This window comes from Coptis chinensis, chromosome 3 (assembly GCF_015680905.1).
Source record: "Coptis chinensis isolate HL-2020 chromosome 3, ASM1568090v1, whole genome shotgun sequence".
Lineage (NCBI taxonomy): Eukaryota > Viridiplantae > Streptophyta > Magnoliopsida > Ranunculales > Ranunculaceae > Coptis > Coptis chinensis.
The window spans coordinates 110145078-110217166 of NC_141458.1; the positions used below are offsets into that span (position 1 = coordinate 110145078).

The following is a 72089-nucleotide window of genomic DNA, read 5'->3' on the forward strand; positions in this document are numbered from 1 at the left end:
AAAGGAAGCATCGTGTTCTGACGCCGACTTGAAAGGGGTGGATGCCCCACATGAAGATCTTGGCCGGTGATCCACGGTGGCCATGGGAAATTATATGGTGAAAAGGGTCTTGATTGATTCGCGGCGGTCACGGTGGATTTGTTGTTTGTAGGAACGATGGAAGAAATGAAGATAGGCGAAACAACCGAGGCCATCCCGGACTAACTTGCGGGTTCAATGGGAGTATGACCGAACCAGGGAGAACTTTTATTGCCAGTGGCAGCGGGGACCCGTGGCGGTGTTCTCAATGATTCAAGGTTGTGGGCGCGAACTTCGCGATCTAACGCCATCCTCGGCGGCGATGGATCCATCGGATAAGCGGTACCATCCACCTACTATCGTCGTAATTAGATTCCCCACGCGGGGATGCATGAAGTCCCCGCGGAGACCGGTGGCATGCGAATAGCCATCAAGGAACGTGAAAAGGATGATTCGGGGACGAGGGGAGACCTCCGAAACCAAAGAAAAGCAGCATAGCAATTCTGATTAATGCCTCCGCGAAAGAGGAGGCCGAGGGCACCGTGGAGACAAAAACGCTGGATGAGATCGAAGTCGAAAATATAGGAGCCGGGAAGAAGAAAAAGTTACATCGATAGGGTCGAATATGTCGAAGATGGGAAAGATAAATTGGTGCGGTTCCTCTCGAGAGAATAAGGGCGCCTTTTGCTTGGACAATCGAAGAGATCCGCGAGGTTGGACCCGAGTTTGCTTTGTCACCGATTACACATGAGGGAGGGCGCCAGGCCTGTGAAACGAAGATCGCCAAGGTTAGGCGAGATCTGTGAGAGGAGATCCGCGATGAGTCGCGAGGCTAAAAAGAGCGGCATAATTCGGGAAGTTGAGTTCTCGGACTGGCTATCCAACATAGTCAGCGGTACCAAAGAAGAATGGGAAAGTCCGCGATGTGTGTAGACTTTCACGGACGTCAACTCGAAAGTGCCCCAAGGACGATTACCCCCATGCCGCGGGTGGATGAGCTTGTAGATCGGACGGCGGGGTTCAAAATTTTTCTTTTATGGGCGCCTCGATGGGGTACAACCAAGTCGCGATGTATGGACCGGATCAAGAAAAGACCTCGTTTATAGTGGAGGGGGAACATATTGCTACACAAGAATGCCATTTGGTTTGAAGAATGCCGAATACACGTTTATTGGGAGGAGAAGATGTTTGCAAGCAAAAAAATGCGGAAGGGTATTGAGGTATACATCGGCGACATGGTAGAGAAAAGCATGTCGGAAGAAGATATATAGGGGTTGAAAGAGGCGTTTGGCATATTGCGGGCACATAATTTGAAGTTGAATCCCGAGAAGTGCACATTCGGGTCACTACCGGAAGTTTCGGGTTATATTGTGACCAGCCGAGGAATAGAAGCTAATCCCGATCAAATCGGGCACTAATAGAGATGCCGTCACCCCTGGGCGTTAAGGAAGTCTGAGAGGTGGCGGGCGACGGGTCGCGGCCTTGAATCGATTCATATCCAAGTCGTCGACAAATCGGCAGGCAGATAGGTTGTTGAAGGGCCTTGAACTTTGTGTGGACGATCGAAAGAGTCGAGGCGTTCAGAGTTGAAGAGGTACAGGAAGGGCGCTTTTTGTCGCGGCGAACCCGGGAGAAGTTATACTTATATCCGGGAGTGTCCGAATATCGCGTAAAGCTTCGATCCTCGTTCGAGTGGTGGACAAGGTCGAAAAAGACCGGTGTACTTCGAGCAAAACACCTTCTTTGGATCTTTGAAACACGATACAAAAGTGGAAAAGTATGCCTTAGCAATCGATATTCTCAGTGGCCACCAAGTTGAAACCGTACTTTGAGGCACATTCCGTGGTGGTAGTGACAAACCCGCCTCTCAAAGCGGGCCTCGGGGCGAGAAATCTGGAAGAATGCTCAAATGGGCGGTGATGTTGAGTTCCTATGGAATACAATATCAAGTGAGAACCGCGAGAAAAAGGCTCGGTGGTGGCGGAGTTTCTAGCAGATTCCTCATGAAAGACCCCACGGGGGGGAAGAGATGCTCATGGAGCCCGAACTAGAAGGAGAACCCGGATGGGATGGATCCCCGGATAAAAGGAACGGATGGAGAGTGTTCGCGACGAATTCGAACAGACGCTGGCGGCCCGCAGCGGAATTGGCGTGGTGTTGGTCACCCCCGACAATGACCGAATCGAGTTGTCCATGAGGCTTGGGTTCGCGGCTACTAATAATGAGTCGGAGTATGAAGCCGTGATCGCAGGGTTAAAATGGCCGAGGGAATTAGAGTCGGCGAAGTTAACCTCTATTCGATTCCAACCTAGTAGTATGTCAAGTGAACGGTGGATTCGTTGCTAGGTGTGCTTTCGGATGGCGAGTATTTAGAAGTGGTGCATCGCAGAAGCGGCCCGAAGTTCGGAAAAATCAGATTCATACATTTGGGCCTTGGGGAGAATCGGCATGCCGATGCCTTTGCCTATGTCGCGCGCCGCAATGCCCGGAGCGAGAGGAAAAGAACCTTAAGAATCAAGAAATTAGAGAGGTCCAAAGATTGAAAAAAAAAAGGTCGGCGTATGTCAAGGCTGCGGAGGGGGAAAGGGGATGGATGAGCCCTATCAAACATTTCTTGGAGGGAGGAGAGGTGGTAGGCGAGAAGAAAGGAAAGAAGGAGGTTAAAGCAAACGGCGGTATGGATATGTTACGGTAGAGGGAGAAATGTATCGAAAAGAACCCGATGGACCGCTTGCTAAGATGCCCAGGACCAAGTTTAGCACAAGAAGTCCCGGCAGAGAGCTTCATGCCGGGATCTGGGAGCCATTCGGTAGGCGGGACAACGGCACACCGATTATTGACGCAGGGTACCGGCCTCATATGAAGAGAGATGCAGCTTGAATTTGCCAAGAAATGTAGGAAGTGTCGGTTTTGCTTTCGGCTAATATTTGCGCCAGCCGAACCGTTGCATAACGTGTCCATCCGGTAGCCATTTGCCATGTGGGCCATGGATATAGTGGGTCCGTTACCAATGGCGAAGGGGAAAAGAAGGTTCATCTTTGGCGGCGACGGATTATTTCACAAAGTGGGTGGAGGCCGCGCTTTGCGACAAGTCAAGGAGGAGCGGTGATCAAATTTTTGTGGGAAAACATTATCCGTAGATTTGGGTTGCCACACACCATCGCGCGGAACAACGGAATGCACGATTCACGGGTCAAAAGTGAGGGACTTCTTGCGGGCGTATAATGTGAAATGAGGATTCTCGGCCCCATACAACCCGGAGGGGAATGGCGAGCGAATCATCGAACAAGACGATCATGAACAACCTTAAAAGAAAGTTGGAAGGTCGCAAGGGGGCATGGGCTGATGAACTAAGTAAAGGTGCTATGGGCATACCGCGACTACACCACGGACGACCACAAAGGAGACGCCGTTCTCATTGGCATATGGTATCGAGGCGTGATCCCTTTAGAAATGATGGCAACCACTACACGCAAAAGGCGTTGGGCGATTAGGATGAATGGGCATATTGGCTCGCGACTGAACTTAGCGGAGGAGAGACGAGACACAAAGACGCGATTAAGGTCGGAGGAATATCACCGTCATCCGCGAGACAAGATGGCAAGCGGCTCGCGGATCCGCGAGGTTCCGCATCGGCGATTGGGTTCTCCGACGAGTCACTGCAAGCACTAAAAAGGCGAACGAATGAAAGTTGGGACCCAATTGGGAAGGGCCGTACTTGGTGGTGGGTGTTGGAGGAGCCGGAACATACCGACTACAGACTGAGGATGGAAAACAGATAGAGAGGCCTTGGAATGTAAGAATGTTGAAAAAATTTCATATCTGAATGTAAAACTGGTCCAGACAAGGGACGTAGGCTGTTTGTACATATATAAGACAACGACACTTTTGAGAAGCTAACAAATGACCGAGTCAACTTAGGGGGCAAGGCAATGCCCCCCGCCCGGCCCGGTCACCGAAGCGGGGGGAGAGCCCTTCGCGGACATGAGGTCCGGATCAAACTTAGGGGCAAGGCCATGCCCCCGGCCCGCCGGAGAGCGGAGAGAAGCCTTCGCCAGCGGACATGAGGTCCGAATCAAACTTAGGGGCAAGGCCATGCCCCCGGCCCCGCCCGCCGGGTCACAAGCCGGGGAGAGCCCTTCGCGGACATGAGGTCCGAATCAAAATTAGGGGCAAAGGCAATGCCCCCCGCCCGGCCGTCACGAGAGCGGGGAGAGCCTTCCTTAGCGGACATGAGGTCCGAATCAAAATTAGGGGCAAAGGCATGCCCCAGCCGGCCCCGCCCGGTCCACGCAGAGCGGGGGAGAGCCGCCTTCAGCGGACATGAGGTCCGAATCAAACATAGGGGCAAGGCAATGCCCTAGCTGGCCCACCGGCCGTGGAGAGAGCGGGGGGAGAGTTAGAATCAAATACACACAATGATAGAGATGGCAAACATTTGAGTTAAACATGACATGTGAAAATAGGGCACCACCAGTAGGAGGCCGCAATGTCAACAAAGTTACAATTTTAAGCAAAACTCCTTGCATAAGGAGGGAATTAAACAGTATGCAAAAATGTCAAGGACGCCACGACTGAAACATACAGAAACAGATACAAACACAAGTAAAGCAAGTTCGAGTTCACGGAGTAGTTAAATGTGCATCCAAGGTGGTATCGCCTAAATCGCCAACAGGGGACTCTTCAGTGGAAACATCAGCGGCATCATCAGCGGGAGAGGCAGCGGCCTCCGCAGGGGGTTCATCAACAGCCTCTCGGCTTTCTTCTAAATCTTCAACAACGTCCCCAGCGCCAGCCGACCCTTCCGGTCTGGTTTCCACCGCGGTACCCATCTCCCCCACGGGGCCCATATCTTCATCATCCCGATCGGATCGGCGGCGCTCGTAGGAGGCGCCTTCCGGAGAAGCCTTGAATGCTCCTCGGATCTTTCGGGCCACTCTCTTGTCCGCCAAGGACCGGTAATGGACCTGGAGGGAAGTCATATCTGCCTGGTGCTGATCTTTAAGAGCCGCAGTATCTCGTTGGTGCTGCTGTAGGAGAGAGGCGCGTTGTTGGCTCAGCGGTCATTGATCGAGTCCATATAATTCGATGGTTTGTTCTCGCCGATTCTCAATTCATCCCGAGCTCGAGATTTTGCCAGTCGGCCCGGTGTCTAGCTGTTGTTGAGTCGGGCACAAGTGGCGCCAGCCGTCGCCGACCACCGATCTCTCTCTCCAAGAATCTACCTTAGACCGGCAATCAACAAGCCGCGGGATCATATCACGACATGTTCAGCTCACCTAAGCAATGAGCATTTGGTGAGGGTGTCAAATCAAAAAAAAAAAAAAAAAAAAAATATATATATATATATATATATATATATATATATATATATATATATATATATATAGTGGGGAAGAGTGGGAAGTACCTTCTCCCGGTTAAGTATCTGAGAGAAGTGCGATGGTGTTCAAAGGTACCGCATCGGTAAGAAGTCCGGTCCTTTGGCCAGGTGGGAGCCGTAAAAGATGGAGGACGCCCGGGCGGGGGTTCTCAAGAGCGAATCCTCAACATTGACTCTGCGGTGGCATCCTTGAAAACCGGACAAAGTCGGCGGGGAGGGGCAACCTCTTTCCCCGGCGGCACCGGGGGATAGGAGGGGAGCGTCTTCTTCGGTCCTGCATCGGCGGGCGGAACGGGATCTTCGGACCCTACCGTCCCTCGACGCTTATTGGCCGGCCCATCAGCCAGGAATGGCGGCTGCGATAGGGGAGAGACTTCGGTTACCGTCCTCATCACTATCAAAACAACTTCATCCGTGAGAGATCCATGTTCGCGGAGGGGACTGTGGAGGGGTGAATTGATCTTCCCAAGTAGATGGCACGGTAGGGGAAGCCGGTCGAGTGTCGAAGCCCGAGGGGGGAGCAAAGAGATGACGGGCGGTGGATGTGGAACGTGAGCTTCGAATAGGTCGGCGGTGATGGTGGCCGAAACGGTTTTTGTGGGGTGGCGAAAGTCTGGGGTCTACGTTCCTTGGAGGAGGACGATAAAAAAGCGGAAAAAAAGCCCGTGAAGTCACGGAGTTGAGGAACCTCCAACAAAGGGGTACCATGGAGGGTTAACGTTCAGCGTTCAAAAAGCAATACCAAGGTCGCGAACTGTCGAAGATGGGGACGAGGTAGCCGAGTATACGCTGGATTTGGAATCGATCGCCAACCCGCTGAAGAAACACAAACAAGAGTCTAAGGTTAGTCCGCGGACCAAAGGCCGAAAGAAAAAAGGACGAGGATGAAACTCACCACTAGATTGGAAAACGAGGTGGTTGAGTGTTACTCCTGCCGGGAGGTCTGAAGGCAGGAAGTTACCGGAAACGTACAGTGGGTAGTGGTGCCACTGTTTGTCCGAGGTGGTGACACGGAGATTAGAACGTTTTCTTTTTGAGGACACCGCGAAGATTGGTATCCTATACCCACATCCTTGGTACTTTTCTTTAGAAAATATTGGGAGACAAGGTCACGGCAAGTTATCCGGGGTCGCTTGTCCCTGTTGTAGTAGTTCGCGGCATACATTATTCTCCGTGGTTGCCGATGCCTTGGCGAGGAGGGATGTTGAAATGATTGCACACTTCCACATCCAAGATGCGGTGAGGGGAGCCGCGGCCCGGCGACAATCGACATCATCACAACTAGACACCCGGCCGCGGAGGCACTAAGTGGGGGTAGTGGGTGACGGACGGCACGCGTGTTCTATCGAAATGCCGGCCGAATACCGTAAAGCGACCCTAATCGCGACTTAAGTCAGCCTACGATATCTAGAAGCGGCAATAAAGGTGCAAGGAAACGGCCGAGGTAGGGGCGCCCGTGGCGTATTGGGAGAAGCCACCCCGGTAGATCTAGAGGGCGAAGAGTCGGGCGGAGAGAGAGGAGGAGGGGGACTTCGAGGTCGTCGCCCGCCATCAAAAGGAAGATGAACAGTTAGAAAAGAGAAACGATGTTAACGATTGGTAGGGGAAGTATAACGAGAAGGGATAGAAGCAAACAAAGAGGACAAAACGATAAGAATAACAAGAACCATAAAAGACCAACCTGAAACGGAGTCCAGCAACACCAAAATCCGGTCGGAACCAAGCCAAAACGAGTCAAGTCAGGTGGGAAAGCACAAGGAAGATAGAAAAGGGAAGGGAAACGCAAGACAAGGAAGACCAAAGGCAAAAAATGGGAGAAAGAATGAAAGCGGGAGTTTAAATAGGGCGAGGGTAAAATGGTAACTGCCAAGGTCTGAAACCGGGCGGGACTACTGGGAACCGTTAGAGCTTGACACGTGGAGCGCAGCATTACGAGGAGACGCAGAGCCGGGCGCACGAATGAGTGACATCGCGGCGGCGCGCAAACCCCGGGGAGGACCAAAACGGATCTAACTAACGACAAAGGGGTGTAAGGTTCTCGGCCTCGCCAACCTCGAGGCGCCGGCCGTTTGGTGAAGCGGCATCTGTAGAAGGGTAGGATTCGCGGATCACGAAGATTCTTTGGATCTACGAACCGATGCAAAGCCCATGACGGGATGAGGGAGTAGAGGATAGATGGGAATTAGGGGACCGGCAGGACAAGCGCGAGTCGAGTCGAAAGTACGGATCGCCTCGAGGTAGTGTAAGAAAGGGAAGGCGTGAAGCCCGGATGTAGGCCGCTCACGCAAAGTGGGCGTGCCGTCATCAAGCATGTGGGGACAGAGCGGTCAAAGTCCAAATAGGAGACAACTTAACAGAGGAAGAAATCGCGAGGCATGGCATAGCCAAAGCCGCGAACCCCAAGAGACAGATGCGCTAAGATGGACCGAAGGATGAGAAGAGATCAACGGGTAGGAAAAGGAGAGGGGTAGTATAAAAAGAAAGGTGTAGAGAGGAAAGGGGAAAGGAAAAAGAGGAGGAGGTGAGAGGGGAGGACATTGGAGGTTGGGGGTAGTATCTAGAGTTCTTACAGACACCTTGGTTGTTCATTGTTAGTCCACTGTTTCTTCTGTTCTACTCTAGTGTTGTTTACATACAACTATATAACATGTCCTACGTCACAATCTTCTTATATTTGCGTGGAAATTTTACATCACAATTTTACAGTCGTGTGGATATTTTCTTGATATTTACTGTTTGAAAGCTTTTATTACAAAACAAATAAATAGTACACATGAACAATTATGAATGACATAACAAGTAAACCAATGAGGGGTTCGATCTCTTTCTTACAAGTTCAACGTTATATATATATCACAGGTAGCAACCAAATGACCAGTGAACCACACGTGCACAATACCGTGATGCTCACTTGCATGCGGCCAAAGGTGGTCCACACAAGCATTTGTTATGGATGTATGAAGAGTAATCAAATCTGTTCATATTTCCTCCAGTTGGAATCACACCACAAAGTCTATTGTAGCTGGCATTGAAAAACTGCAAATTCACATCATCAACTATCGCCTTTGGAATGCTTCCATAGATCATATTATGATTCATGTCCAAGTACTGCATGGACAACTTCTTCACTTTCGAGAAATCGAATGCCAACATATTCCTAGATATGTCGATAATCACACTGGAACCATTTGGTATAAACAACATTGAAGCATCACCAGTTAGCTTGTTTCTTGACAAGTCGATTGTTGAGAAAGCCATGTTCGCAAACGAATTAGGAATTTGGCCTGTGAGTTGGTTGTCAGATAGGTATAAATCGGGTACGGATCCCTTTGAAATGCCCAAATGACTCGGGTATGGATCCGGATAATTGATTGCGGTCTAAACGGAGAGCACCAAGTTTGGTAAAGCTCGAAAAACTGGATGGAATGGGGCCGGTAAATTTGTTGAAATTTAATTCGAGGAAGATGAGATTGGAGAGTTCGCTAATGAAATCTGGTACTGGACCTGTGAGATTGAGCCAACTTAGTCGAAGAAATCTAAGCCTCTTCAGTTTTGTAATGGATTGGGGGATTGGGCCGGTAATATTTGATAGTTTTCGGAAAGTAAGATTGTCGAGGTACGGCAAATCGCCTACCTCGGATGGGATTTGGCCCGAAATTTGGCCCGAAAAGATAGTGAGTTCCACAACCCGGTTAGTAGTGTCGTTGCATTGGAGGGCATACCAATCACAACAATCGGTATTGGGTACCCATGAAGCAAGGTGGTAAGGATTGCCTAGGGCCTGTTTGATTTTCAAGAGTACTTCATAGTCACTTGGATTGCACCGTCCCGTTGCAGCATTCAGAGAATGTGGTAGGAGAGAAGAAACTAAGAATGCTGACAATAGAATGATAGTGAGATGTGTTCTTTCCATGTCTGGATATACTTGTTGAGTTTGTACTAAAAGTTACAGTAGTGAAGCACTGACGCTATTTATAGGAGTTTGTTTGATTGCTAATTTGTTCTACTAGGATGAATAAAATTTATAAAGCGTGTCACAACTGTTTACATGAAGAGTTTGACTAGTCAAAATGTGACTCGATCTTGAATGCATATACGCAATTATAATATTAGCTGGTTTTAATATCACATGTAGGCTTTAACGAGCAAAACCAAATGTCTATATTTTTAACAGCAGGCAGTTTGGGACTGGACTTGGTTCAAATTCAGGCACAGATAAGATAAGCTAATTTTAATAAGAGGAAAATGCTCAAGAGCTACCGACTGAGGTATTTACGAATTCGGAATTTCAGTTCAGAATATAAGTGTTATTGTCAGTGCGTGCCAGTTCCAATTCGTGAGGTTCGTGTAAGACAGTTAGATTCTACCAAAAACGCACTTGAGTTGAGTAATTTATGTTAGAAATAATAGTTCTACATTATTTGAATATTTGAGCATGAATTAGTAAGGAAATTTATGTTAGAAATAATAGTTCTACATTATTTGAATATTTGAGCATGAATTAGTAAGGACTTAGGCACCCTCACTTGATAACCCGGTTTTCTAAGTGTGTTATATGCATGAGTTTATTATTAATTTGCACATGGGTAAATGAACAACATTTTGAACTTGAAATATGTTACGAATATACCACATATGTAAATTTAATACTATTTGTTTATTGGTTCCAAAAATAATTTCATACATAGAGTTATCTTGGACACATCCATAAAAACACTTTCATACCTCATAACTAACTAAAGTTTTTGTCATACTCCAACAACCTCCTCAATCTAATAATATCTCTCAAATAAATTTAAAGTATTTTCATTAAAGGCAAAAAAAAAAAAAAAAAACAACAACAACAACAACCCTTTTTTTTCGCCAATTTTTTTTTTCCTCGCTCTACTTTCTACAGAGAAAAAAAATCTCTTAGGTAGGATGATACATTTCTAACATGAACTAAAAAAAAAATCAATCCATATAACATAAGTAAAATACATTTTCGATGTTTGACAAGAATAACTCTAGCTTCACCAAACTGGGTCTTTATAAATATTGATATATAGTAATATATAAGTGCATGCATTTCCTTAACGAAGTGTTAATAATGAGAGTTGTGTGGTATTATGCATGCACCAAGGACTAGCTGAATTACACTTATTGCTTCAAGTGTAGCTTTTAGCAATCCTATTTGTATCAAGAAAAACTGTATGTTTTAACATTCCTATTTTCTTCATTCATAATGTATTAAGAAAAACGGAATGTAATTTCATAATTATTTACAGAGCTAAAATTATCATTTGGGGTGCGTAACTAAGAACCAATAACCTGTGGTGAAACAAAAGAAAAGAGAAGAAGCAAACATCATACGTCCATACTTTTGAATTTTGATTGAGTAATAATCAAAGTGCCTTTAAGCTTAGGTGCTTAAGGTGGACAAAAAATTTCTATGTTTTCTTCAGTTGACTTATTGAAAGGTTGAAACCGGTTTCTAAGCGCATGCATGAACACGTTACATTAAATGTGGTCCTCACCAGAAGCCAATATTTGAGCTAACCGCGCGTCCCTTTATGGAAGTCACTTTTAGATTGTAACTGTTTGCTAAATCAATAAAAAAAACTACACTTAACTGTTTGCTAAATCAATAATAAAACTACACTTTCAGTCACTTGACTCACTTCTCGTATGGTTGATTTTCCTTGTTAAGTAAACTCATATCTGTCACTATAGCTATTTGTACGTTTTAGTATAGAGAACGAATTTGTGACAGGCATAGAAGTTTATTGGGTCACGTCTCACAGTTTGGCAATCTGGACTCGAACAGTTTAACACTTCACTTTATCTTTCTTTTTATACACAGTTGCTGCTTTTCTTTTTGCACTTGGAACTATGAAATATATCTTTATGTTTTCATTCAATACAAGTTGGAACCTACTATTAAAGTTGCATCTGCTCTTATTTATTTTATTTTTTTGTGATGGAATGGTTAGGTGCTTATGGTCAGGGCCGGCCCTAGCTTCGGTGAGGCCTTAAGCGAAACTCAGAACTTGAGGCTTTTTTCCAAACCAAATTTTAAGTCAGTTACTCCATTTTTTTGTTTGCAATTCTACACTACATAACAAGTTTTCTTTGCCTAATAGGATTGAAATTTATGCTTATTTTGATTAATTTGTTTCTCATAGGTCTGGTTAGACTTATCATTTATGGAGATATAGTATAGAGATGGAAAATTGAAAATTTAACCATTTGAAATTTGAGGTATTTTCAGAAATTCTTTTTAACATAAGAGAATGAGAGTTATTACCTTTTATTAGGAGACTTTTATGGGATATGTATTATGTTTTGTAGTATCCAAAAATCTTTTAGTAAGATTTATTGGCTATTTAGTAGGAATTTTATGTTGCATAGTACGATTTTTGTGGAAATTTGAGGCCTTTTTTCACTCGAGGCCTTAGGCAATCGCCTAACTCGCCTTATGGACGAGCCGACACTGCTTATGGTGTGCACTACCACACCATTTCGCTTGCGTTTTTCCAACTTCTCACATTTTGAACCGACTAGTTTTGCTTCGATCTTGAATGCACTTGATTACTGTTATTTTTTTCTAGCTAGTTCAGACCACTCAATTTTTCAATAGCATCTTCTTTGATACTGAAGGACTTTTATAAAAGCAGATCGAAATTGTGAACGGTTGATTTTAATTGAATACAAATAAGGTTTGAGTTTCTGGTCTGAAACTTTGAGCTGCAATGTAAGTTGCCTCCGCTGCATTGACCATTCGGTTACGTTTATGTAAATTTTGGTTATAAGACTTGTAGTCTTTATGCTTGACTTGTCGCAACATAATGAACAAATAGAAGGTATTTATGAATTTGAGATGAAATGAAGATGGAGCGAATTGTTTCCAACTCCCTAACGGTATGCCTATTTTCTATTTTTACATGAGAAATGGGTGGTGAATTTTGATTGTCCACATTATTACTATCATCACATTTGATTGCATTTTGTTGAGAGTTAATAAACGTATGCCAAGGGCCTCATATCATCACATTTTTACATGAGAAATGAGCTAACGACTGAGGTATTTATGAATTTCAGTTAAGAATATAAGTGTTCTTGTCAGTGCGTGCCACTTACAATTCGTGAGGTTCGTGTAAGATAGCTAGATTCTACCAAAAACGCAGAGTTGAGTAATTTATGTTAGAAATAAGAACATTTTTAGGAGAGAAACCAAAAAAACACTAAATTTTTTAACCAAACCAAACACCAAACCAAAAAAACACCAACCAACTTCAGGAGAAACATCAAATGACGCGGTTTTGGATAAACCGTGCCATATAGTCCATGCGGCTTTCTCAAAACTGTGCCACTGAAGCCCAAGCCCACACGGTTTTCCAGAAACCGCGTGATGTGTCGCACATCAACTTTTTTCTTTTTTTTCTTTCCAAATCTCTCGCACGGTTTTCGCAAAATCGCATGATTGAAGCCCACACTCTAGCCCAAGCCTATGCGGTGTTCAAAAAACCGCACGGTTTTTCCAAAATTGCGAGAGAGATTTGATACAACACCAAAGCTTGAACCAAATTTTGGCCGATTTGGCGTTTGGTTTGGTATTTTTTTGGTGTTTTCATCAATATGTGTCTCTCCTGAAGATGGTTGATGCTAGGATAGTATCTCACCTAAAGATGCTCTAATAGTTCTAATTATTTGGATATTTGAGCATGAATTAGTAAGGAAGTACTTGGGCACCCTCACTTGATAAGCCGGTTTTCTAAGTGTGTTCAATGCATGGGTTTATTCACAATTTGCACATGGGTAAATGAACAACATTTTGAACTTGAAATATGTTACGAATATACCACATATGTAAATTTAATACTATTTGTTTATTGGTTCCAAAAATAATTTCATACATAGGGATCTTGGACACACCCATAAAAACACTCCCATACCTCATAACTAAAGTTTTTGTCATACTCCAACAACCTCCTCAATCATATAATATCTCCCAAATAAATTTGAGGTGTTTTCATTAGGGGCAAAAAAAAAAAAACAACAACACACAACCTTTTTTTCGGCAATCTTCTTTTTCCTCGCTCTATTTTCTACAGAGAAAAAAATCTCGTAGGTAGGAGGATACATTTCTAACATGAACTAAAAAAAATCAATCTATATAACATAAGTAAAATACATTTTCGATGTTTGACATGAATAGCTCTAGCTTCACCAGACCGGGTCTTTATAAATAACTGAGATAGTAAAAAAATCTCATTTGCAACAACTTTATAGGTGTGTCCAAGATCACTCAATCAAGTTTAAAAAGGGGTAATTTAAGAACCTAAATGTGTCTAAAACAATTTTATTTATGTATTTTAAAATTGGGGTATGAGAGTGTTTTTATGGGTGTGTCCAAGATCACCCATATAACTAGGGGTGTGCATAAATCCGATGTATCCGACATAACCGACCGACCCGACCCGACCCAAACTGTACCACATCGGTCGGTTATCCGCTTAAGACTAGTTTGGATCGGCTTGAAATATTGCAAAACCGACAGTGTCGGTTCGATGCTCGGTTTCAAATTGTGATAACCATAATTAACCGACCCGACCATTACATATTAACTAGCATCATACACGTGCGATGCACGTATTAACAATACATCCACAACAATAGAAATCTTAGCAATATTGTTCAATACTATTTACTCTCAAAAACGCAAGAGGGAAAAGTTGGGAAATTAACTGAGGTAGGGGACAACAACTCAATAGAAGCGCACCTTACATACAAAGATTGTACCATATATCAGAAGTGGTTGTCAAAGTTGTGGGCCAAACTTGTTGTCCTTCACCTCTTAAAATTCAATTTCCCTTGAATGACGCATCTCATTTGAACCTTATCTACAATGTATACTTTGTAGTTTGTACTCATTCTTAGTGTTGGAGGTGTTTGAGGAGGCTCTCGCAACAAAAGTTTACTTTATGCTGGTACTGGACTCTTTTAAAATCTCTGACGACGCAATGGATGATAACTTGTGTAACTCCTTTTTTAGTTTCTGTAAACAATTGAATGTGTTAGAGATGAAATTATACATGATTAATTTACCGGCAGCAAAAGAACTAATCCAATTATGGCAACTGCAGCATGATGTAAAAAGGGCAAAAGATAATCTCAATGTGCCACATTGGTTCACTGAGTTCACCAACAGTAGCAAAAGGGTTGATGACAATCTCAGCACCATTCAAACCGAAGGCTAACCAGTTCAAAGGATGGTGTCTTCCATATCATATATTAACAACTATCTGTCCATATGCAGTATCAAACACATGGTATGTGATTCTGTTGCACATACCATTCAGAAAAAGTTCAAACAACATCGGGTTCTCACTATGACCATATTATATTTTCGCGCAGTCTTTAAAGAAATTGGATCGATTCCCCATCGAATCGCTCAACAAACTCACACCATCTGTTCTCTTTGGTACAAAATGCAAAACAACATTAGCCATGCCTCTTGGGATCAAAATATAAACACATTTTGAAATATTAATATTAGATGGAAATAGATCTATGCATGATATTTGTGGATGTTGCAATTATGTAAAATTATTCATGTACATAGTTTGTCTTCGTGAGTGACTCACTTGTAAGCATAATACATTGACTCTTGAAGTGCATGCAGCATCTATAAGAGGTTTCACTTTCTCGAAGATGACTCTATTCTAGTTTGAAAAGGGTGTAGTGGTGGGAAGAGCAATAGAGTTCTGAATGAGACCTACTCGAACCATTCGAGGCTCTCATAAAACTTCTTTTTCAGCATAGAAACAGACACTACACCAGAAATGGCCAAAAACGACGGTTTATTCCGTCCTAAATCGAGATTTACGACGGAAAATAGTGTCCCAGACTCCGTCGCAAATAGCCCTGTCGTTAATATTTACGACGGGAAATAGCGTGGTAAGTTGAATTAGAATTGCGACGGACATGCGACAGTTTATGCCGTCGTGATATTTAGGACACGAAAAACCGTCGTAAATTTGCTTTACACCACACCAGCCTATTTTCAAAATTGTAACTCAACCAACCGTCGTACTTTTGTGTCCTAACTTTAGGACATGTATTTCCGTCGCATTTGGTTTTTGGGAAGTCAATTAATGACAATATTCTCTGTCGTATTAGTTTAAAATAATTTTTTTTAGTAGAATCTATTTTTTCCTAGACACATACCCCTGCTAATTGTTACCTGATTTGTGAGGTTTCTCAAATCATAAAATCAACTACACAAAAACTACATACTAAAGCAACACATTTAAAAAATTGATACATAATCCATTGATAATAATTTCCAAAATTTACAATGTTCTCAAGTTTTTGATTGCCAACAACTAAATTTTCAAAGCATACAAGGCAGAATAAGAACATAATGAAAAACAATTTGAAATTTGAAATTCACATCTTCATCACCTCTGCACATGTGAATCGCACAACCTTTCATAATGGTAAACAACTTTGAGAGTTTTCTAGAGATGGAACCAGCAGAGACAAACAACACGGCAGGAGCATTATCAGTCCAGCGCCACTCCACACAAAGAAATATAGCTAACTGCTTACCACCTAAGCAAAGACATTGCCACTAAAGTAAGCAATGTTTCACAACACTAAGCTAATATGAGTCTTTCGGCCTCATTAGCACTTGCAACATAGAGAGTAAGCTTTCAACCTTAAATATGAAAAAGAACTGCCAAAAAGAATAAAAATTTATCCTTCAACACATGACAAGGCAAAAACTCTCTGCAAATGGAGTTATATACTTGTATCAAGTACATGCAATCCAAAAATCATTATAAAGCATGTAGTTTCAAGCCTCCATCATGCACCGTACCACATAATCAGTAGACCACATTTCTACATTAGCAAGAAACATAGAGTATACCTATATATACCTCTAGCTAGTTAAATTCAAAGAATCGCTAGCCAGGGCACTTACTTGGAAATATAGTCTAAAATGGTGGAGTCCCATAAGGAATTCATAACAAAGAAAATGTTCTCTACCATTTATGGCGTTAGATAATCTAGAGTCCCACACATGGTTTGTCTTTAGTGTGTTGAGTGGACTGACAATCCAGCAAAACACACTAACAACACTAATCTGACCATTGCTTGCTACAAGAACAAATACACAAGTATCTAATTACAGTACTTTAAAAGAAAGAGCTACGCATGTACCTTCTTTTATAATTAGGATTGCACAAAGTAAACCAATATTAAATTAAGGGAAAAAGATGAAAAAAATTGAGTTAAATAGACATACCATATGATGCTAAAAGGTTTACAAGATTATTGAAGTAGAAGGCATTATGTCATTTCGGCCCGACACTAGCAACTTTGGATCAACTCAAGCTCAAGATAATCACGTGAACGGTTCAAAACTTACATACTACAAACACTAAACAAATGAATAACAAGATTGCTTAAAACATTATAGGTTAGATAATTGTGAAGTTAATGATAGATGGTTGGTTGTTGAATGAATCTAACAACAATCCAGTTGGTTTAACACAGAAACCACAACCTGTTAAAGCAAGTCAAGCATTAAGACTAAAACGCGTCTTAGAACCCTGAAGTACTCCCCTGTTATACATTCTCCTATATTTTGCTTAACAAGGAACTATTTCTACCACTTAGTGTTTGTAGCATGGGGCTTTAGTATTGAGAGAATTCAGACTAGCATGCATGCGACTAATGACTGTCTGTTCCTCTTTTTTTTTTTTAATAATTTTGTTCACTCTTCCACTGAGAAGTTTGTTTATTTCATTTCCCTAGTATCCAAAATTTGAAGATGTGCAAGGTAGCCTGTATTTTACTTTTATAACAAACATCAAATGGGTATAAAGGAGGTTTCAAAGAATTCTCTTACCTCAAGGTCAGTAGCACCATCTCCAATCATAACCATCTTCTTGAGCCTGCAAACCATAGCTTTCACATCACTACAATAAAATAACAAACAGTGGACTGATATTTAGTCTACTTCACAAAGTCTTTATCGGCCTTCCGCTTACTACGACAATAAATCGGGAATGACAATAAATCTCGCCTCTATTTTGGGATGACAATAGAATAAACTTTAATTCTAACAAAACAACTAAACCATACAAAAACATCAAATCTTTATAACAAGTTAATTGAAAAGCTCACCAAATAAGATCGGTCTTTGCTATCGCAGCTTTTCCACAACTTTTTATAAATGTGTTGTGATTCTTGGGCCTCTTGCAGCTTCTTTCATACTTCCTCAATCTGGTGTTAGTAGCGAAACTTGAGGCTGCCATGTTTCATTGGCTAAAGTAATAGTCCCTCCACAAATCTGTATGCAGGTCATCACCAATCTTCCATTGAGTTCTGCTCTGAGCCTCAGTTTCAAGGATTCACAGTAGGAATAGCTTCGTTTCTGTGTCAAGCATAACAAATCGTGGACCTTATGGCTGCACGGAGAAGTGTATTTTTTATTAGAATAGCCTAGTCTGTATGGCTGTACTTAAGAGATGAAAAAAACATGTCTATCACTCAAATCTACTAGTTAAAGAATCGATGAACTTTGTTACTGCAGACATGAATATCATTACTGCATGGAGTGTTAACACTAGGCTAAGAAGAGCTGCAAGAATAAGAGAGAGTAAGTGGTATCCACCAGATCCTCAGATTATCAAATTTAATTATGATGGTGCTTCAAGAGGAAACCCAGGACTAGCAGGTTTAGGTAGTGTGTTTCACAATTCAGAGAATTCAGAGAACCGGACTTTACTCACAATGGAAAACGACACTAGTCTACTAGCTATCAGGAGGAGTGTCCATTCATGGTGGACAAGAGTAAGAACGAGTACTGCTGAGAAAATTTTGTATAACGGAAGGCCCCCATGGATAAATAAATGGGAGGCCCCCTATAGTACTTAGGTTTGGCAAGCGCCATGAGGAGGATACACTATCCTACCTTTTGGTAACAAACTATGTAAACTCTACCTTCATTTATTTTTAATACAAATCTCCTGCTTACCTAGCTGAAAATAAAAGGAATCTGGAAATTCTACAACCAAATCCACCCATAACCCGAAAATAAACAAACACCACCCATTGCATAATATAGAATACACAAAAGAACAGATTTTATAAGCAATTACAAAGAAATCGTCAACTGCAATACATGTTCATTCTTTTGCACACAACAACACAGTTCCTAACACCAAACAAAAAAATCCACCACCCAATCCTTCCAAAGCTCGATATTAAAAAATATACCATCCTGTCCATCTATAAAATCACAGTAGAGTTACAATTTTAACATCAAACACCAAAAAAGATTCAAAAAAATTCTAAAAACAATAGAAAGCCACCTTGACCAAACCAACAACATGCTCTTCAAAAGCCATCAAGAATTTTTGAAGCGTAATTGTTGTGGTGGTAACTGGAGGATCTGAATTTTCAAGGTGGTTTCTTCTTTTCTTTTTTGTTCTATAATTCTACATAGTGCGCTGTCAGTTGTTTTGGTCAAAATCAGGTCAATTTAATTTGATGTTGCATGCTTTAAAGCACAACCAACAAAGACATGACTCGTGAGATGATCCCCCGGCCCAATAGTAATGAAAACTCCAACTCAACCATCTTATAGTTCCTCTCGTCAAGAGGCCAATTAGTTTCTCGACACATAAGAAACTAATAAATATGTTCACATAAATAATAACTTTACAAACTAATACCTAAAAATCCACAACACAATTAAACATGCTACATAATCAGAAAATTTCTCATCAACCACCCTGAACGAAAACAGACGTATATTTCTCAATATAGCTTGGAAAGAGACAAATCCAATTGGGTTTGAAACTAGACTCACAGAACTACAACTTACCTTCAGACCTTGAAAGCTAAATTTTATTCAGAAAATCACAGACGTTGACAGAACTTGCTGAACTGTCAGCACAAGAACTAATTCATCACTCTGAAGTAAAACAGTCATAACTATCACTATATAACTTAGAATGGAACAAACCAAAATGGATATAAAACTGCACTCGAAAGTCTACAGCTTCTGTTCAGACCAATCAAGCAAATTCCACATAAATATTTTAAGGAAGCTGACTAAACATAGAACATGAGCTGGAAAATCCTAGTTAACATAGCTGTGCTAAAACAGTTGTATCTTTTACTATATATATTGGATTGAAACAAATCCAATTGGATATCAAAGCTAAGTATGATAGAGAAATCAAGTTTCCATACCCCTCCCATACAACATGTGGCGAAAACAGATAAAAACAGACACACATATGGCGCTATGTAACCGACACTAGTGTCTGACACACACAACAAGCTAAAAACAGATATAGATACTAGTGTCTACAAGGCCAAAGACGTGCTAAAGATGATAGACCCACACTAGTGGCAACTCATAAAATTGGTATATATATGGACACTATAGTGTCAATACGTAAAACTTGTGTGTATACGGACACTTCTAATAAAAAAGAATTTAAAAATTACACTAGAGCAGTTTCATTTATTTCTTATTACTTTTGTTTACTTAATCAATCATAGCTTCATGATATAAATGAAACACTTGCGAAAAATAAACAAACTTCTTAAGTATGGACAGTGGATACGTACAGTGGATATAGTAGTCCTCGAGACATAGTAGTGTTAAGTTTTCACTTTTACTAATATTCTAAATTATACCAAAGTGTTTGGAGAGTACCTCAGCCAATTACCAGACGACCCTTTCGGCATTAGGAGAGATCTTTGCTGTGGCAACAGCATGATGAATGTTCCATCTAGTCAATTTCAAATTCCTCACATTATGAAATCGGTTGGGAAGTTGCTCCAAAATAGCAAAGGATAATGACATTCTGGCAAATGGAAAAAAGGAACATAAATATATTGAGAATACAGAGAATACGCATACAATACTTTACTATCAATGACTCTGTAAGATATTTAACCAAATAATTACTACATAAATTCCAAAGAAGTACAATAGGCCAATTTGAATCAGGATCAAAATCATCACCAATACAAATACTATACAACCCCAATTTCCTGGTGCTCGTAAGATACTTTCTGAGTTGGCATGTGGGTGGACAGAGTATGGTTCGAGGTAACCAAATCTTAATTACAATGCAAATACGAAGACCTAATTTACTCTTAAGTTTTCTATATCTCCACAAGCAAGTTGGAGTTAGGAAGACCTCTACAGTAATATTAGATCTTTAAAAAGCTTACTCCTAGGGCACATATGACCTGTAGCATCACATGGTGTTATAATTACATGTAGCATCATGATGTTATAATTACCAGTAGCACATGGCAGTATAAAGACCTGTAGCATCACTGTATTATAATGAGATGCATGGAATAAAAACTAAGTAGTTATATAGTACTAGAAGTTATAAGTATTGTAAAAGAAAAAGTAAATAAATGAGAAAACTAAATAAACAAATAACGACTTAAAAATGAGAGGCAGTTATATAGTTATGACCTTGAGGTGCTCCAAATTGAGATGACTTTAGAAAAATCACCAAATGAGCAGACGAAGTTTGTTAATTATTCAAGGCTATATTTTCCCTAATATCTCTATGAACAATCCATATATAGCTGACAAAGCCTCACTAATCATACATTCAAAGTCTTTCAAATGCTAATAACAATTGAGCCCCATGTTACAGAACCCATAAACACACATGCCCAACTAGATATAACATAAAAAATCAATACTTTATTTCGTTAACATTAACAAACAATTATTCCTAGTAAAAATACCAATCATTTAACAAATCTGACATGGCATAAGAACATTTTCTGAAACATAAGTGGTCTTAGCAAGAAGCGGCAGGAGAAAAAGTGTCAAAACACCTACAATACAACAAGCAACACTGAAACAAAAAACAAATAAAAATATGTATTAGTAATCCTTTGGTAAACACAAAGACAGAAGAAGAAATACCCTATTGTAAACACAAAAATAAAATAACAAAGAAATGAGAAAATAATCAAAATTGAAAAACTAGGAGAGACAAAAATTACATTTGAGAAAGCATTCACAGCACCATGTCTCCTTCGCATCTGAACGCACCACCACCAAACAAAAAAAAAACGATCTCTTGAGAAGAGGGTTTGGTGAGAAGAAGATGGGATGAGTTAGGGTTTAGGTTTTGAGTTAAGTATTGGATGATAGAGAAAAATTAAGGGTTTTATAATGATTCTTCTATTCCAAATGGATCCCCATGAGAGAAGAATACTTCTTCACCCAAATCAAGGGATTATTGGGCGGCTTCAGCAGAGAAGATGAGTTTTTAGGTTGAAGTGAAGCAAATCACGGGACCAAAGAAAAGGGTATTTTAGGTTGCGACAGAAAGTGCTGAAGTTTAAGACGTTGAGTTTCGTGATTTTTATTAAGATAGGTATTTTCGTACCAAATCTTTGAAGAGTTCTACACTTTGTACTTGCGACGGGTTTTGAAGGATGTACGACGGGAATACAAGTAGTTAATTAAGGACGGTAGAATTAGTCTTATAGGGTCGTCCTTAATCAACAATTCTGGTGTAGTGAGAAGGCCTACAAAAATCAAGAGAGGAGTCACTATATTACGACAAAACCCACGGTGAAAGTTACACCTGTGTATGTGCGTGAGTTTAGGAATTACAACAATGTTTCCAATAACCTGATCATGCATATCTTACCATTTACCTTGACATATACGACGACACAAATTTATCAGTGCCTTAGCTAGCTTTTTGGCAGAGCTAGTTTATACAACTCATGAAAGGATTCTGGGATCATATTTTACCTGCATGTCGGCTAATATTTTGAAGATAGATCAATTGCGTAATCGGGGAGACCGGATGATTCAAGTGGTTTTCCACCGCTTAGTCGTGGTGAGCATGCATCTCAATTCCATCAAAATAATTAATTCTTGCAAAATAATTAACTAAAGATTAGAGTGTGTATTCCCCAGTCCCCAGTCCCCACCCAAACAAATCAGTAATAGTATACTCAATTTGGACAGAGGAAATTGAAATTACAAAATTGCTATCCTCGAATTGTATGAACACAATGAGCAATATTCAAACACAGATGCAAAAAACACATACCCAGATCCCATATTTTCCTAATATAGTAAGATATAATTTCAACATGAACAGAACATTTGCTATTTATTCTTTTACATTCTCATGAGTATTCCTCCATGTGCGAACAATAGCAGTCGTTTGGATAACAATCACATAGAAGAAATAAATATATAGAGATAGAGAGAAAGTGGCGAGAAATTCAAATCTTTAAGAACAGTGTTTGCCTTCTCACACTACCAGATATGAGTCATCATGTACACCATGAATATGAAATGAATAAGGTCAGGAAAAATGAGAGCAACTCCACATAGAAATCTATAGGTAAATTTCATATCAGTGTCTAGAGAAGTAGCAACTTCTCAATGACATATAGAATCTCACAACACATAATAATGCACTGACAATCAGGATTTTTAACCCCCGCTTAGTTTGGAAATCATACCCCAAGACCTTGGAGCTAACCTCCAAAGGCCTGATTCCTTCAAGCTGTGAATATTAAAAATTATGCCATAAGTATAACTTACATCAGTAAATCTCGGGAGCAGACATGATTTGCCAAACACTAGAATATCCAATGAGCAAAAGCTTGAATAGATAATCACTACAAAACAAATACCACAAAATTTGTTTCAACCATATATATTTTAGATTCAAGATTGAAGAAATCATATAGTATTCCTTTTACGTGTGAATAGTACCAAATCGAAGATTGTGAATAATACCGGCCGGAGACCAAGACAGTATTAATAATGAGAAATTGCAAACACGGGCGAGAATATTCAAGAAATCTACAGAGAACCTTTAGATAGTGAAAAGATAAGCATTTAAGTTTGATAGAGGTACTCAGTAAGCTTGTTTACTCAGCCGTTGAGCAATTTCATACTTCTCCATATTCAAAGCACAATCGCCATTTTGAAATATGCCAAACAATTATTTACCACAAACAAAACGGGTATGCCATAAATAAAAAATTTCCAATAGCGTACATGCACTGTAGTTGCCAAATCTAAATGAAAAAAAGAACATTGAGATACCCTCGTAACCCTCGTTAGTGCTTTCACTCTTCTCTACACTTGTATCCACTCACAAATTAAAGAGTTGCTCACAACAAACTCAGGTTATTTTATCGACTATAGTTTCATAAAATTACATAAAGTCATTTTAACTTTTATTTCCTAAAAAATTAACTAAAATTGAAATAATTTATTGTAAACAATTTATTCAACGAATGATAAAATGACAAAGACAACAATGAGAAATTTTCTAAAGATAGAAGAAAAAAAAAAATCCTTTTAGTTGTAAATATAACATGAAGGAGATAAAGCAAACAAAATGTACTTGCTCAAACTTCAATTACATATTCAAAACACAGAGATATCGAATAAAAAGTAATGAAAAGAGAAAAAATCACTTTCAATCGTCTAGCTTTCTCAAGCTCGATATATCATAAATCTCTTGCTCAAGAACTTCCAATGGAGAATTCAATTGCTTCGGCTACCTGAATCGTTTGCAGAGATGAATGCATAGGAAATAAATTTGATCAATTCAACAAATAATTAATACATAGATGAATCAATCATCCTATTATTGGAGATTTTAGAGAGAGAGAGAAGAGGAGCGAGAATATTCGAGAATCGTAGAGATAATACCTTCATATAGTGAAAAGACCAAAATACCCTAAAAAAAGATAGAAAAATTACCAAACTGCCCCTGTGACGTACATGAAAATACTATTCATCATACCCCATATTTTTCTATATAGTAAGATATTTTAGAATATAAACATTTAATTTAATGTAAAACTAGTCACGTGGTGGCTGGCTCAAAGTAGGGGCATTTTTCAAAAAAACAAGTAATCACGTGGTGGTTCCCTTCACTACAAAACATCTCGATTAGTGTGATACCAACTCAAATAAGTAAGTCAAAGTGGCTCCTTTTCTCTGTCAAAATGTTTCAATTTGATTTATCTATTTGATTTATTTGTCAGTCTCAGTTCCATGCTCAACTAAGCCACACACACAGAGAGAAAAGAGATGGGACCTTAAAGGCTGAAACAATGGTGCCAAAAGCAAGGGTTAGTAGTAGAAACCCAGATTAGGGCGTGGGATTGGGAATTATTCAAGCCAAAAATGGTGGTGTATCCCCACGTCATGATAATTGAAAACCGGCCCCCAAGGCTTTATCCAGCCAGCAGATGAGGTTAAGAAACCTTTTGTTAACAATCGCAAACATCAACCACTCAGGGCAACCTTTTGATTATATTGGCTGGAAGGTTTCAAGGGTAAAAGAGTTGTGTTTTTGAAGCAGCTTTCTTTGGGTTTGCTTCTTCTTACTGGACCTTTCAAGAGAAAGAACATGCTCTCACTGCAAAGGGAAGATGATCAGAAAGTTATGGATGCTTTGTTGATAAAGTTGATTGAAGGAGTTCTAGAGTTGAAGACAGAAGACATATTTGGCTCATTGGCTGCATGATTTTCGCTCAAGTTTAGTCAGGCATGAAACCCCATGAGCTCGTGTTCTAGAGGAATGACTTTGCAAAGTCTCGAGTCGGTTAAAACATCGGTTAAACTGTAACATACTCGGGTTGGATCGGGTATCAGTTAGGTTAGAAATTGGTCAGGTTAGTTTGGGATCGGTTAAGAGTATGTTACAGTTAGTTATTGTAGTTCATAAACCGACAGGGTCAGGATCGGTTAAGAGTATGTTACAGGTTAGGTTAGAAATTGGTCAGGTTAGTTTAGAAATTGTAGTTCATAAACCGACAGGGTCGGTTCGGTGGTCGGTTTTTATCCAAACCCGACCCGAACCGACCCGTGCACACCCCTACATATAACCCCTTAGTTAAGGGTGTTATTAATGTGTATGCTATGTTTAATCGCACAATCGGAGGGGCGTGTATAGTTAAAAATTGATGGAAATGGAAAAAGGAATATCTCAACATAAAATTGTCTGTTTGACAAATATGTAATAAGACCTCCACCATATAAAGCTTATGCCAATGCTCATTCTCTTTTTTGGGGTGCATAGATAGCAAAATTTTACACATCCCGTTTTGATTTCTTTGATGTTAAGATTGGCTATATTCTATGGGTTACTAGCAAGATGCACGTGCTATGCACACGATGTCAAACAAAACTTAAGGAAGAGTGTAAACATAATTTGCTTAACACCTTTCTTATTTGGTAACCAACTCGGGGGGAAATTGATGTACTGTTCGTAATTGTGTTTATGGTTGCTAAATTTTCTTGTTGAGGGTATGAACTTAACATTTAAAGAAGGATATAGGTAAGTGTCTTGCTCTTCAATATTGTATACCTGAATTTTGCAAGTTAAACTAACACCATTTATTCAAATTGTAAGAAACATAAAGCTTCATCGAAGATGTATAATTTGAACTCCATAAAGATGTATATTCATCTTACTCGTAGAAGTTCAGGTAAAGAGAAACACAATCCTATAAATAAAGCAGACGGGCATAGTATACATTAAAACTTTCTTAGCCTGAAAATTAGTGGTACGGCTTAACTAAGAAACATCAAGCTCCTCAAATGACTGCTCAATATACCTTGTAAACCCACCAATTTTGCCTTCAAAATAAGAAAGACCACCGAAGGATCTAACCAAGTACAAGCTGCACGCGGCTAGGCCTGTCGTGAGGGTGTTAAGGTTTTCAACTATAATGGTTGCCCCACCATTGCACTTCCAGGGACCTCAAAGTAAGCAGCATTTTGACCTATCAAAATTAGAAGTTCACAATAATTTGAGACAAACCATATCAGGATTTCCTTGTAAAGACACCAAAGTTGCCTTCAAAATAAGAAAGACCACCAGAAGGATTTAACCAGAATACAAAACTGCACACGAGTTAAGGTTGTTGTGACTTGTGAGACAGCGAGAGTGTTTTCTATAATAAAGGTTGCCCCACCATGGCATTTCCATGGACAACCAAGTAATAAAGTAGCATTTATTCTATCAAAATAAGAAGTTCTCAATTAATAGAGAAACCAGATCAAGATTTCCTATCAAACACGCCAATAAGAAAAACCACTAGAATCAGTAGGCTAAGTTTGTTGATAGAGTGCTGAAGTTTTCAACCACAAAGGTCGCCCCACCATAGCACTTCCATGGACGGCCAAATATGCAGAATTTAACCTGGCAAATAAGGAGCTAACAATGAGTGTAGATTTAGACACAAACCATGAAGTAAATAATAGACCTGATTGAATAAAGTTATGAAAGCTGACAAAAGGGGAAAAAAACTAACTTGTCAACGTTAGGTGTAGCCAACGGATCATATAGTTCTTTTTGCTCCACAGATGGGACAACACCTGCCATAGCTACCATCTCTTGCATGCCTTCCGCCTGAAAAGCAAGAAGCATAAAATGTCTTGAGAAAAGTTTACCAATGGAATTATATTCATGTATATTATACCTTCATGACTTGCATAATTTAAATTTAAAAGGATGAAACAGGGCTCATCTTAAAGAAAATTAAAATGTACAGATGCAAAAAATAATATATAGAGGCCAAGTATCAATAGATAATTTCTTCCATCATTTAGTCCTCCTTTGTTTGAATCTAGTATCGCACACTAGGGGTGGGAATTTGGCCCTAACGACCCTAACCCGGCCCTGACCGACCCGACCCTAAGCCCTATAAAGCCCTCACAAGTAAAGCCCTCACAGAGTTTAGAAATTTGCCGGCCCGCCCCTAATGTCTTCTAGGCGTGGCTAGGGCTAAAGATTCTAAAACATAGGCCCGACCCTAATTTAGCCCTCATTAGTCCGACCCTAACCAAGCCCTAACCGGCCCTGTTTCACACTTTCACTATAAATACACATACCATAATTGTCCAACTCTTTGTTAAATATTTTCAATTAAAATAACATTGTTCTTTGTAATTTATCACTTACACCCAAGGGTACTTCCAATAACTTGTCTTATATAACAAAAATTTGTCAACTTAATGTACCATGAAGAACAATGAGCACTAGCCTAATAAAAAATAAGACTTTATTCCTTTGATCATCAAGTCAAAGTTCATAACTTATTATTCTCAATTTCTTTTCTCACTTATTTCTTATAAATTATATTTTTATTCACATCCAAGCCAAGTCTAAAACTAAAGATTTCCTTCCACACCATTAAAGCAAAATACAGAGCAGACATTTGTAACATAGAAACCAAAAAACAACATTTGTCAGAAAAATGACATTTGTAATCTCAAACCTTTCTCCATCACTTGTTCAAAAGCCAATATTTTCATTTCCATATACAAAGCTTGAATCACTTTTAAATTAGAAGAAAGATAATATTATATTTGTTTAAATCTATTATAGAAATAATTTATGATATTACAAATAATTTAACAACTTCCATGACCCTTAACCAAAACTATTATGTTTCTTCTTTATATCTATTACTTCTTCCTTTAAAATGATAATATAATTATTTGTCTATGTATTTCAATTTAAAATGTAATTTTAGTGAGGTTTGAGTACAAGGAAGAACAAATTCGAACTCTCGATGTACTTGAGTTCATTAGATTGTGGATGTGCATTTTAAATTTTTGGACTTATACGGGATTATTACTAGATTGGTTGGACTTTGAATTTGTAGATTATTGTACATTTTGTAATATAAATGAGTTTTAAAACCCATGTAGTAAAAAAAAAAAAAATATATAGGCCAAAATTCTAAAGCCCGGCCTTAAAGCCTTTAAAGAGGGCTTAGGGTAGGGTAAGGGCTTGAGGTTTAGACTTGTGACCCGGCCCGACCCGACCCTATGTTGACTTTAGGGCCGGGCCGACCCGGCCCTAATATTTGAAGGGCTTTAAATGTTTAGGGCCGGGCTAGCCCGACCCGGCCCATTGCCCACCCCTATCGCACACCTAATTTACATTGACACGGGTATGCATACCCATCTGACACCGATACAAAGTGTCCGATATGGCGAAGTACCAAAAATTAGGTATATCACATACAATACATGTGTGTCATGTTTGACACAAATACATGGATACATATCCGACATGGATTATTTTTAAAATATGGAGTGTCCATAATACATAGACGCACACCAATTCTCGAGTGTTTCATAAACCTATAAATAAGAAGTAACACTAATAATCAAATTTTTAGGCCAATCAAACACATGCCAAAAAAATTCTCTAAAGAAGCGTTAAACATAAGGATTATTTGACAAATTAAGTGTTTGAAATATCTTGCATGTTGAGGATACCGCCCATATCCTGCATATGCACCGTATGAATATAAAGAAGGGTCTAGAGCAGCCTCGTAACCATATGCATCATAGCCTTGCCCATAACCATAATAAGCACCATTCCACTGATTGGGATCTGATGGCTAAGCCCAGGCACCAGGCTGATCCTGTAATTTGGACAGTAAAACATCGGTCAATGGCCATGTAAAAATGGAACTCCAACATTTTAGAACAGTATTTGGCAAGTTAAAAATCAAGAAAAAAACTTTGAAGGAAGGCGGGGCAATTGTGTTCCAGTCATGATTAATATGTGAGGAATGTGACAATGAAACATCATGCACTTGTTGCTTTGAAACCCGCTGGGGAATAAATTATTCAAATCCTCAACCTCCTCAAAATGTTCACAAGTATGGAAATTGTTACAGTAAACAAAATTCAATGATTTCTAAGAATAAAACGTTATAGACTTCATCCTCACACCATATATATATGCACAAATAGAAATCTAATTCAAGGCCCTCCCTATTCAATAGCAAGCATATATCTTGGATTTACTTGTTTAGCTATCATACTTCTACCCCATGAAAGGTGTACGGTTTGCTGGCCAATCATAGTTCCATTCAATCTCTGTATTACTACTTCCGCAGATTGCCTAGACAGAAAAACATAGATTTAAAACCTTAAATATTGACAAATATATAGATAAAAGAAATTGAATATCAATGAATGTAAATGACCATCATGACTGATCACCAATGCAGAGATACAACATTATACCCTTAAATTGCTAATAGCAAAAATAAAAGAATAATGTGCTAAAAGTAGCATGCTTCTAATATTTAGAATTTGGAAGTCACAAACAAGCAATAGACAATAGCTAAAGTCTAAAACGAAACAAAATAGGGTACTACATAAATTAATCAATCAACAAATATAAGAAAACATAAATTAAAGTAAAACAAAACCGGGTAATACAATGAAAAGGGTGATTCAAATATACCTAGTTCCAAACTGTACAAAGCCGCATCCTTTACCCGGTATTGTTTTTGCATAGACAAGATCACCAAACTGCGCAAATATTTGCCTCAATTCCTCCTCAGTGACATTAGGGTCCAGACCACCAGCGAATATATGCAGTAGAAATAAGACAATTAGTAACTTTTAAAGATGGGAATGAAATTCATTCAGAATATATTTACTTTGAACTTACAATCAGTAACTTTTAAAGATGGACAGCCATGGTAGCCTGCAAAAAGTTAAATATTGTTTGAACTTCTAAAATGCAAAAATGTGTTTGTGCAAAAAGTAGGTCAGTTTCTCTCATAGCTAGTAAATTCGTAGACGGCAAAAGTTCGGTACGTCAATTATTCGCCTAAGATTCGAAATTTTCAACAATAATACTTTTAAATATTCGGTCCAATAAAACGCTAACGGTAAAAATATGATATACGTGTTTTAAACGGGTATAATACGAATATATTTCTTTAAAATTTGGCTATATATTTTACATTTAAAATTTTGATATATAAATATATAACGTTTTTATTTTTATTTTTACAATTTTATTCATGAAAAAATAATACAAATGTCATTTTATTCGCCAAACCTTATAATTCGTGAATAATTCGCGAATAATTAGGCAATTATAAGCCCGACCAAACCAATTCGCGAATTAAACCGTATCATTCAAAAATTCGCCGAATTATTCGTTTTATTCGCCAAACCTTATAATTCGCGAATAATTCGTGAATAATTCGGCGAATTACTAGCTATGGTTTCTCTAGACAAAAATTACCAAATCTTCGTAGAAAGGTGTCTTCTCGATCAGGAAGCAAAGCACGATCTGCATCGTCCCCCTTGATAGCATATTGTTCACATACCTTCTCGTCTAGATGAAACTTGGGTTGATTGTATATATATATTGGGAGGGCATTCACTAAAACGACTCGGATTAAGCTACCATAAAATGCATATTATCTAAATCGAATCACTTCAAGACAATGTACATTACCTAGTTGACCAAGACAATGTGTTTTTTTGCAAATTGTTTTAGAAACCTGAATGTAAAGTGCGGCAACTACTCTGGGTTAAAACACTGTTCTATGAATTATCGAATTCTTTGGAAATGAATAGTGAGGGACAATACTCGATGAAAGACCCTCTGCACAAAATCGAGCCTAATCTCATATATGTTTTGAGCGTAATAATTTAGTTAGGTTTAAAAAACACAAAATTCAATGTTCTTCACCATTCAAACGTAGAAAGTAAAGTCACCAATTTAATTTACCATCAACTCACTTTTAATTTTCATTATTCAACTTCATTCTCGCATAAGCTATTTAACGGATTATGTATACCATTTCAATTTCCAGTCCTTAATTGAACAGGGGACACAAATAAATTCATCAAGCCAAAATAAGAAACTCACCTAAGCACCCATTTCTCCATTTCTTTGTGCCTAGAAATGGGCATGATTCAGTGTTCCCACGATCTCATCCCATTATACTTTGGGAAAAAAACCTTGCTCTTTCTACTCTGCTTTCAGCATACATAATGCCATTCAGTCTTGGATCATGTATAGTTTTACAACAGACAACATTAGAATTATCCAAGCCTGAATTCAGTGTCAAATATGCTTCAAAACATTCTAGCAATTTCAGACTTCAGAAAGCCAAAAGTATACTAAAATGCTAATGATGAAAGAGTACATTGAGGACGTTACGAAAACATTAAGATGTCCTAAAATCATACCATGATTGAGCCAGTTGACTCGCTATTGCCGAGTCCATGATTCATCTTCTTCAACCATCCTCTAAGAGCGCCAAAGTCCAATTATAGTAGGGAAAAATTCAAAGCACCTGAAAGGATTGAGTAACTTCTTCCTCAGCAAATGTAGAACTTCAATTCTACTATGCATCTCAACAAAAAAAAATCAAAATGAAAATAAGAACTTTTCAAGATTTATCAAACTCATTTCAGAATGTTTGGACAATCAGAACACTTCAATCAAATCAAGCTTCATGTCATATTCTCGATTATCATTTTTTTTTATGATACCCAATTTCCAACTTTAAAGCAGCAAGATCATCTTTATGATTGTGGAAATAGTAGAAAGAAGAAAAATCAAAAATAAAAATTGACACTTAAAAAAGTGTTTCTATAATATAAAAAACGTGTAACGTGATGACGAACTTCATCAATCAAAGATTGATAAAATGTAAGGAAGAGAATATGCAACTTGACATAGTATAAAATAGTGCATTCCTTTCAATGCGCATGTGCTCTGCTGATTTAACTCAATGCTTCTAATCCATTCGGATCACCAGCGATAGATGGCTACTTTTTTTTTCCTTTGGTTTTACGGGGAGAAACCCAAAATTAAAAGAATGAGAGTAGTAGTTTCATTGTAATGAGAAAAAAAAATATGAGAAACAGAAGAGAGGAGGATGGGAGAGAAGGAAAAAGAATCGCTTTGTATTCTCTGTTAGACTTTTCCTTTTCTTAACATCTTATTAAATAACTAAATTATTGCTAATTAAATGCCATTTATAATAAGGCGTACAATTCAAAATTGCGTGAAATTGGTTTTTTAATATAACGCCACATGAAAAGACTGATTGCTCATATTCAAAGGTGTTAAGCAATATTTTAATTTAAGGACAATATCGGTACTGAAAATTTATAAAGGCATAAAAAGACAAAGTAGTCCTCATTAATAAATATCTAGACATTTGATTTAATTATTCATCCAGGGGTATTATGCGTAAGAAAAATACCCGGATGAATTTAAGAGGCCACGATCATTATAGGATATGCTACTAGTAGAGATTTGTGCACTCTTATTTGTCAGGATCGTCATGATCACGAATATATATATGCACATTTATTTCTTAATCAGGGAAGTGTTTTATTTGCTGTAAACATTCTTTTTATTTATCTATAGGGCAGGATTCTTGCTGTAAATGTTTTATGACTTGAGTTTATTGTTAGGAACCACAACCAAATTATACTTATACTTTACCAATTATCACAATAGTACAAATATTTCTCTCTTATGTACCACGTATGAAAACTTTAATCCGAGCCTAGTGAAGATTCACTATGTCCTTAAGACAAATTTTCCTCCTCACGGTGCTTCAAGGTTGGATTGGAAACTGTCTCCCAAAAGAGAACAAATTTTTCCTTCTTTGGAAAGCAGCATTTCAATTCTACAGAATTAGCGAACGCAACATTGTATTTTGACTAAGAACAGAGAGGAGAAGAGAGGTTTTCAATCGATGTCTCTTTATGCAAAAACGTCTGATATTTATATGAGAGTGGTGCATTTTCGAAACGACACAGTGACTATTCGAACCAACACAATGTCTTTTCGAAACAACACAGTGACGGTTCGAAACAACATAGTGACTTTTCGAAAGGACGCACCGTACTTTTTCGGCATAAAACAACGTTTCAAACCGTTGTCTAGCATAATGCAACATTTTGAACCGTTGCACTATTTCGGAAATATTTTTATCTTTTTAGAGTTTTAAGTAAAATTGTTAAGTCTTATGGGCCCAAATAGATTGGGCCTTGTTAAGAAATTGGTTATCCTAAAAGAATATAAACTAGCCCAGCCCAGCCCAGCCCACCTGTTAGTGGTGGCCGGGCATGTTTCTTGTTGAGCTTGCTTGGGTTCCATCTCCACGGAAAATTAATAGTACCCATTGGGGCCCAACCCAAATAGCCTCAATTAGGCCTTATAAACTCAACAATATTTTGGTCTTCTTCCCACGTGGGACTAAGTGTTTTTCACACTCATTTCTCAACCATTTCATCTCAAGTGGGATAATTTGGGAGACAAATTTATCATTCATTTCTCAATGAATTTGTGCAATTCCAAGTCCTATGTGTTCACAACAGTATAGACTTTCAATTGAAACCCATTTTTTCTAACACTTATCATTATCCACTATGCATTGACCTTATACAGTTATATGTGATGGACTTCAATCTCCTAAATTATTATGCTCAATCTAATATAGAACAAAGTAGAGATTTTAGAAGAAATAAATAAAAGACGCTATGCCCTACATCACATTCATCTTATATTTGCGTGGAAATTTTACATCACAATTTTATAGTTGCGTGGATATTTTCTTGATCTTTACTCTTTCAAAGCTTTTATTACAATACAAATAGTACACGACCAATTATGAATGGCATAACAAGCAACCCAATGAGGTGTTCGAGTAAACACCCCATTCTTACAAGTTACAACACTATATTTAGAGATTTTAGACATCACAGGTAGCAAGTTAGCAACCAAATGGCCAGTGAACCACACGTGCACAATACCGTGTTGCTCACTTGCATGCGGCCAAAGGTGGTCCACACAAGCATTTGTTATGGATGTATGAAGAGTAATCAAATCTGTTCATATTTCCTCCAGTTGGAATCACACCACAAAGTCTATTGTAGCTGGCATTGAAAAACTGCAAATTCGCATCATCAACTATCGCCTTTGGAATGCTTCCATAGATCATATTATGATTCATGTCCAAGTACTGCATGGACAACTTCTTCACTTTCGAGAAATCGAATGCCAACATATTCCTAGATATGTCGATAATCACACTGGAACCATTTGGTATAAACAACATTGAAGCATCACCAGTTAGCTTGTTTCTTGACAAGTCGATCGTTGAGAAAGCCATGTTCGCAAACGACTTAGGAATTGGGCCTGTGAGTTGGTTGTGAGATAGGTATAAATCGGGTACGGACCCCTTGAAATGCCCAAATGACTCGGGTATGGATCCGGACAATTGATTGCGGTCTAAACGGAGAGCACCAAGTTTGGTAAAGGCGTAAAGCTCGAAAAACTGGATGGAATGGGGCCGGTAAATTTGTTGAAATTTAATTCGAGGAAGATGAGATTGGAGAGTTCGCTAATGAAATCTGGTACTGGACCTGTGAGATTGAGCCAACTTAGTCGAAGAAATCTAAGCCTCTTCAGTTTTGTAATGGATTGAGGGATTGGGCCGGTAATATTTGATAGTTTTCGGAAAGTAAGATTGTCGAGGTACGGCAAATCGCCTACCTCCGATGGGATTTGGCCCGAAATTTGGCCCGAAAAGATAGTGAGTTCCACAACCCGGTTAGTAGTGTCGTTGCATTGGAGACCATACCAATCACAGCAATCGGTATTGGGTACCCACGAAGGAAAAGGATTGCCTAGGGCCTTACTGATTTTCAAGAGAACTTCGTAGTCACTTGGATTGCACCGTCCTGTTGCAGCATTGAGAGAATGTGGTAGGAGAGAAGAAACAAAGAATGCTGACAATAGAATGATAGTGAGATGTGTTCTTTTCATGCTTGGATATACTTGTTGAGTTTGTACTATAAGTTACAGTAGTGAAGCACTGAAGCTATTTATATGAGTTTGTTCGATTGCTAATTTGCTCTACTAGGATGAATGAAATTTATAAAGCGTGCCACCACTGTTTACATGAAGAGTTTGACTCGATCTTGAATGCAAATACACAATCATAATATTAGCTGGTTTTAATATCACATGTAGGCATTAACGAGCAAAACCAAATGTCTATACTTTTAACAGTTGGCAGTTTGGGACTGGACTTGGTTCAAATTCAGGCACTGGATAAGATGAGCTAATTTTAATAAGAGGAAAATGCTCAAGAGCTACGAGTGGGGGGTGTGATTAATGTGTGTGTTGTGTGTTTAATCGCACAACCGAGGGGCCGTGTATAGTAAAAAATTGATGGAAATGGAAAAAGGAATATCTCCACGTAAAATTGTCTGTTTGACAAATATATGTAATAAGACCTCCACCATATAAAGCTTACGCCAATGCTCAATTCTCTTTTTGGGATGGCAAAATTTTACACATTCCCGTTTTGATTTCTTTGATGTTAAGATTGGATATTTTACACATTTCCGTTTTGATATAAGTATTTTTTTTTTTATTTATCTGGGGTGGCAGTTTTGTACACGACCCGCTAACCCGACACGAAATTAGCGAGTTTGGATTGGAAAAAAAGGTTTTTGGGTCGTTTAAGAGTTGATCTGCCGAATCCGTCAAATAAATGGGTAGGGTTAGGGTCACATATATTAACCCGAGTAACCCGTTAGTAGACCCGATTAGTTTTCGGGTTTAATGGGTCGGGTCATCAACTCGCGACCTGTATAACCTGTTTTGTTTTAAGATAAGTTTTATTATCCCAAGTTCCAACAACCTAAAATAAGCGACTAAAAGGAGATGGATTAGCCATCATATTGATTCATTCGATAAATATATATTTTGTTATTCAATTTTCATTGATATGTAATTGAATTATGGATGGTTTTTGAGAATTAATACATATATATTTTTTTAATATGTTTTTTTGATAAATAAAATCGTGAAATGCTAAATATTTTGCATACAGGTTGTCTTTGAATCCAATCCAAAACTGATCTAAAATCTCATCTATCATCCCAACTACCTAAAATAAACGACTAAAAGAAGAAGGATTAGCTATCATATTGATTAATTTAATAAATATATGTTTAATTATTCAATTTTCATTAATATGTAATTAAATTATGGATGATTTTTGAGAATTAATGCATATATATATGATAAATAAAATCGTGAAATAGTAAATATTTTGTATACAAGTTTTCTGGGAATCTGATCCGAAACTGATATATTATTGACTCGCTGGCTTAACGGGTCACCCGTAGGCGGGTTGGGTTTGGGTTTGACAAACTCGACATAGGGGTGATAATTTGGCCCTCAGGCCCTCAACCCGCCCTGACCTGGCCCTCAAAATTGCATGTTCAATCCCTCAAAAGTTGGCCCTCACAGATTTAAGGGGCGGCCCGGCTCGGCCCTCCCCTCATGCTTATAAGGGGCGGGCTAGGGCTTAGATTTTGAAGCCTGAGCCCAACCCTCATTAAGCCCTCACTTGGCCCTCATACATTTTCTTGTTATTTTACATTATATTTATGTATTATACTCTAATTATTTGAGTTGTATAAAAAAAAAATCACTAAATTAGTTTTCAATAGGGGATAGATTATAACATAACATAACATAACATATGCGTTTTCTGTAATTGATTGAGTGATAGGAATATAAGTCATATATATAAATAAATCCAAAAATGTTGATGTTTTAAGAATATTATCTCTTAAATATTATCCAAAAATATAGATGTTTTAAGAACCTACTCGTATATATATATATATATATATGGCCGGCTAGGTAGACAGCAGAATTGCAGACAACATCCAAACAGTAGAATATCGGCCGTTGGATCAAAATTAATCAGATCAAGATTAAAAAACGATATTTTGAAATTTGCTTCACAAAATACGATATTTCAGCTCACAAAATACGAAATTACGAAAGGTTTGGGTTTCGAAATTTCCTCCCAGCAAACAACAAACTACGATCACGAGGGTTTTAAATTCTCCAAATTCATACAAACTTAACAAACAACAAATCATCAACAAAATCAAAACCACCGAAAAACCCAAAATTCAAAACCCAAAAATCCAAATTTCATGGGCGAAGTAGTTTGTGGATATCAATTTCAATTGTATATGGTATGTTGAATTTCAGTTGTTAGCTTTGCCTTTTCAGTATTTGAACTCAAACCCAAAATTTAGAAATGGAGTCAATGGGAGATAATGTAATAATCAGTATCGACAATGACGTAGTTGTTGGGTCTTTGTCGAATAAATCCCCGGATAGACTAGTTGCTCCGTTTGTAGGTATGGTTTTTAGTAGTGTTGACGACGCAAAGACTTACTACAGACATTATGGTCAACAAGAGGGATTTTGAGACTCGTGTTCGGTCGACAGATCGAAAAACCGGTGTGGATTTGGCTAGGGGCTGTTTAATAGTTTGTTCACGTGAAGGGATCCATAACAATAGAGAAGTGGGAGAAGTGGGTGTTTCTAGAAATATTAGCACTGTCAAGTGTAGTTGCCCCGCTAGAATGTGTGTTACAAAAAAAAAAACAAAGATACATACTATGTAAGCTGCGTTGAAAATGACCATAGCCACAATTTGGTTAGTCCAGCAAAGAGAAATTGCATGAGATCGAATAAAAATATGCCTGAAGCAGTAAAGAAGTTGACTGAGATTTTTGGTGAAAATGGTTTACCTGTCGGTAAAGTTGCAACTGTTTTTAGTGGGGAAGAAGTTGGGTTTACAGAGAAGGATTGTTAGAACCATCATTATAGTTTGACTAGAAAGATGCCTAAAAAAGGTGATGCAACTGCCGTGCTTAAATATTTTATGCAGAAGAGTACCTGTGATCCCCAGTTTTACTACGTTATTGATCTAGATCAAAATGGGACTGCAATAAACTTTTTCTGGGTTGATGGGAGGTCTCGAGTGCAGTATGAGTATTTCGGGGATGTTGTCTCTTTTGATACCACATATCGTACGAATGCATACTCTATGCCTTTTGCCCATTTTATTGGAGTCAATCATCATATGCAGTCGATTCAGTTTGGTTGTGCGTTGTTACTTGATGAGACAGAAGATACATTCATATGGCTGTTTAAGGCCTGGCTTGCAGCCATGGGTGGTCGTGCACCAACTACAATCATCACTGACCAAGATAGAGCGATGACTGCAGCCATCGCAAAAGTGTTCCCTGATACTCGTCATTGTTACTGTCTTTGGCATATTATGCAGAAATTTCAAGAGAAGCTGTCCTTTACTAAAATTGAGACACTGGTAACTGACCTGAAAAATACTATTTCTTACTCGTATAAGATTGCTGATTTTGAAAGAAGATGGTGTACAATAATAGAGAAGAATGAGTTGTCTGAAAATCCTTGGTTGACAGAAATGTATAATATGCGAGAGAAATGAGTTCCTTTTTATCTCAGTGACACATTTTTTGCTGGCATGCATACGACTGGGAGGAGTGAATCGATGAATTCTCACTACGACCAATTCGTAAATTCGAGCACTATGCTGATGGAGTTTGTATATGGTAATGAGAGATCTTTGGCTTTGATTGCTAGGAATGAAAGAGATGATGATTACCGCACTGAGCATAGTTCATGAATTGTGGCTAACGATGCTTTCCTCCTTATGCATGCTGCGAAGGTCTATACGATTAATGCATTTAATAAATTTAAGGAGCAATTAGACAAGACAAAGATGGAGTACAAATTTGATGGGGACGAGATTGTCAACAATGGAACCGGAAGCTACATGGTGAAATTCAGAGACCCGCAGAAAAAGTCCATTTGGAAAGTGAGTTTCAATAGAGGAACCTTAGAGGGAGACTGTGAATGTAAGCATTTTCAGTTTATGAGGTTACTTTGTGGTCACATGTTAAAGTTTTTTCAGCGTTACGAGATTGAAGAGATTCCAAGGCATTTTCTTTTGAAACGATGGATTCAAAAGGCAAACACGTATAAAGCGGAGTTTCATACTAGATTAGTGGGCTGCCATGAAAACCATGAACTTTTGAGAGTGGCTCATTATATCAAGGTTGATTCTCAAGTGGCTTACGATGCGGGGAATAGTGTTGAGGCTTATTCATATTTTATAGAAAAGATGGATAAAATGGCTAAGCATGTTTCAATGTTGAATAATACTTCCAACGAAGGGGACGAAGATAATGAAGATGATATAGTTAAAGAGCCTTTGGTTGATACCTCACAAGTTATGATTGTGATATTAATGTTTAATTTGATATCGGTTTAGTGTTTAATGTTATTTGATTTATTTTAATGTTTAATTTGATATAAAAAATTATTTAATTTTGACTTCCAAATCTTTATTTCAAATATTGATTTTGAATCCCAGCATTTCTCAAACAAAAGGGAGCAAGAAGAAAGCGGAGAGATGGAAATCCCCCAAAGAGATAGCTCTAAACAATTCAGGAAGAATGTGTAGAAACTGTGGAAAGATTGCTAACTATGACTCGAGAAATTGTCCGGAGAAAAATAAGATGTAATTTGTGAAATGTAAGTATTTTTGGTTGCTAGGTTGCTTGGTTTGTTGGTTAATACGTACTCGATGCTTCTGAAGAATTTATTCTTTGCCATTTTGTGTAAACTGATCCTTCGATCCTTTGATGCTTATCTTACGGTGTTTTTACTTGTTGGGAAGACTTCGGCACTTACGATGAATGTAGCTGGTGTTGTGAAGGATTGGTTATTGATGCAAGCTGAGTTCTGTCAAAGTTAAGGGTGTGTTCTGTCAGAGTTTTCAGTTCTGTCAGAGTTTTTAGTTTCAGTTCTGTCAGAGTTAAGGGTGTGTAATAGCAAATCCAATTTTGAATTTTGTATTAATGACCATACTATTGCATTTGGTATTTTGTATTTTGTATTGGCTGTCAAAGTTTTGGTGCAAGTTTTGGTTGTCAGAGTTTTGTATGATGTGTTTGTATCTCTGCAAGTTTTGGTGCAAGTTTTGTATCTCTGCATACATAATTATTTTTAGTGCAGAGATAGGTCCAAGCCCAGCTCAATAAGCTAAAACTTATCAGATGGAGTTATGTCAGAGAATCAATAAGATGTTGCAAGTTATGTCAGAGAATATAGAGACTAGAAACTGATCAGAACAAGTTCTGTCAGAGAATCAATAAGATGTTGCAAGTCACATAGCCCAAATTTCGAACTGCATATTAGTTTTTGCTGTATTTCGAATTTTGGTTATTTCTGTGAGAGTTTATTTCGAACTGCATATGAGAAGCTAGCCTTTAAAGAGCAAGCCAATTCCTTTTGGCGCCTAGCCAAGATGAACTCCCCTGATATCATAAATGTAAGAAGCTCAGCTCAATACCCAATATCATAGATGAACTCCCCTGATATTAACCAACACCCAATATCATCTATCACAAATTCACAAGAAGCTCGATCAACCATATAATTAAGAAAAAAATATACTGGAGGCATACCAACAAACTAATTCACAAGAAACGCAAGTGTTTTTATACATGAAAAGATGATGGTCGCAAAGGTCGAAAGTAATTCTCTCAATTCTTAGTTTTGCTCAATATCGAGGAGCTCAAGAGCATAGATACTGAGAATTGCAATACTGGTTTTAAGTGGTGAAGAGAGCTTCCAAAAGTACAAACTATTTAAGCAAATGGTTCTTTTCTCCATTTAGTACGCACCAAAGAGAAAGATTCCATTTATTTCTTTGCTAACTTAGGGCAATATCTCTAAAGGAGTAGTCTTGGCGCAGAAGAGCCCCGGCAAAGATGCTCGGCAAAGTACCCCACATTTCAATCCGCATGCTTGCAACTCTGCTTTTAGCCTTTCCATGCCAAGCACCTTTATCCAACCACTAAAAACAACACAGTTACCCCAGTAATAGTTATCCCAACAAAACTAAGCACCTTTATCCCCATTTCATCATCATTCCTAACTGCCAACAACATAGAAAATAGCAATAAGAATAATAACAATACCAATAATAACAAAAATAATAATAACGATAACAATAATGATAACGATAACGATAACAATAACAATAATAAACGATAGCAAGTCAATAACTTGTTGTTAATAAAACTGAAACAATATTTCAAGTAAGGTAATAAAATTGAAACACCATAAGGTAAAATTCCTAATCTGATTTCAAGTAATATTGGCATGTGCAGTTTTAAGTTTAGAGCTTGTTATTGTATACATAGGCACACAAATACGAACACACAGAAACACGACAAGAAGAAAAATTAAATTAAGTGACATTGAACACACAACTTACCTATCAATAACAACTAGTTTCCAAAATACTCGAAAAGCCAGGGAACATAACAAAATTGGAGCTTTGCTCTACATCTCTCATATTTCATTCGCTATCCAATGGCAGTTTGTCTAAACCATTTCAATAACATAAGGGGCTACAAACTCCGTTCTCACAAACAAGACTAACTTACAAACGATTACATTTTGCAAACTCCGTTCTTACAAACAAGACTAACTTACAAACAAACGAAAAAGGGTTTCATGGTACACTACAAACGGAATGCCCAACTTCAAGTCAAATTGAAAAAAGGGCATAGCATAAATGCAAACCTTAGCAAATTCTACGATCAACTGACAAAATCTTGGGTGTTTTCCTGCATGTAACCAAGAGGCGAATGTAACGAATGAAATATAAATTCTAGAAATAAAAAATGCAATGAGAACTATTGCAAACTTTACGTTCTCAGCTAAGACATTAGAAAATGCTCTTTGCCCAATCTACACATAACCACGTTAACTAGGAGCATAACACCTTAACTAGATACTTAATCAAACACATAACCACTAAGATAAGACAAACTAACAACAATTTAAATATTATACGAATGCCGATAAAATTAATTTCTGAATCAGTCGTTATCTTCCTTGCGTAAGTAGAAACCGGACTCTCAGTTGAAACTGGAGTAGCAGAACAATAATTTGATTCGATATTCGATGACGAACAACTTCCATAATTGTCCTCGTTATCATTCCACTTGAAGAAAGTACATCTCATTTCCCTCGGAAGACGATCCAAATGTTTCTCGCAGACGATGAAACGACGTCCAGGATTCGCTGATGTTCTTGAAATTCTCTTAAACAATACACTTCCACATATTGGGCACCCCATTTCTTGATGGAATTTCAGTATTTATTAAAGAGATAATTTTTTTTTAATCAAATGTAAAAACAATTAATAAAAAAAAAAACACTAAGGTAAAGCCTCTGTTAATGTGTTTACACTCAAATTTCCCACAATTCCACGGCCAATATATACCCTTAGAAAAACTTATGAAAAAAACTAAACAACATAAGTAACAAGCAAAACCATACTTGGTGAAAAGCAATTTAAACAAGGACTCACATTAAGTGAGTCAGATTTCCTATACTTGGAGAACCCTAAACATCTATTCTTTCATAGCCCTCATAGCTTATTGATATGGACAGGTAAAGATCAATCCATGCAAACTTATTGCAATCAAACAATGCAAGTGGGTTAAATAAGAAAACAGTTATGTGAACACTCTCATGTACTAAGAGCTGTCATAAAAGCATTCTTAAGTTCAATTAGAATATAAACTACCTATTTCATTACACACATTCAATTAGAATATAAACTACAAATAAGCACCCAAGATTATAAGATAAAATAAATAAAAATTCAATCTTTACACTAAAATTCCTTTTCCTCGCTTCATCATCACCAAGTGCATGTTACACTCTGCCAGATATGATTGAAGGGAGCGGAAGATCAAATTAAGCTACATATGTGATTGTCATAAAAATAACATCTCTTTTCTTGACAACTTAAGCACAATATCCATTTCAATAAATAAGTAATCTACTGGAAGGATCAGCAAAGTGTCCAAACAAATTTTTTATTTTCTATTTTGAAATCGCAATAAAAAACAAAATGAAACCCAACACAAATTTCGAACTAATCGAACTATAAACGAAAAATTCTTACCAGATAAATTAAGAATCAAGCACGAAGTGTGAGCGAGATGATTTTGGAGAGAGGAATAGGTGAGAGAAATAGCAAGTCAAAGGAAACCCAAACCCTTCGTAATTTCGTATTTTGGGTTTTTAGGTGGTTTTGATTTTGTTGATGATTTGTTGTTTGTTAGTTTGTATGAATTTGGAGAATTCAAAACCCTCGTGTGATCGTAGTTTGTTGTTTGCTGGGAGGAAATTTCGAAACTCAAACCCTTCGTAATTTCGTATTTTGTGAGGTGAACTATCATATGTTAAGCAAATTTTGAAATATCGTTTTTTAATCTTGATCTGATTAATTTTGATCCAACGGCTGATATTCTGCTGTTTGGATGTTGTCCGAAATTCTGCTGTCTACCTAGCCGGCCCGATATATATATATATTTTAAAGGCATAAGAATTAGTTTATATACTGAGTTAAAATTGATATACATAATCAAAGTATGATAAAAATAAATAAAAAATCACAAAAAAATAAAAATAAACTAGTAAAGTATAATTAGACAGGGCCCGACTCGACCCTTATTTGGCTCTCAAAAATGAGGGTCAAGGGGCGGGTTAAGGGCTTAAGTTTTCATGTTTGACTTTATTCGACCCGGCCCTCAATACAAAATAGGGGTGGACTGACCCGGCCCTCAATTATGAAGACTTTTATGGTTTGAGGCCCGGGCTAGCCCGGCCTGACCCTTTTATCACCCTAACTCGACAGCCCGGCCCGACCCTTTTATCACCCTAACTCGACACGATTAGTAATTGGGTCGGGTTTGGATTTGCTCTCTTAACACATGACCTGAATATGACACGACACAAACCCGACCCAACCCGACCCATTGCCACCCCTATCTACTAGTATATAATCCGTGCGCACAACACTGCTTCAAATTAGGCCCAAAATAACCCCAACCAACTAAATGATAAAAGCCCAACCCACAAAGCAGCTATTGTTGACCAAATCAACGATGATTCAGTACTCTTTCAAATTAACATTTCAAACTGCACATATCTTATAAGACTTTGGATCTACGTATCACAACTTGTGAGACCCCCCAACCAAGCATTTTTATTAGATATATATGCCAGGAATCTTGCTGTAAATGTTTTATGACTTGAGCTGATCATTATGCACTATGCAGTGACCTCATATAGTTCAATGTGATGGACAAAAGTATGGACTTCAATCCCCTAAATTATTAGGTTCGATCTAATGTAGACCAAGCTAAAGTAGAGATTTTAGAAGAAATAGATTAGAAAATCTCGACTAGTAGAAAATTGAAGAAGAAAGAAAAGAGATTTAAACGAACAAAAACATAAGTAAAAAGAAGATGAAGATTAAGAGTAGAAAGATAGATAATAACAAAGATAACTTAATTAAAAGACTTCTTAAATAATAATCAAATCATAATAATTATATTGGGTTAGTTTACAAAATACTAGAAAAATCATATTTATAGATATGGTAATTGTTCAGCGTCAATGTCTTACCAATAACAATTAAACCTTGAAAATAAAATAAAATAGTCACTTTATGTCCTACATCACAAATTCACAATCTTATAGTTGCGTGGATATTTTACACAACAATTTTATAGTTGTGTGGATATTTTCTGGATCTTTACTCTTTCAAAGCTTTTATTACAAAACAAATAAATAGTACACAGGAGCAATTATGAATAACATAACAAGTAAACCAATGAGGGGTTCGACCTCTTTCTTACAAGTTCCAACGTTATATAGACATCACAGGTAGCAACCAAATGGCCAGTGAACCACACGTGCACAATACCGTGATGCTCACTTGCATGCGGCCAAAGGTGGTCCACACAAGCATTTGTTATGGATGTATGAAGAGTAATCAAATCTGTTCATATTTCCTCCAGTTGGAATCACACCACAAAGTCTATTGTAGCTGGCATTGAAAAACTGCAAATTCGCATCATCAACTATCGCCTTTGGAATGCTTCCATAGATCATATTATGATTCATATCCAAGTACTGCATGGACAACTTCTTCACTTTCGAGAAATCGAATGCCAACATATTCCTAGATATGTCGATAATCACACTGGAACCATTTGGTATAAACAACATTGAAGCATCACCAGTTAGCTTGTTTCTTGACAAGTCGATTGTTGAGAAAGCCATGTTCGCAAACGACTTAGGAATTGGGCCTGTGAGTTGGTTGTGAGATAGGTATAAATCGGGTACGGACCCCTTGAAATGCCCAAATGACTCGGGTATGGATCCGGACAATTGGTTGCGGTCTAAACGGAGAGCACCAAGTTTGGTAAATTTCGAAAAACTGGATGGAATGGGACCGGTAAATTTATTGAAATTTAATTCGAGGAAGATGAGATTGGAGAGTTCGCTAATGAAATCTGGTACTGGACCTGTGAGATTGAGCCAACTTAGTCGAAGAAATCTAAGCCTCTTCAGTTTTGTAATGGATTGAGGGATTGGGCCGGTAATATTTGATAGTTTTCGGAAAGTAAGATTGTCGAGGTACGGCAAATCGCCTACCTCCGATGGGATTTGGCCAGAAATTTGGCCCGAAAAGATAGTGAGTTCCACAACCCGGTTAGTCGTGTCGTTGCATTGGAGAGAATACCAATCACAACAATCGGTATTGGGTACCCATGAAGCAAGGTGGTAAGGATTGCCTAGGGCCTGTTTGATTTTCAAGAGGACTTTGTAGTCACTTGGATTGCACCGTCCTGTTGCGGCCTTGAGAGAATGTGGTAGGAGAGAAGAAACTAAGATTGACAGTAGAAGGAGAGTAAGATGGGTTTTTTTCATGTTTGGATACTTCTTGACTTTGTACTAAAAGTTGCAGTAGTGATGGTATTTATAGATGTTTGCTTGATTGCTAAGTCGATTCTAGGATAAAATGTATAAAGCGTGTCACCACTCACCACAGTTTACATGAAGACTTTGACAGTTTGACTAGTCAAAATATGAGGAGATCTTGTTTTTTTTCGATGAACTAAATATGATGAGATCTTGATTTCAAATACGCAAACATAATATTAGCTGATATATTATTACGAGTAGGCATTAACAGGCAAAGCTAGTTTGGGACTGGATTGGACTTGGTAACCTTGGTTATTCAAATCCGGGCATGGATAAATGGATAAGATGAGCTAATTTTAATACGAGGAAAATGCTCAAGAGCTAAGACTAAAAATTTTGGCCTTTGGTTTGTGAATTTGAGTGTTCTTGTCGGTGCCACTTCCACTTCCAGTTCGCGAGTTTAGTGTAAGGGTACTTGGATTTATGATGGTTTTCGCAATGCATAACTACAAAAAAAGTATCGCTTTAAAATAACAAAACTGCACTTGAGTTGAGTAATTTGCATGTGGATAAGATGAGCAACATTTTGAATTTGAAATATGCTACGAATATACCATAGATGAAAGATGTAAGTTTAATACTATTATTTTTATTGGTCCCAAAAATAATTTCATACTTAGTTAAGGGTGTGATTAATATGTGTGTTTAATCGCACAACCGAGGGGCGGTGTATGGTCAAAGATTGATGGAAATGGAAAAGGAATATATCTCAACATAAAATCGTCTGTTTGACTTTTATGTAATAAGACCTCCACCATATAAAGCTTAAGCCAGTGCTCATTCTCCCATGGGTGCTTAGATCATGCAAAATTTTACACAATTCCGTTTAGAATTCTCCAGTTAAGATTGGATATATTCTGTGGGTTCTTTGTCAGGGTCATGGTATCGATTATGCACATTTATTTCTTAATCAGGGAAGTGCATTGCTGTAAATGTTTTATGACTTGACCTGATTATTCAGTGACCTCATACACTAATCCAGTTGCTGAAAATCAATTCTGTTTTTCTTTAATAGTCGGTCATTTGGTTATAATTTAAAAAAAAAAAACACACGTGATTCAATTATATTTATGGTCTTAGTATGATAGCTTACTGATTCAGTCCATTAGCAGAGAGTGTGAAGGCAAGTGAGCAAACGTTTGCTAAGGTATACTCGATCAATTCATGTTTAGTTAGATTCGAACAGAGAGTAACTCTACAAAGAAACAAGAAAAAATCACTCTCAAATTCACCTTTTTTTTTATTTTTTATGAGGACGTTTAGGGTGCGTAGGGTGTATAGGTACGTTGGATTTCTGCCCCTTGGACACTACTTTGTGGAGCAATACACCAGTACTTTTTGCTGATATGAGTGGCCCAGATTCTATACACCACTCTTTCTCATGCGCACTAGTTTTACTCTCTTTTTTATAATCACTCACTAGGACCCCTCTTGACGCAAAATTAAAAACGACTCGAGTCGTAACGACTTGAGTGGTAAAAAGTCAAGTTTACTCCTGACGCGAAATAAAAAAACGGCCCAACCCAACCAAAACGACCCGGCATATGTAGTATGAACAATCGTTGTTCATACCTCAACATGAGTTATGAACAATCATTGTTCATATCTCAATATAATGTATGATTAGTGAAAACTCCTATTAACTAGAGTATGAATAATCATTGTTCATATCACTATTTATCCCTCAACATAATGCATGATCAGTAAGAAAACACTTATTAAAGTATGAACAATCATTGTTTATACATATTTAAGGTATGAACAATCATACCTCAACATAATGTATAATCAGTACTAATTACACCTATTGGAATATGAACATTCACCTATTTGGGGTATGAATGATCACTGTAGATTTATACCTCAATATGAGCAATAATTTTTCATACCTCAATATAATGTATGATCAGTAAGAAAACACCTATTGGAGTATGAACAATCAATGTTCGTATCTCAACATAATATATAATCAGTAATAACACATATTGGAGTATGAACAATCATTGTTCTTACCTATTTAAGGTATGAACAATCAGTCATTGTTCATACATTAATATACTGTATAATGAGTAAGAACACTTATTGGAATATATTCATACATATTTGGGATATATGAATGATGTTAACACTTTTGCGGTGTAAAGAATTGAAGATTCTTTATCCGTTTTGGTACTAACTCAAGTTCCTTAATTACTCACGTTCTTCGTGTGTATTGCTAGAGTAAGGGATTCGTTCCAACTTAAGACAAGGATGACATTATTACAACTAGAGTTTGTTCAAAGGAAACTAGTGAGAAGGATTTTTGATGACTGAGTTATACTAAAACTACTTAGCTTACTTTTAGATTTTTAAATTAAGGTTACGTAAACATGCACCACTAAAAAAAAGTGATATAGATAGATAGAAAGGTGTGAAAAGTTAAATCTACTCATGTGAAGACAAACCTCTATTGATTGAATCTAGTTTATTGTATCTTTAGTCTTTCTTATAATTCATAGACAAATCTTAATAAAGATTAGAGTTTTGATCACTAACAATATAACTCATCTCTAAGATCATATTGCTAGCATGAGAAACAAAAGCAATGACTTATTTCTAAGAAATCACCTCAATTCCTAACTAGACTCTACACAAACTACCATTTTGGGGTAGGATATAAAATCTAGTTTATTTGTCCTAAACAAATAACTAGAAATCAATAACAAAAATTATTTCTCACATGAGCTTCATTAACCTTCTACAAATGAAGGTTTTAGCTCATGATCATGGGATTACAATGCTCATATGTTATGTGTTATGCTATTATGAAAGAGCAAGAAGAAGAATAAGAGAAGAAACTAACTTTGCCTTAAGGAAATGTAGATTTAATTTAGAAAAACATAAGTGTTGCTACCATTAAAACTATTACAAGAGCTTAACATAAAACAAGCAAAAAATAAAAATACAAGAGAAGGAATGAATGCTTTCATTTTCCAATTTACTTACCACATATGAGAGCATTCTCTCTTCCATCCCACGTGAAGCAATTTCCCACATTAAATTTCATCATATCTAAAACTAAATCAAGACAAAATAATCACTATTACAAGAATCCAAAGTCAAGTCTTGCTAATTAATGAGATGTAAGGTGTCATGTGGTGCCAATTATTTATTTGACTTGTGAACTTGACTTGGGACATGATGAATCATCCAATCCTGTGGGTCCACATACTGTGTCCAGTGGTGGGTCTGTCTTTTGACATTTTTACAACTTCCTGCTTTTGTATAGAGTTCGTCGCAGTGATCGTCTGAGCAGCTCACTTGCCGAATTTGGAGTCCTGGTTCAAGAGATATATGTTTGAAAGTTTGATGCTTGCATCGTAATCCCGTTTTTTGATTTGATTCTCATCATGTTTGAGTCTTTGGGCTTTAGTCCAAATTTTGTTGGGCTTCATGGGGCTTTACTTCCTCGAAAGTTTTATTATACTCATTATTTCAACTTAAATCACGGCTTTATCATCATTTTTACGTTGGTTGCGTAAATCTGTAAAAGCACGAAAATACGATTATTTCATGATTATTAAGTACATAATTAACCGAAATATTACGTCTTTATAGGGTTTTATAATACAGTTTTGGATGCTTATAAATGAACAATATTTGTTCATGCCTCAACATAATGTATAAGGTATATTCACTTATTTGGGGGTATAAACAAATACTGTTCATACTTGAGGAGGTATGAACAATCATTGTTTATACGAAAATAACATAAATAATAAAATCATAATATATTAATTTTAGATCCGGGCTATTTGTCTTTAAAGGTTATTTTCACTTGGAAATTTGGTTTTTGAGTTATTTTCACCCGAAAATTAGGTTTGTGAGTGATTCAAAAATAAAGTGTCATTTATAATTATTTTGGCCTAGAATTGGTCCTCTGGACCAATTTCTTGAGATTCGAATTGGTAGAGTATGCCAATCCCAAATATTACCAATATAGGATTTCATTGCGAGTTTAGCTATGAAAATTTAACAAAAGAAACACTATGCTCGATAAGACTAGTGAGAGAGAGTTTAACTATGAAAATTTACCAAAAAAAAACACTATGCTCGCTAAGATTAGTGAGAGATTGAGGTGTTTGTTCTTTGTAAGCACTAAAGCACGTCGAGGGCTTTAATCGTCATGCCAACTTAGTCGATGGATAGTGCGGGTGTCTGAGTTTGGTGTGATGGATTTGAATATTTGATCACTTGGCCTGGGGATTAGGCCGGTAATATTTGAAAATTGAGTTTATTCGAAAAGTTGAGGTTCTTGTTTGAACACATAAGATGAGTTGTTTAGGTATTCGACAGGCTTCTTTAGGTGCAAAGAAGATTACCCTACAACTTTTAGTGATAAAAATCCACAGCTCACAAGTAGACATTATTGGGACAACCGCCAACCCAAACGTCTATATTTTTTTGGCAGTTGGGCACTTGGCACCCTGGCCGTTTGGTCAAAAAGCTCTAGACCATAATTTGGCTTTCTTATTTGGCTAAATTGAGTATGTGTCTGTTATGATGGACAAATAAGAAAGCCAACAGAAACCAGGGATTATTCAAAAATAATAGTTTAAATCTACTAAACAAAAAATTCAAAACAAATATTACGAAGATTTTATCTTCAACCCCCACACCTTCTTTTTCCCTTCAATTCTCATGGCTAGTTCACCTTTTTTCCTTTTAACAGCATCTGAAGGAAAGGAAAAGAGAAAAATTTCAACGAAGGCATCCACTGTATAAAGCTCAAGCCAGTAACTCCGCCTCCACTAGATCATGTAAAAAGTCCTTCGTACGCATTCGGGTTTGAATTCTTTATTCTTGGGACTTATTTTGGTCAGGGTCTTAGTACAGTCATGATTAAGTTAAATCGTGTACATTTCTCTGTCTATCAGACAAGTACATTATATATTTGGTGTGAGATGAATCAGATGATCATGCGATTCATTCATACATAAAATCATGCTTACCATGATATATACATACCTTTATTCAGTCCAACAACGAGTGTGTATACAAGCACCATGATTTGAGTATGCTAACATGGTTTTGGCTGGTGTTCAGAGGACCTGCTTGAGTTACATACCTTATTAGGAAGTAACTCTGCGTTACTTATTCATGCCTTAATCTATTTGTCTGTTGAGATTGCTTGAGACATGATATTTTCATTCATATATTAGTTCAATTCTGATCTTGGTAATTTGTTTTACAAGTTGAAGACTTGTAAATTTTAGAGAGGCTTAACAACGTAAGTTCCTTTGATTTAATCCAGGATTTCTGCTTGCAGATGTTATGAAAATAAAACAATGCCTACCATGCATTTCATCTCGCCGGTTTCAGGTAAAAGAAGAGTCAGCTCTCATGTGTCCAATAAATGAAGACCCGATGACAACTGGAGAATCACTACCTTACGAAATAATCGCAGACATTTTTACAAGACTTCCTGCTGAGTATGTGCTCCTTTATTGTCAGGCCTATAGAGCTCTTCGTCCCTTCACGGCAAATTCGTCTTTTGTTGAAATGCACCTCCAAAGAGCTACTCCAATTATTGCTTTCCAATGGTTTTCCCGTTCTGCAATAGATAAAAGCAAAACCATATGCAAAGTCAATTTGAGTTTCACGGACGAAAATGCTAAAAAGATTGTGACTAAACGCTTTGAAGTTGATTTGCGCTTTGGCTGTCCTAAAAGATTATGTTTGCCTCATCTCCATAGTTCCTGCAATGGATTTCTTCTATTACGAAATAGACTTCCCGATACAGCCTACTTTTTATGGAATCCTGTTATTCAAGAGCAAGTAATTGTGACCACACCAATTGTGACAAGACCAAGTCGAACAGAATGCACTGCCTGTGGGGTTTTCTTCCACCCAACGGCTAGGGACTACAGACTTCTTTTTACCTATAACGAAGGCGTGCGCATCAAATCTATGGTACTTAGCCTTGCCACTAAATCTACGAGACTGATTCCCAACACCGTCTCTCATCCTCCAGACATTGTTAGACCTCCTATAGTACTAAATGGAGCACTACATTGGATGGTTGATGATATTTACTACAATAGTCTACGTGGGGATTGGCCAGTTTGTTCAGATTCAATTGTGTTTTTTAATATGAACAAGGAGGAATTTGGCACAATGTCACACCCAGGAGACCCCTGTCCATTGACAGGACAACACTATCTTAAGGGTCTCGTGGAAATGGAAGAGCATTTGTGTTACTACGACAATTCATCGCATGATGAACTAGTCATATGGATGCTAGATGACTATGAAAAACAAGGTTGGGTAAAAAAGCATGTTATTATCATTGCTGAAATGAGGAAGTCTTGCATGGTACTTGGCGTTTCAATTCGTAGTTACAGAGAAGCTCGGGTTCAAGTTATACACATGTACGGTGACAATTTGTTATTGCGTGTGTATTACAGAAATCTATTCCTTTATAATCTAACATTAGGTACTTTCAGAAGAATTGGAAAGATGTCTGCTGATTCAGATTCTCGAGTGCGTGCAGTCGGTCACATTAATAGCCTGGTCTCCTTGAGTAGTACGATGAGTCGATGATGGCCTGGTAACTCGCCACCTTGATAGAAATCCCAGACAATAGGTTTTTATATTCTTGTTCTCATACACTCTCTGACCTTGTGAATGAATGGCGAACTGTAAATCCAACAATTCCGATTTTGATTTCAATGCAAGTTCAAAGAGTAGTATTTTTTATTTTTATTTTTTCGTTGGAAAGCTCAAAAATTTGTGGAATATGGAATTCTGGGAGTATACACATTAAAATATATACAGTGTCACATTACTTCAACTGTCCAATTCCATCATAATGTAATTTCTAGCTCAATACGCAATGTGGATAAGAATTGCTCATCAATTTTTTCTATGATTTTGAGAATGTAAGAAACATATATCTAAGGAAAGATCAACCGGTCTTAAGAGACAAACTTTTGTTTGGTGGTAGATAGATGTTTGCATTGTTATTTTTATGTGCATTCTAGTGGGTTATGTTCACGAGTGGTTTATGATTATATGGCTGATAGCCTTAACTCTTTGGGATTTGTAGTTTTCTTAGGGAGGAGATGTACCTCTTTAAAGATCATACTCTTTGGAGATTTTGTAAGTTTTATGCCTTTGGTTCTATATACAGGTGAGGTCTGCCTTAACCCCATAATCTTTTCAAAAAAAAAGAATTGCTCATCATGAATATTGAATATGCAAGTTCTGTAATTAGGATTGAAACTAAATCAAGGTTTGCTCTGCCAATGCTCTATATCAAACTATCACCTAATGTCGTGGATCGGACAACATCGTTAACAATAACTGAAACCTTTTTTCTGACAATAAAAGCTTGGGATTAACACGTGATCTTAATTAAGAAATTTAACTTCAAATAGGAGTGGCGTTAGACTTAGAGGTTCAATTGAGCTAAACAATCGACGAATACGACTTCTTATAAAAAACGTAGTAATTTATACAATCATATCAAAGTTAGAGTTGAACTAGGAAAGTAGCTTCTCTTGCTTAAAAATGCCATAATCTGGTACCAGGATTTAGTACGTATGCATTTGCTAGCTAGAAGAAAGTTTGTCCTTGTTTGTTGAGTTTTGGCTTGTGAAATCAACATTTCATCCCCTTCTTTAATCACTTTCGTGGTACTGTGTGCACAAGTTGAACAGTTATTTATAGAATCTGATTGAACTTTGAAGGGCGTAAGTTCGTTTCGTTTGGTTCACTACTTGCTAGCTGCTATTATATGAAGATAAAACACTGCCTACCATGGATCGCACCTCGCCAGTGTCGTCAGGTAAACGAAGACGCAGAAACAGGAGAATCTCTCCCTTATCACATAATCTTCGATATTTTTACTAGACTTCCTGCTGAGTTGACGATACCAATCGATTCCCGCTAAAATAGCTTGTACTTGGACAATCTATTACTCCAATCAAAATTATAATATTTTACTACAACGAACAATCACAAACCTAAACTATGGATATAACTATCACAAACAGCCAATAGTAATATAAAAAAAGTAAAACATACCACAACACAAGATGTAACGTGGTTCGACCAATGATGCCTACTTCCACAAGAGCAAATCCTTTTATAAGTATGGGAAGGAAGATTATTGTCACATTCCAAATTTCCAGAAAATTTAAAATAGAGAATTATCCAAGATATAATTATCTCAATCATCATCCTATTCAATCATCTAAAAACCCATGATGAAATGAAACCCTAATAACATATTATCAACCACGATATTAAAATTTGAGATCAAATTTAAAACCAAAATGAACAATCCTTCAATCACATTATTAAACTACAAAGAAACTAACCAACTCTATTACATTTGTCTCAAAACAAAACTATACACTTCAAATAAACTTAAACCAGGAAACTCCAAGAGCAAATCCAAATCACGTGTCCGGCCTCATCCACTGCACTCTACCATCTATATTTCCAAGAATACACCCACGTTGCAAAACAAAGCAAATATGGGTCAACAAATTGAATTTGCTAGTATGAGTAAGACTAAAAATATAAAAACAATATGTTCAATATTTCAAATAAAGGAATATACTATTACAATCATTTCAACTTGGAAGACAAATTAGTTCTATTTTCTCAAAACGGAATGTAGTTTCTTCTCAAGTAATATTTCACCCCCAATATACAATTCCAAAAATCTCATATAACAATACTCATCATTCTCACTTTCCAAAATAACTCACAACATAAATACCACTTACATTCCACTTATTAAATGCACATATGATAACATAATTAAATATAAGTTTGATACACCTTATCTTTAAGCTAACACGTCGTCTTAGGGTATGATATTTACGTCCCTGCATAAAATATTAATAGATTTTACCCTCCTACAAAACAGAGTTAGACATCACAATAAAATGATTTATCTCAACCAGTCAAATTTCCATTCATAATTAAACCTCATTTAAGACATTTAAATCTAATTGATACAATCTGGTTCGTCCCGCATATTCGAGGAATACCACTTATCATAATACCTATATCAAGGGTAGTCATTCACATAATCACATGACATCATTACGTCATAAAGTTTTTGTGTGCATAACCATAAATCTCAGATTATCACAAGTCATTAATATTTTTGTAATAACATATCAACTTATAGTCATTTCGCAATCACATAAAAGATCGCAAACATTCACTAATATTATTCATAGTCACACTTCACATCCATAACATCACACAAATTTACATACTTTTAGTTTATTCAATTCCACAATGTATTTGGTTTATTAATCACTTATTTACTGACCTCACCTTTATTTCTTACTCAACAATTTGTACTACACATTTGCCAAATCACATATACCTGTGTGCCTCTCTCACACAGAGTACCACTACAAGACATATGTCATAAGCGGGGATATCGCCTCCAGGAACATATTTACATCTTGCAAACTCGTAACTTGTGAGTCACAACCATCTCTGGGCTTTTCATGCGCATAATTACAGCCTTTTATGGGCATTTAATATCTCAAGTCATTTATGCTACATTCAATGAATACCTTAGGTCATTCTCACCACATTTAAGGAATACCCATCATACACTAATAGGTCATTCATGGCACATTCAATGAATATCTTGGGTCATTACAGCCACATTCAAGGAATACCCATCATAACACTAACAGGTCATTCATGACACATTCAATGAATACATTGGGTCATTCCCACCACATTCAAAGAATACCCATCATAACACTAACATGTCATTCATGACACATTCAATGAATACCTTGGGTCATTCCCGCCACATTCAATGAATACCTTCCTATCACATGACATCTCAAGTCATAATATATCATTACCAAATCCTGAGGCGTGGAGAGTTCTAAAGGTGTGGTCGACTCGTTGAAAATATTATTCTCATCTCAATTATTATTATACTAGCATTAATTAATCATGCACAACAATTGATCACACATGCAGAAAGTTATTTTCACGCATCAATGCAAATCAATCATACATTTAAATATCATTGAACACAACACGAATGGTCATCAATTAAATACAATTCAAACAGCTACAATCACGTACACAATTAAATACTAACATTATACACATATAGTTATCACAAAAACTAATATATAATATATATAATATAGTGGCTGCACCTATACATAAGGTTGCCTACATATCTAATCTTTCAAGATTAGAATCAAGCCTTACGTGACTCTTAACCAATAAATATCAACATCCTTGTATGTACTTTTAAGAAAAACAACAATTTATACTATATATAGAATCACATACAATAAGTTTTAAATACTCCCACAATCATATACGTAAAGTTTCATACCCAAAGATACACTATGAATCTTTAAATCCAAAAACTCACAAATGGATATTTCTCTACTTTTGATTAAAAAAAAATGATCTTATGAACCATGTCGGTTCCAAATAAAACTACAATCTAAAAGTAGACTACAAACACTATATAAACCACCCAAGAAGAGTTTAAGAGACTCTTAATTGGGTTATTACTAGACATATTTCCCAAAATAGGTTCATGCACATAAAGGATAACACATTAGATTTTCTAGCCAACTTGTTAATCCTACAGTTTTTTTCTACATTCATCCAAATGACATGTAACTTAATTATTTAGAAACTAGGGTATGTAGACCTAATTTTTCATGTAGAACTCGAAGTCCCAACCCCAGCCCATCTAGAAAAAAAAACTTAGGTCGAAAACGGTAAAAATCCTAATTTTTAGCAAACTAGATTTCTGATGAACTATCTTCCGAATGGCACAACTCTTTCCACAGGTATCCAAATGCATCGAGGTTTTTTGTGTTGAAAAGATAACACACAGAACTTACTTTTTTTTTATGTTTTACAAAAAAACTCAATCTCATTCTAAATATGCGAAAACTAGGCTCGAATATAGTGCACATAAACTAATTTCGGACACACTGTTTTCTGCCAGTCAAACTTCTAGACGCCATAATTAATTCCACAGGACTTCGAATACGATGAGGCTAGTTGGAATAGAAAGCAGACTTCCAGATCTTACTCTTTTATGTTTTATAAAAATTCTAACTCTCGCCTTAACTATTTTAAAACTGGACTTGAACACAGTGCGCATAAACTGATTTCTGACGCACTGTTTTCTGTCAACTAAACTTCCAGATATTATATCTATCTCCACATACCTCGGAATGCATCGATTCCAATTGGGTTGGAAAGAAGAATTAGAAAACTCATTTTTTTATGTTTTGGTGAGAGTTTGAATCTGACCCTAACTATGTGAAAACTCGATTCCAAACCAGGCACAGACCGGATTTCTGCAGTCAAAAAATTCTGACGTGCCAACTTCTGAAGGGTGTAACTCCTTCTACATAAACCGAAATGCTATGGGGATTTTTGAGTTTGAAAGAGAGCGGATAACAATTACTTAACATGCTTTAAAGAAAACCAAAATCAATCTTTAAACACACTGAAATTTGTCTCCAAATCAAACAAAATTAATGACTTGAACAAGACCAAACAACACCAAATTTTGCAACAACATAGACACCCATGTCAGTACTTATACATCCATTATCAGTGTTAGATATATACGATTTGAGACCTCATATGATTTAATTGGAAGGGGTCATGCTCATCTAGGGTCTATATACAAAAGCAAAGGTAATAGATAAGTTCAAAACTAAAATAAGGTTAAGCTAATACATTACTAAAGTGTGACGACTTAGCCTTGTACCATCCATCTGAGTAATCAAAACTCATCTAAAATACAAATATGTTGGCATCCCTTGTCATGATTTATTTCTTATAAACATTCCAGTGCACAAGCAAGATGAACAAATAGTCGACAGTGTATTTCAAGCACACATAATCATCGCTTCCAGATGCTAGATATCTTGTGTGTCATGTCAAGTAAGACAACTTTGTATTTAACCATACATATATGGAACAGATGAATGTATATATCCATGCTTAATAGTTAAGCACTTCCGGTTATTGATCACATATATCATTAATTGAAATAACATTCTAAAAAGTTGTTTCTATAGCATGTATGACAATCAATCATTACCACTTATATTTTATAATTCAAATTCAATTCAAATAAGTTGCACCAGTAGCTAAATATAACAACCCGTACCTTATATTTTATTTTGAGGTACTTGAAAACAACTAAAAAAAATAGGCCTGTGTACGGTTCGGTAGACAGCACTCACGAAGAATTATATATATAGCAAAAGGATTTTTAGACGTCAATAACTCATTAGGGCTTTAATCAAACTAAATCATTTATTTGTATATCAACGATTCCAATCAACCAAATAATCAAATTACTAACTAAAATATGTATAAATCAATCAAACAAAATTTTAAAATAAAAAGATTTAGACTACTCACCAAAATTAATCGAAAACATTTGTTTACGTAACAAACTCAAAATCCGGTGAACTCGAAAATCGATTACGCGTTGAGAAGGTTGTCTTCTTCCTTCGGCTCCTTTCTCTCTTTCCCCCTCGCTACAAAAAGGTTTGCTCTCTCTCTCTCTCTCTCTCTCTCTCTCTCTCTCTCTCTCTCTCTCTCTCTCTCTCTCTCTCTCTCTCTCTCTCTCTCTCTTTGTACTCTCTCTATTTTCTCTCACACACGTCTCTTTTCTTTTTCTTTTGGTTCTCTTTTTTATTAGAAAAAAACTCCCCCAAAAAACAAGAACGAGGGTTTGGCAAAACCAAAACCCCAAAACCTCACCCCTTATTTTTGGTAACTATACTTATCCCACTTCCAAGTTTTTCTCTTTCTATATTTATCATTATCATTATCTTTGTTTTAATTTTTTTTTTGTTAATATTTTATTTCTAAGCACTAATAAATAGGAAGGAAAAATACGGATGTTATAATTACAATCACTCCTTTCAAGTCTCTCCAAACTTGCTAGATCATTCATCTCTCCTTACAAGCTTTTCTCTTTGCAAGAATTTTCTCTCAATTTTGGTTGCTCTCAAAATTGGGTTTCTATTCAAGACTTGGTTTTCCAAAACCTAACTTTTGTTTTTATAGTAATATGAAATTTCGGCTCATCTGCGAAATTTCGTGTTTATTGTAGAAAAATAAGAACCTTGCATGTTTAGGCATGAACGCGGGCACGCTCTTGACAAGGCCAACTGAACACGCACACGCCCTCTTATATTTCCAGTTTCCCAAACTCCAGTAGACATGTTTCGTGAGAGGCTAAAAAAAAACTATCTTCTTTTTAACGGAAGGGCACGGACGCGCGCCTTCGGCACCAATCAATGGGCCTTACAAGACTCGACTTCTTCAAACGAATAGTACCTAATTTTTTTTCCTTCTTCCTCATGTGACGGATAACACCAACAATTTCCCCCTCCCGAGCCATGAGGGGGGATACCTCCATGCATTCCTAAATCAACAGGAGGAGTGTGCTACTATTCCGGCAGTAGCACAACAAACATAAAACTTATCTTTCGATAAAACTTTGGTCATCATATCCGACCCGTTCTTGTCGGTATGGATCTTCTCAATGTACAATTGCTTGTCTTCGAGAACTTCTCTAATCCAATAATAATGCACATGTATGTGCTTGGATCTAGAATGAAAACTTGAATTCTTGCTCAAATGGATGGCGTTGTGACTGTCATATAGAACTACAAACTGTTTCTGCTTTAGCCCTAGTTCATTGAAGAACCTTTTCATCCATAGCATCTCTTTGTAACACTCAGTAGCTGCAATATACTCGGCTTCTGTAGTTGAGAGGGCAACTTAGATTGCCAAGAAACTGATCCCCCTTGCAAAAGTAAATAGATAACCGGAAGTGGACTTCATCAAATCAACATCACCTGCCATGTATGCATCTGTGTAGCCTTCAAGTAAGGTATTACTTCCACCAAAACACAAACATGTCTTGGAAGTACCCTTAAGATATCTCAATATCCACTTAACACCTTCACAATGCTCCTTACCCGGATTTGACAGAAATCGGCTTATAAAACCAACGGCGAAAGTGATAGCTACATTGCATACATCAAACTACCCACTACGGATGCATAAAAAATCTTTTCCATTTGATTATGCTCATGCTCATCCTTTGGACACATATCTTTGGTCATGCTGAACTGACCACCAAGTGGACAACTGACTCGCTTCGGTTGATACATGTTGAATCTCTTCAACACCTTTTCAATGTAGCTTTCTTGAGAAAGCCACAACTTCCCACTCTTTCTGTCACCAGTGATCCGTATACCAAGTATCTATTTTGCTTGACCCAAATCCTTTATCTCAATGGACTTACTCAAGTCTTTCTTCAGCTTGGATATCTTGTTGATGTTTTGGCCAACTATCAACATATCAACCATATACAACAAAAGAACTATGAAATCCCCATCTATAAATTTCTGAATATACACACAATGATCGGAAGCAGACTTCTTATATCCATGCTTCACCATAAATGACTCAAACTTTATGTACTACTGTCTCGGTGGTTGCTTCAACCCATACAAACTCTTTCTTAGTTTGCATACCAGGTGCTCCTTGCATTTGACATCAAACCCATCTGGCTGGTCCATGTAGACATCTTTCTCAAGGTCTCCATGAAGAAAAGCTATCTTGACATCTAGTTGCTCAACCTCTAGATTCATACTTGCGGTCAGACCCAATACCACCCTGATAGAAGTCATTTTAACCACATGAGAGAAAATTTCATCAAAGTTAATACCTTTTCTTTGATTGAATCCTTTCAGAACAAGGCGAGCTTTCTGCCTTGGATGTGGATTATTCTTCTCGTGCTTGACTTTGAAGATCCACTTATTCTTGAGAACTTTTCTTCCTTTCGGTTTCTCAATTAAGTCATAAGTGTGATTTTTATGCAAAGAACCCATCTCATCTTGTATGGCATTCAACCACTTCTCTTTGTCTGTACCTTTAAGAGTCTTTTGATAGTACATAGGTTCTCCACCATCAGATAGTAAAACATATGTAGTGGATACCTGGTTGAAGCTTGTCTTTCTCTCTCGGATCTCCTTACCCCATCTTCTTGTGGCTCAGGAGGATGCACTTCTGCTTGCTCAGGTGGTGGTTCATGCACTTCATCTGCATCTTCTATATCAATAGGTTCTACCCCATCATAAGCAATAGGATCATCATCATGAGCTTCAAACCCATGGTTCTCTGCATTCTCAATGCCTTCTGCTCGTTCCACAGTAGGAACTTCTGCTTCTAAGTCAACAAGATCATCAATGAAAGCTTCTAGCTTCTCACCATTCTCAAAGTCTGCTATTATTTGTTCTTCCAAGAATACAACATCTCGACTTCGGATTACCTTCTTGTTGATCGGATCATAAAGTTTGTAACCAAACTTCTCATCCCCATAACCCAGAAAAATGCACTGCTTGACTTTGTCATCAAGCTTGGATCTCACATCCTGGGAATATGAACAAATGCTCTGCACCCAAATGCCCTCAAGTATTAACATCTCTGCCTGACCATACTCTCTCTAGATAATCACTATTCAGAGGTTTCGAAGGCGATAGGTTGATCACATGTACGACTGTGTGCATTGTTTCTACCCAATAACTCCTTGGTAACTTAGAGTAAGACAGCATGCATCCCATCCTCTCGACAATGGTACGGTTCATCCTCTCGGCTATACTATTTTGTTGTGCTATCTTGGGAATGGTCTGCTCATGATGAATCCAATGACTTGCAATACTCTTCAAACGACCCAATGTACTATCCCCCATTATCTGAGTGTATACACTTCAGAGGCTTCCTTGTCTCTCTTTCCACCATGTTATGGAAAGTTTTGAACGCGCCAAGTACTTCATCTTTGGTCTTCAGACTATATGCCCATATCTTTCTTGACGCATCATCAATAAAGGTTAAGAAGTACAGAGCTCCCCCGTGGGACTTCACTTTCATAGGACCACATAAATATGTGCGTACTAGCTCAAGGATATTCTCCTTTCTGTGAGAAGAGAATCTTTGGAAAGACACCATGTGTTGTTTTCCAACCAAACAATGAGTACATCTATTTAAATGCGTACCTTTTATGTTTGGCAAGGCCTTTTGCTTGGCAAGAACTTTCATGCCTTTTTCTCCCATATGACACAATCTCTTATGTCATAGTTCGGAGGAAGCTTCTTCTTGTACCACATTTAACTATGCTTTACACAAACTAGCTTGTGTCTTGTAAAGCGAGCAAGTTTTCTTCCCTTTGGCTGCTACAATGGAACCTCGATCTACTCAGTTTTCATACCTCGTTACCAAACGAGTTTTGAAAGCCATCATCATCTAACTTCCCAGCGGAAATTAGGTTTAGCCGAATATCAGGGACATGTCTTACATCCTTGAGTGTGAAGGTGTTGCCGACATTGGTTTCTACATGAACATCCCCAATGCCTATAATCTTTGAGATGTCACTGTTACCCATCTTCACTTCACCAAATTCACCACATTTGTAGGTGTGAAGAAACTCCTGTGTGGTGTGACATGATAGGATGCTAGGCCTGTATCTATCACCCACTCTGTATCCTGGCATGAGGTACTAATACAATATTTACCACAATCGGACACAATTCCCACTAAGCCATCGTCTACTAGTGCGGTAGTATCTCGGCATGTGCTTCCATTCCTCTTTACCATGTCTTCATGTACACAATTATTCTTCTCATCCTTCAGTGTTCTACACTCATACCTGAAGTGACCCTTGGTGGCACAATAGTAACATTATCTCTCTGCCTTAGGAGTTCTAGTTTCACCCATAGATTTGCTTCTGTCATCATCTCTAGAATGAGATGGTTTTCTGCTCTTACCTCTCCCCCGCTTCTTTGTGACAAGGAACTCTGAGTGGGAGGAGCTGCTTCGTAAACCCCTTCTTATCTCCTCATTCAACAATACCCTAGTAGCCATCTCCATGGAAATGATTCCATCCTTAGCGGCTCCGCCAAAAGAAACTGCTAAAGTCTCCCAACTGTCGAGTAGAGAGTTTAATAGTAACAAAGCCTCAACTTTGTCACCCATATCAATCTTCATCAAATGCAACTGATTGATGGTATTCTGTACTTCATTAAGATGCTCAGACATTGAAGAACCTTCTTTGTACCTCGTATTAGCAAACTTCTTAATGAGTAGTACCTTGTTTCCGGTCGACTTTCTCTCATAGAGGTCTTTGAGTTTCTTTCATAAGCTAAAAGCGGTAGTCTTTTGGGATACATGGTGGAAGACACTATCATCAATCCACTGTCAAATGTACCCAATTGTTTTTCTATCAAGCTTGCTACACTCAGCCGCAATTATTGCATCTAGTTTTACTTCTCCATTCTCAATGGGTTGTGTCAAGTCCTTGCAATAGAGCAAGTCTTCTATTTTAGCTTTCCAAATAGTATAGTTACCTCTTTTTAGACTAATCATGCGAGTGTTTATAGAATGGTCCATCTCAACAAGCTATTTCAACTCAAACCTCCTCTCAAGAATTTTATCAAACACCTTCTGAGCAAGATTTGGATAACTATCTTCTGTGATTAATCTAACTATGGCTCTGATATCACTTGTTGGGGAAAACGATACCAATCGATCCCCGCTAAGATAGCTTGCACTATGACAATCTACTACTCCAATCAAAATTCTAATATTTCACTATAACCAACAACCACAAACCTAAACTATGGATATAACTATCACAAATAGGCAATAATAATATAAAGAAAATAAAACATACCACAACACAAGATGTAACGTGGTTCGGCCAATGATGCATACTTCTACAAGAGCAAATCCTTTTATAAGTATGGGAAGAAAGATTGCAATCACTCATCTCAAGTCTCTCCAAACTTAGATCACTCCTCTCTCCTTACAAGTTTTTCTCTTTGCAAGGGTTTTCTCTCAATTTTGGTTGCTCTCAAAATTGGGTTTCTATTCAAGACTTGATTTTCCAAAACCTAACTTTTGTTTTTATAGTAATCTGAAATTTCGGCGCATCTGTGAAATTTCATGTTTACTGTAGAAAAATCAGAACATGGCATGTTTAGGCATGAACGCAGGTGCGCTCTTGGCAAGGCCAATTTGAGCCCGCGCTTGCCCTCTTATATTTCCAGTTTTCCAAATTCCAGTAGACATGTTTCGTGAGAGGCTGAAAAAAAACTAGAGAAACTATCTTCTTTTTCACGGTAAGGGTGCGGGCGCGTTTTGGGTACGACCAATCAGAGCGCACATGCTCTGACTTCTTCACACGAATAATACCTTTTTTTTTTTCCTTCTTCCTCATGTGAAGGATAACACCAACATAAACTTTGTAAAGCCATTAAACCACTTCGTCCATTTACGACAACTCCGTTGTTTGTTGACGTGCACATCCATCGAGCTACTCCAAGTATTGCTTTCCAATGGTTTTCTCATTCTGCATTACTTGATGAAATCAATACCATAGGTAAGTCAACATGAGTTTCGCAGATGAAAATTCTAATTAAGAAGGATGTGACTAAACGCGATAAAGTTGATTTATGTATGCCTCTTGTTCACAGTTCCTGCAATGGATTTCTTCTTTTACGAAATTGATTTATAGTATATAACGAATTTTTTTACATAATATGGAATCCTGTTACTCAAAAGCAAGTGCATGCTTGCAGCGGGGCTAGCTACATCACTTGCGCTGCGCCAGACTGCTACAGTCCTCCTGGGTTTTTCTTCCATCATATCCAACTGCTAGGTGTTGGGGAAAATGATACCATCGTCTCTCATCCTCCAGAAAGTTTTAGTCCTCCTGTAATCTTAAATAGAGCACTATATTGGATGGTGGATAATAGTTACTCCGAGGGCCTACATGGAAATTGGACGTTTTGTTCAAATTTTATTGTGTTATACGATATGAACACAGAGGAGTTTAGCACAATGTCACATCCTGGACACCCATGTTATAACACTCCTATTTTTATTTTTATTTTAAAAAATATATATATAAAGTTAAATAATAATAATAAAATATTATAAAAATAAAAGAGAGACAAAACGTGAGGAGAGAGACCAAACCCTCTTTTGCTACCTCTTTCCTATTCTTGTGGGTTTTTCATAAAAAAAAACATGCAAAAAGAAAAACAAAGTGCTTGGAAGAAAAAGAATGGGAGAAAACGTACAAGAGAAAAACAGAGACATAGCGATTGCTTGAGAGTGTTTGGAAGAGAAAGGGGCGGAGGAAGACAACACCTTACCGTTGGTTTTCGAAAGTTAACCGGGTTATTTAAACTTTCACTAATGTTTTCATTTTTGTATTAACTTCGGGTGAGTAGTCTAAACCTTATTTTTATATAATTGATTTATTACTATGGTTTAGATTAGTTGTGTATTTAATTCTCTATAATGGAACTTTGAGATCGAAATTATTTGTTTAATCAGAGACTTTCGGTATACTAAGTTACTGGCACTAAAAGTTTAGTTTTGATATATAGGTGTTGTCGTGTAATAGAATGAGTTATTAGAGTTTCATTTCATCCTGGGTTTTCAGATGATTGAATAGGGTGCTGATTGAGATAATTATATATCTTGGATAATTTTCTATTTTAAATTTTTGGAAATTTGGGGTGTAACAAATTTTCAGATCCCAGCTGGGTTAGCTAGAATGAGTAAGGTCTAAGTGATTCTCGAATTGTGATAATGAGTAGTAGGAGTATTTTTGTGGTGTTAAGTTTCCTTGTTGTTTTCAAGTTTGTTTTGTTCCCGTTTTAGATTTTGATATTCTGCTTTTTCGTATAAAGTGGTGATTCTTATTACGTGGTTTTAATTTACGTATGTTCACATGTAAGGTTATACAAAATTTTATATATGTATTCCGTTTAAGGTGTGTATACTTGGGTATGCACCTATATCTCATTTATGATATATGCTTATTTTGAATTCTAGATGCAAGTTGTAAATGACGTATTTAATTAATGTTCATACTTCATACTATGTTTTAGATTATTTATTAAAGCTTAGTTGTTTAAATGCAATCTGTTAACTTTAGACTCTATAAAGATTTATTGTTTGGCATAGTGCTTTAGGGACGAGATTCCTTTAGGGTGTGTATATTATAACACCCCACCCCTATTTTTATTGTTTTTTTAAAAAATATATATATAAAGTTAAATAATAATAATAAAAGAGGATAAAGATAAAAGAGAGACAAAACATGGGGAGAGAGAAGAGGTTACAACCAAATCCTCTTTTGCTCCCTCTTTCTTATTCTTGTGGGTTTTACAAAAAAAAAAAAAAAAAAAAAAAAAAAAAAAAGAACGAGAAAAAAACAAAGAGAGATAGCAATTGCTTGAGAGTGCTTGAAAGAGAAAGTGGAGGAGGAAGACAACACCATACCGTTGGTTTTCGAGTTCGCCGATTATTCACTTTCACTAACATTTTTGTTTTTCGATTAACTTCGGGTGAGTAGTCTAAACCTTATTTTTATATAATTGATTTATTACTATGGTTAGATTAGTTGTGCATTTAATTCTCTATAATGGAATTTTGAGATCGAAATTATTTGTTTAATCAGAGAGTTTCGGTATACTGAGTTACTGGCACCAAAAGTTTAGCTTTGATATATAGGTGTTGTTGTGTGATAGAATGGATTATTAGGGTTTCATTTCATCCTGAGTTTTCAGATAATTGAATAGGGTGACGATTGAGATAATTATATATCTTGGATAATTTTCTATTTTAGATTTTCTATAAATTTGGAGTGTGACACATGTAAACTGGGAGGCATACACTAAACTATGGGACTCCTGGAAATGGAAGAGGCACTTATGTTATTGGGCGATAATTCAGTGTGTGATGAACTAGTCATATGGATGCTAGACAACTACGAGAAGCAGTCTTGGGTTAAAAGGCATGTTATCACCATTATGCCAATGAGAAAGTCTTGCATTGGTACTAGACTCGATACTTACCGAGAAGCTCGTGTTCAAGCCATACACATGCGTGTACAAAGACAGCTTGTTGCTGCGTCTGTATTACAGAAACCTATTCCTTTACAATATAAGATTTTCAGAAGAGTTGGAAAGAAGTGGGTTAATTCAGATATCAAATTATCGAATGTGTAAAGAAAAAAGGTGTTTTTTTTTCTTTCTCTCGTGTAAGGCGCGCCCGTGCTTATGTATGCTTGGACAAAGGGTGCTCGGCCAGCTCCTCTCTTAATAAACGATCGGGTTGTTGTTAAGACGCCGCAGCGTTCGACTTTTAATGCGGCCAAGGCACTTGCGCCCGCACCCAGTATTTCAGCACAACTTCAATTGGATGTTTTCGGAAACAGTATAAATACAAAGTTTTTTCTGTAAAAACTTAACCTAACAAATAGAAAGAAAGAGAGAGATTGTAAGAGAGAAATTCTTAGTGAGTTGAGTGTTCATTCTTTGAGTGAATTGAGAGCTCTTGTAATATGTTACTCTAGACATCTAGTAAAGCTTGGAACTCGCCAGTGTGGACGTAGGCAAATTGCCAAACCACGATATATTCTTGTCTTGTGGTTTGTTTTCTTTTGCATTATTATCTTTACTTTATATGCTTGTTAAATTATTAATAAGAAGCGTTGGGATAGTACTTGGAGGGTGTTGAAGTCTTGTCTAGAGAGAATGATCAATCCTTGTATAGGGTTGATCTATTTGTAGTGGATAACGTTGTTTCTGTATTATTTTATCCACAACAGAATGTACGTGTGTTGTTGCTCACACTAATAGCCTGGTCTCCATGAATTTAGATGGCCTAGTAACATTACCTTCTTGATAGTAGATCGGTTGATCCGTAAGACTAGATTTCTATGCAAGAAATGAGGCTCACCTCCCTCATTCAGAACCTGTTACACTAATCCACCCTCAAATAGCTAATACCCACTAAACCCCCCTCTTTTTAAGCCATTTATACGTAACCTCCCTGTTTTTGTAAAAATAATTAAATCTCAGTCTAATTTTAATATCTTCACCAAAATTATTTCCTTTTCTACCCTTTCACGGAAATAGAGATTTAAGATTGACGAACTGAGGATTACAAAAAAATATGTAAAACACCGAAATAGTGATGTTCTTGTTTCACCATTAAAGAAACAAGCTTCCACTTTTAGATTCTCATTATTTGACCATTGAAGAAACAAGATTTGACATTGAAGAATTATAAAATGGTTATTCTTACATCTGAGAGATTGAAGAAAGTGGTATATATTTTCATCTCGATCGTTTTCAAATTTGTGTTGGATGCTTTCTCAATTTGATTACGAACTCTATTCAATTAATGCTTCTTGCTTCTTTCGTATTTTATAGTTTTATGCAATTATACATCTTGATATTGTTTTCGCTTTGCTTTAATTTGGTTTTATGTGTTTCTATTAGATTTGAATTTGTTATGAAAAAGTAAAATTTTTAAGTAGTGATTCATCAGTTTTGGTGTTATTACTATGAAAAGTTAGATTTTATAGTGTTCATCAGTTTGGCATTGTTTTTGTAAATGCAGTGAAATGGAGGGGATTGTGCTTTTCTCATTTTTTTGCAAAATCCTAACTAGTGTTAAATCTTGGAGCTAATTGTACTATTATGGATTTTAAGGGGGAAAATGGCCGGATTTTATTCCTTTATCCATTGGACATTTCATTTTATTCGTTTTTTGAAGCATAGTGTGATAGAGACAGACTTGGAGCTTCAATCCTTGGCGTGCTTTTGTTGGGTGAAAAGTGAGTATCGTTGCTATGGCCACCACAAGTTTCAACTCTTGGATTCTGTTAGAATGCAACTTGCTTATCACTACAATGGTGGACAAGATCCGTGGGAAAATTATGAAAATGATGTCTGATCGGCAAGAGTTGGGAGACCAAACAAGAAACGGAAACAGAGCACTGGTGTTGCAAGAGGTAGGAAGAAGAACAAGCGCCTTTGCTATGACCATGGCAACCCAAGAGTGGAATCCACTCCTACAACATGCTCTACACCAATTCAATTATTTGTTATTTGATGGTTGCTTTTATATAAAAGCAAGATGTTGATGATTTTGCATTGTTTGATCTATTCTTTGATATTGCTCGTATATAAAAAATGAGATGTCGAACTTGCTTTCTTTTTTCTGATATGATGTTGGATTTTATAGTCTGACATTGGATTTTATATGTTACAATTTTTAGTTGTAGATTTTTAAAATAGCTAGTTAAAGGTGGTTTTGTATTACTGTGTAAAGATAATTTTATATAGTAACTTTTGGGACTGAAATTAGTCTGACACCTAACAGAATATTTGTAAATGTATTTTTACATAGTCATTATATATGTAAATCTATATTTACATAGTAACTTGACCTATGAAAACTTACATTACATAGTTACTTTTTGGTAATGAAAATTGTCCGACACCTACCAGAATGTAAATGTATTTTTACATAGTCATGTATATGTAAATCTATATTTACATTTTTAATTGACTACTTAGAAAATATAAGAATGCATAGTAACAATTATTACCAGGTCTGTGATTTTCCCTTTCTAAAACACAATATGTTTTCAATTCCAAGAATGAACTAGCCATTGGCACTATACCAACTTTAAAATCTGAACAAGCTCGACTTCTGATTTTCATGAGGAAATTTAAATTTACATAGTAGTTTAACATATGAAAATTTAATTTTACAGAATAGTTTGATATATGAAAATTTGAATTTACATATTAGTTTGATATAAGAAAATTAGAATTTACATACGAAAATTTAAATTTACATAGTAGATTTGTGAAACAAAACATGCCTGATGAAAAAACATTTGTATTATGCAAACTTAAAAATGCATAGTAGTAGTATTATGCAAACTTAAAACTACATAGTAATATATATCATTCTGAAAATTTTAATTTGCATAGTTTAACTCTCTAATCGTTGTGAAAGCTAGAACCAAAAAGAAAAAGATCCCCAACAAACCCAAACGGCCAAACACAAGTTTTGTTGCAAAAATTTTACAGCCAATATTAACATTCAATCTTTAGTATTTGGATTTCTCTTTTCGAGTAGGAAATCAACAATGTCGATATTTAATCTAATATATAATGAGAACAGATTTAGAAATTGAATTTTCATTATCTTCACCACTTTTCAATCTTGAAATTGTCGTTAGAATATGAATCTATAACCTTTTTAATTCTTCCACCATAAATTAAATAGATATTAAATTCTTAGAATTTGGGATTGTGGTGAAGACAATACCATACCTTTGACATATTTTAGCATAGCGGTCCGCCCGGCTAATTCCTCTCTGGATTCGGACATGTCGGTCACTATACGACATTCAGCACCGACATTACGGTACTTGGTGGTCATCACTTCTAGCTTCCTCTTGTCAACCCCCCACGCAGCTCTTATACGTACACCCCAGCTCGACGTGAGGGTTATCATCAGTCTCGGTGTTTTGCATAGCATCTTTTAATTTATTATACCCTGCAAGAAACTGCACGAACGAAGTTAAAGAGCCAGATTGCCCTGGAAACAGACACAACAACTTAGCATGTCAGGAACTCACCAAACAAGCGGTCATATCCATCGTCCCCAACAGCGTCTCCATGTTCTCATCTTTCACCTTTGCCTTGTCACCATCAAACACGATCCCCTTCAGAATGCTAGTCGCTATGGGTGCCGAGTGGAATTCACTTCCCCGTCTTCCCCATGTAGTAGAATTCGCTCCCCACATCCTCACATCGCGGGGACGAACTCTCACCAGCGACTTGGCGACTTTACCTCAGGTATTCGCAGCTCTCTGCAAAGATGGCGATTTTCTCCTACCCGTGGCGACCTAAACACAATGTCGCCAGCCGGACGACCAACTCTCCCTAGATCGTTTGACCGCTTGGCTCTACTGTGGCAGCCTTCCTCTTACCATGATCACCATGCACGAGGATTGAATTCCATCTCCTCCATTATCGAGGCGACATCTCCCTCATACTCTTCTCCTCCTCATATATGCGACACCTTGCCATGGTCAAACCTATGGGCAGAGATACTTATTGCATAAGTTCTGATTTATACACCAAATCCTTCTCAGCGGAGTAGCATTCACAAATGAAAATAAATGTACATGTAGAAGCAGCGAAGGTAGTGCAATGATAAGTGAGGCGATAGAGGCGGAGAAGAGCTAAGACAAAAGCGAAACAATTGCCTTTTGGTATTGCGAGCGGTTTATTTAATAGGTAGCGTCTTTTCCTAAGTGCTTCATAATTACCTTGGGGCGCGTAAGCGCCATCCGCCCGCTATCATTATGTTCCCTAAACCGCTCGTTTTTACCTACCGTCGTCCGTACGCGAGGGGATTCATTATGCCATTGACCACGCACGGTTGGCCGTCTGCTCCATGTACAAAGAGCCCAGCGATCTGGTGGCATCATTACAGTAGCGACACCAAATAGAAGCGAGTTAATGGCGGGGCGGCTTCATACAAGCTTACCGGTCATCTGGGGCGGTTATCACCCGACCAACAACCGCCATGCATAGTTATAGCGGTATCATCATTAAGTAAACCAACCAAAGCAAGCGACACACACCACACGTTGGGGAAACAAACAACAAGCATAGCATATAAGCAAACAACGACACTGTTCAGCGGGACTGAACCACCGTTCGTTCTTTAGTCGAGTTGCTGAGACTACTCAAGAAATCCAACCCGGCTAAACAATATTCGTCATCACATGGTTACACACAAAACCGATCACGGGTACCGGCTTCGTTCAAAGTAATAACAAGATAAATGCAAGAAAAACGAAGCTGCCCGGGTTACGGAACTCTATTGTATATCCGCGGCTTATAAGGCGACAACATAACAAAACAAATTTTACTTCGCCATCTCTAGGCGCAAGCAGTTAACTCTCCGGAGGCGGCGACTCTCAATTTCAAAGCATCCCTCCCATCCACCTGGCGAGACTCCATCAAAGTTCAAACTCATGAGCACATCGGGCCTTGGCGGCTTGGTTCAGCGGTATCCGCGACCTCTGGCATGAAGATGCAACAATGCCATGC

At 37.4% G+C, this 72089-nt stretch overlaps 2 protein-coding genes, 1 long non-coding RNA gene and 3 pseudogenes across 5 annotated transcripts; 1 reads left to right on the top strand and 5 right to left on the bottom strand.

Annotated features, from left to right (window-relative positions):
- Positions 1-8118: 8118 nt before the first annotated feature.
- LOC147512901 (polygalacturonase inhibitor-like) lies at positions 8119-9383 on the bottom strand (annotated as a pseudogene).
- Positions 9384-17677: 8294 nt separating this feature from the next.
- Positions 17678-21858, bottom strand: LOC147512902 (uncharacterized). The gene is made up of 3 exons (XR_015215132.1): positions 21452-21858; positions 20127-20277; positions 17678-17862 (listed from the first exon to the last, which is right to left on the bottom strand). It is a non-coding gene; the product is annotated as an uncharacterized LOC147512902 (long non-coding RNA).
- A 4010-nt stretch (positions 21859-25868) lies between these two features.
- LOC147512903 (polyadenylate-binding protein RBP47B'-like) lies at positions 25869-30570 on the bottom strand (annotated as a pseudogene). Its single transcript, XR_015216102.1, has 6 exons — positions 30517-30570; positions 29722-29879; positions 29277-29373; positions 28727-28888; positions 26762-26859; positions 25869-26649 (listed from the first exon to the last, which is right to left on the bottom strand). The product of XR_015216102.1 is annotated as a polyadenylate-binding protein RBP47B'-like (transcript).
- A 3200-nt stretch (positions 30571-33770) lies between these two features.
- LOC147512904 (polygalacturonase inhibitor-like) lies at positions 33771-35208 on the bottom strand (annotated as a pseudogene). The gene has a single exon (XR_015215131.1). The product of XR_015215131.1 is annotated as a polygalacturonase inhibitor-like (transcript).
- A 9580-nt stretch (positions 35209-44788) lies between these two features.
- On the bottom strand, positions 44789-46036 carry LOC147512905 (polygalacturonase inhibitor-like). The gene has a single exon (XM_086595911.1). The coding sequence runs from the start codon at positions 45979-45981 to the stop codon at positions 44980-44982; it is 1002 nt and encodes a 333-aa protein (XP_086452037.1). The 5' UTR covers positions 45982-46036; the 3' UTR covers positions 44789-44979.
- Positions 46037-51441: 5405 nt separating this feature from the next.
- LOC147512906 (F-box protein At3g07870-like) lies at positions 51442-52617 on the top strand. The gene has a single exon (XM_086598820.1). It carries the CDS (start codon positions 51442-51444, stop codon positions 52615-52617), a length of 1176 nt encoding a protein of 391 aa, XP_086454946.1.
- Positions 52618-72089: the final 19472 nt, after the last annotated feature.

What these genes read in the sequence shown, in the direction of transcription:
- LOC147512905 (XM_086595911.1), bottom strand. Translation starts at nt 45,981, where the DNA reads ATGAAAAAAACCCATCTTACTCTCCTTCTACTGTCAATCTTAGTTTCT.
- LOC147512906 (XM_086598820.1), top strand. Translation starts at nt 51,442, where the DNA reads ATGACAACTGGAGAATCACTACCTTACGAAATAATCGCAGACATTTTT.